General features: G+C 45.8%; 1 protein-coding gene across 2 annotated transcripts; it reads right to left on the reverse strand.

Moving 5' to 3' along the window:
* Nucleotides 1-1,923: 1,923 nt before the first annotated feature.
* On the reverse strand, nucleotides 1,924-36,869 carry MMD2 (monocyte to macrophage differentiation associated 2). 2 transcript variants are annotated; one of them, XM_079954023.1, is made up of 8 exons: nucleotides 36,685-36,774; nucleotides 34,645-34,803; nucleotides 11,152-11,233; nucleotides 10,484-10,644; nucleotides 8,519-8,593; nucleotides 7,043-7,144; nucleotides 5,061-5,130; nucleotides 1,924-2,414 (listed from the first exon to the last, which is right to left on the reverse strand). In XM_079954023.1, the coding sequence occupies exons 3-8, from the start codon at nucleotides 11,227-11,229 to the stop codon at nucleotides 2,211-2,213; spliced, it is 690 nt and encodes a 229-aa protein (XP_079810149.1). In that variant the 5' UTR covers nucleotides 11,230-11,233; nucleotides 34,645-34,803; nucleotides 36,685-36,774; the 3' UTR covers nucleotides 1,924-2,210. The 2 variants fall into 2 exon arrangements, with proteins under 2 accessions (XP_079810149.1, XP_079810148.1); XM_079954022.1 differs by lacking the exon at nucleotides 34,645-34,803 and having other exon boundaries at nucleotides 36,685-36,869.
* Nucleotides 36,870-60,709: the final 23,840 nt, after the last annotated feature.

The following is a 60,709-nucleotide window of genomic DNA, read 5'->3' on the forward strand; positions in this document are numbered from 1 at the left end:
TCAGCACCATCTGATGAAGGCCCCCTCTGCACCAAAAATGACGCTTTTTAAGCAGCCGTGGCTTCACCCCAAAATATCCTGGGAGTTGTAGTTTGTTAAGGGTGCTGAGAGTTGTTGGGCGACCTCTGGTCTCCTCCCGGAGCTCCAATTCCCAGATTTGGTTTAACAATCTATCCCTTTTCCGAGGGAACTCTGGGAATTGTAGTGCTCGGAGGGGAGCAGGGCTTGCCCAACAATTCTCAGCACCCTTAACAAACTAGAGTTCCCAGGATTTTCTGGGAGAAGCCGTGACTGCTTAAAGTGGGGTACTACTGCTTTAAAAGAATAGTGCGGATGGGGCCTAAGATTAGATACAGGTCAGTGAAAATGGGCTGAGACGACTATGAGACAGGATCTCTCTCTTCCTTTTGCAGCGAAGGAAGGAAGATCCCTTCTGAACCCCAGAAGCTTTTAACACATTGCTCTGCAGTTTACATGGCTTGATTCAAAGTACCTTAAAGTGAACAGCACAAAAGTGCTCTGAAATGCGTTAGGTCTTTTTCTTTCTTTCTTTCCTGCCAGATATTCTGCAAGATCTTCCACAAGAAACTGTGGAACGAAAGGAATGGCAAGAGCGTCTAAGATTTGATGGCTTCAAGATCCCAGTGTAACTTTGGCTGGTGGCAACTAACGGCACAGTGCTGGTCCTTTTAACAGCTGCCAAGCCAAACCCTCAATTTCTGAAGAAGTGTGCATGCACACGAAAGCTTATACCCAGAACAAACTTAGTTGGTCTCTAAGGTGCTACTGGACAACGTTTTTATTTTATTTTTTTATTTTGACTACGTCAGACCAACACGGCTACCTACCTGAACCTCAATTTCTCAGTTTCAATCTTTGCAGGATTAAAGTCCCGGGAAGTTCTGCTTCTATCCCAGACAGCCTTTTGCAGAAATCGCTCCTGCTACCCCAAAGGAAGCTTCTTTCTATCTCATCGGACTCTCAGCTCATCTGCCCCAGTATTGCCCAGTCTGGCTGTCCTTCCCATCAGCTGGTATCCTTTTTCTAACTGGAGATTGAACCAGAGAACTGAGCCAGGGACTCTCTGCACCCGAATTCAGGTGCTCTTGCCACTAGGCTAAAGACCCTGACCTCTTCGACCATGAAGGCTATATAGAATGATGACTTCTTCATTTTTGTAAAATGTTAACTCTAAGACTTAGTTTTCATAGTGGTGGGAAGCGGGTCAGGGCTCTGCTGCTTCCAGTGATGGAATGTTCTTCCATATCCCTGCACATAGAAACAAAATCTGTCAAGGAGAAAGCCAGGCACAGCACTTTTTCTCCTGACAAACTTGTTTTCTATGTACAGACGGCTTTTTCAAATGGTCCTGTCGCCAGAGTTCATGCAATCCAAAAGGGCATATCATTTAATCTCCTGCCTATTAGAAGCAAGTTTAGGCAATGTATTTATGACTGTATCCCGCAACTGACGGGCAACAGATTCTTAGCCCTTTCACACCTTTTCCCGTAGTCATTCGTCACATTCAGGAGTCGCCAAGGCAAACATTCCTGTTTCCATCGAAAGATGTGGAAACGGCTCAGCTGAAGATGTCATTTCAAAGTCTGCAACATCCAGACAAAAGTTGGCGATTCAGATTTCTGTGGTCTCCAAAAAACTAGCCTAAGCATTTGACTGTCTGGCCCTTGATTGTCCCTGCTGTGACATCACAGCAGCTAAGCCAATTGCAGCCAGAAAGGGAGGGGCAGATTTTTGTGTGTTTGTAGGAAATGAGAATGCAACTAGTCAGTTATGATGGACCCTTTGCAGACTGGTATTCATGTAAATCTCCTGTCAGCTTCCTATTCGGTTTCCTTGCTACCAGTTTGTGTCAACGAACACTTAGGACCACAAGGGCAGACACGCCTCCAGAGGCCTGTTTATCTCCCTCCCCCCTTGCCTTTTCAAGAATATCCATTAATTGTTCGCTTCATTACAAAACCCTTGCCTAAAAACACTGATTTATAAAAATAAGAATAGAAAAAAACAACCCTTGGGGCTTGGGCAAGTTTGGCCAAGGAAATAATACTCAAGACCACCATTTCCCATCAGGAGAAGGAGGAATCAGCACAGGGTCCACGTCTCCCAAGGGCGAACCGAAGGACGAGAGTCTGTTGGAAGGCTCCCCAAAATCCCTGGCGCCTCCAAATTCTCCTCCTTAAGGCACCTGTCTACCTGGAGGTTTCTGCCTCGACATCGCCTGGCTGATAGAGGTACCTCCAGATGGCGTAATAGTGGGTGCCAGCTCCCAGCGCCACGAAGAGGTGCCAGATGGCATGGGCGAAGGGGATGCGCCCGTCGCTCTTGAAGAAGACAGTGCCCAAGCAGTAGAAAAAGCCACCAGTCACCAGCTCTGAAAGGCCGTCCGTGTTGGGCTGCAACAGGCAAGTATAAAGAAAGGCCAGCGGTCAGTGATCAGGTGGCAGAATCCAGGGAGCACAGCCACGAGCCCCTCCTAAATAATTATTATTATTTAGGGGAGTTTTTAATGTCTGATGCTGTATTGTTTTTAATATGCAGTTGGAAGCCGCCCAGAGTGGCTGGGGAAACCCAGCCAGAGGGGCAGGGTATAAATAATAAATTATTATTATTATTATTATTATTATTATTATTATTAAGCATCCCTATTTTCCAGGGACTGTCCCAGATTTACATAAACCGTCCCGGTTTCTGATTTGATCCCAGAATGTCCCACTTTTCCTTAGGACGTCCCTATTTTCATCGGAAGGTATGGAGTTATGTGACCCTCCCCCCAAGCTGAGAAAATAAGTCACGGCCTTTAGAAGACATCTGAAGGCAGCTCTGTATAGGGAAGGTTTTTTAAATGCTTCATGTTTTATTATGTTTTTATATACAGTCGTACCTTGGTTTTCGAACTGCTTAGTTCTCAAAGGTTTTGGCTCCTGGACGCCGCAAACCCGGAAGTGACTGTTCCAGTTCGCGAACTGTTTTTGGAAGCTGAACATCCGTCGGGGCTTCCGCGGCTTCTGATTGGCTGCAGGAGGTTCCTGCAGCCAATCAGAAGCCGCGCTCTGCTTTCTGAATGTTTTGGAAGTCAAACGGACTTCTGGAACGGATTCCGTTCGACTTCCAAGGTACGACTGTATATTGGCAGCCTCCCAGACTCACTGGGACAACCCAGTCAGATGGGCAGGGTATAAATATTCTTATTATTATTATTATTGAATAGGACGTCCCTATTTTCATCAGATACATGTTGGAGAGTATGGAGAAATGAGAAGTGGCAGCTGCTTCCGGGTTTAGGCAAGATCCTGCGAGAACCCCATGAAATTCTGGGGAACTCTTATGAGATCTTGTCATGGGCTGGCACTTTCACATTTTGCCTCAGGTGGTGAAACAGAACAGGCCTTGCCTGGGCACGGGCACCTCTGAGCACCTTCGCTGGGTGCTAGACGTTACGAGGAAAAACGCAGGACTCTCAGCCTCACGTAACGTGAATCTTATTTGTTTAATGCATTTATATCCCACCATTCTCCCTACGTTTCCGAGCACAATTCAAAGTGTTGGTGCTGACCTTGAAAGCCCTAAACGGCCTCAGCCCAGTAGACCTGAAGGAGCGTCTCCACCCCCATCGTTCTGCCCGGACACGGAGGTCCAGCTCTGAGGGCCTTTTGGCTGTTCCCTCCCTGTGAGAAGCCAAGTTACAGGAAAACAGGCAGAGGGCCTTCTCGGTGGTGGCGCCCTCCCTGTGGAACACCCTCCCATCAGACATCAAGGAGATAAACAACTATCTGATGTTTAGAAGACACCTGAAGTCAGCCCTGCTTAGGGAAGTTTTTTTTAATCTATTCTCAACTGCAATTGCTATCTCAGGCGTCCATTTTTTTCTTTTTTCTTTTTTTTTATAATAATTTTTATTAATTTTCCAATATTAAAACAAAACAACATAGAAACATCAACAAAATGCATTAAATTTACGGCATGTAATGCCCTAAGAGAAAATATTATGAAAATGATTTACAGGTGGTACATGACTCCAGTCAAGCTTGCGAAGATTTATCATCTGCCCAATAATAAATGCTGGAAATGTAATGAGATTGAAGGTACCTTCTTTCACCTTTGGTGGACCTGCCCAAAGATTAAAGCCTTTTGGGAAATGATTTATAATGAAATTAAGAAGGTACTTAAATGTACTTTTTATAAGAAACCAGAGGCATTTCTCTTGGGCATGGTCAGCCAATTGGTGTCAAGGAAGGATAAGATTTTTTTTATGTACGCCACTACAGCAGCAAGGATCCTTTTAGCAAAGTACTGGAAGACGCAAGAACTACCCACACTGGAAGAATGGCAGACGAAAGTGATTGATTTTATGGGATTGGCAGAAATGACTGGCAGAATCCGTGACCAAGAGAAAGAGACGGTGGAGGAAGATTGGAAGAAGTTTAAAGTATATCTTAAGAACTGTTACAAAATTGAGGAGTGTTAAAATGTCAAGGGGAAGGAAGATGCAGAATTACAGCTGAAATTGTTTGATGATTTAAGGGGAAATTGAGAAAGATAATAAGTTTAAATTGGCAAAAAGGGTTGCTGAAAAATTGTAAAATAAGGATGCAAAAAGGGTGAGGTATGGGGAAGTCCGAGAAAGGAGGCTTATGAAAATGAGGTTGAGAAATTATATTTGTGTGTTTGCCTGCATTTTTTTCTGCACAATGCTGAATCATTTGCTTTATCTATTTCCTGTCTATGTAAGAGCGCTGAATTGAATTTTGGCCAGTAGTGGAGACAGTAGTGGAGAAAGAAATAAACAACTATCTGATGTTTAGAAGACACCTGAAAGCAGCCCTGTTTAGGGAAGTTTTTAATGACTGATGTTTTAATGTATTTTTAATCTTTTGTTAGAAGCCGCCCAGAGCGGCTGGGGAAACCCAGCCAGGTGGGCGTGGTATAAATATAATTTTTTTATTATTATTATATTGTTATCCCTCTGCCCCAGCTTGAAATGAAAGGACAGGACCATAAGTGCAAAATCAGTGCACTGCACTCTATCCCAGGTAACGTACCATGGAGAGAATGACCACCGCAGGAAGGAACCCCATGATGACGTAGCACACCAGCTCCACCAACTTGTATCTGGAAAAAAGGAAAGCAACTTTCCATCATTTCCCCCACAATTAAAAACAGGAGGCATACATAAGGGACAAAAATCTGGGCTTGCGAAAAGTATTTCATTCCACAAGGGGGTGCTGTAAGCCAACTTTGCGCCAGCTGTAGATCAACGCATCGATTTACCCAGAGCTAAACTCTGCTTTTCAGCTAGTGATTTGAAAAGGTATTCCAAAACACGTTTGCTGTTTCACAATTTATTATTATTATTTGCTTATATAATAACAGGCCCACCAAGTGTCCCTATTTTCCAGGGACGGTCCCAGATTTACAGAAGCCGTCCTGGTTTCTGATTTGATTCTGGAATGTCCCGCTTTTGTTTAGGACATCCCTATTTTCACCAGAGAAATGTTGGAGGGTATGCAACAGCTGCAGGGACGCAGGTGGCGCTGTGGGTTAAAGCCTCAGCGCCTAGGACTTGCCGATCGAAAGGTCGGCGGTTCGAATCCCTGCGGCGGGGTGCGCTCCTGCTGCTCGGTCCCAGCGCCTGCCAACCTAGCAGTTCGAAAGCACCTCCGGGTGCAAGTAGATAAATAGGGACCGCTTACCAGCGGGAAGGTAAACGGCGTTTCCGTGTGCGGCTCTGGCTCGCCAGAGCAGCGATGTCACGCTGGCCACGTGACCCGGAAGTGTCTCCGGACAGCGCTGGCCCCTGGCCTCTTAAGTGAGATGGGCGCACAACCCCAGAGTCTGTCAAGACTGGCCCGTACGGGCAGGGGTACCTTTACCTTTACCTATGCAACAGCTGCAGGAATTTATGTACAGGTTGGGGGGTCGGGTTGCCCCTCTAGCAGATATCATGCACATGCAGCCCACTACCAACATCAGCACTGTCACTTTTGTGACTTTTGTGATTTCTCCCCACAAAATATTGCATGATGTAACCGTGATGTATGAGTGATGTAGTTTGGGGGGGTGTAACATGGGGATTAGCAGCTAATAAAAGTTTGGGTTCTCTTTTGTTGGGAGCTTCCATCTTGTTCCACCTGGTGGCAGGTGGGAGTCCTGTCGCAACAGTCTTCAATGAAGACCAAGCCTACTGGCTGCTGTTTTGCTCTGGTACTCCTGGCTGGCGTCCTTGTTTTTTGTCCAAGGGAGCCCTCAGATTTCTCCGTTAACACTCCCGAGTAGGAGCGCCTGAGGCCGAGTTGGCCCTACTCCTTCAAGTAGCCAAGGGGCCAGGGGCATAGAGCATGGAGAACTGTAGTCTAACAACATCTGGAGGTTTTCCTTTTCCTTTTTTGTAATATTTTTTATTAGGTTTCCATTTTACATAGTTAAAGCACAACCTTATTTTAACTCATGGGTCTTTGCTCCTATGAGCTAATCGACTTCCCTCCCTCCTGCTTCATGTTTACCATAATTCCATTCTGCGTCATAGCATTTATACTTTTTTCCTATTTGTATTTCATTCATCTCCATTGTCACAACATTAAATGAATATATAAAAAGGTATCTGGTCTTATTTCGCTTTCAATCCGATTTTAAGCTGTATTTTAGTCGATCGTTGAATTTTATGTCTTAATATATTATATATTTTGATATTAGCCACCCTTGAGCCCGGTTCTGGCCAGGGAGGGTGGGATATAAATTATTATTATTATTATTATTATTATTATTATTATTATTATTATTATTCAGAAGGACTGCTGCCTTGTTGGTAGCCATCAATAGCCTAATCCATGAATCTTCTTTTAAAGCCATCTAAAACGGTGGCCATCACTGCCTCATGTGGGAAGGAGTTCTGCAGACTAACTCCATGCTGCGCAAAGAAACCTGGGACCTTCTGCGTGCAAAGGATTTCTGCCCTGTCACTGTGCCTCCCCCCTTCTTGTCGGCACTCAGCGCCCTGGGGGGGCATATCGAGGTTTCGACTCACCGTTCATGGAAAAAGAAAACGTAGATGGTCCCGACGGAGGCCATGATCCAAATGATCCAGCGCATGTGGGAAGCCCAGGGTCCCAACTCCCGCAGATTCAGCCTGGGAGAAGAACAGAGACCATTGAGTGCTTGAGAGAAACAGGAGCCTGGAAAGGGGAAGAGAAAGAGACAAACACATACGAGGAAACACACAATTCCAGAACAGCGAAGGAGGAGGGAGGTGGGACTGCAATGCTTACCTATGGACATTATTATTATTATTATTATTAATATACTGCCCTATTCCCAGAGGTCTCAGGGCAGTTCACAGAATAAAATCAATATATAAAACCAAAAAATAGATAATCAAAATAAAAACAACAACTCAAAAACACACACACACACACACACCCCATTTTAAAAGGGCATAGGATGTCATACAGGTCAGCCAAGGGCCTGGTTGAAAAGGGACATTTTTGCCTGGCGCCTTTGTTATACACCTTCCCTGGGGAGAGCATTCCACAGACAGGGAGCTACTGCAGAGAAGGCCCTGTTCTCATGTTGCCACCCTCTGGACATCTTGTGGAGGAGGCACATGAAGAAGGGCCTCAAAAGATGATCTCAGGGTTCAGGTTGGTTCATATGGGAAGAGGCAATTCTTGAGGTATTGTGGTCCTGAGTCGCTTAAGGCTTAAAGGTCTGAGTCGCTTAAGGTCAAACCCAGCACTTTGAATTGAGCCTGAAAACTGATTAGTAGCCGGTGCAGTTAGACCAGGATCGGTGCAATATGCTCAAACCGTCTTGCTCTGGTGAGCAACCTGGGTGCTGAATTCTGCACTAGCTGAAGTTTCCAAACCGTCTTCAGAGGCTTAAGATGGGGATCATGTGGGTGGCTTCATGAAATAATAACAAATATTATATCTATTATTATTACACACGTATAGGCCAGTGTTTTTCAACCTTTTTTGGGCAAAGGCACACTTGTTTCATGAAAAAAATCACGAGGCACACCACCATTAGAAAATGTTAAAAAATTTAACTCTGTGCCTATATTGACTATATATAAAGTAATTCTCTTGAATAGGAATCAAATAAACACAAAGAAAGTATTTTATAATTACTTTATTATGAAATAGTAAATAAACAGAAATATGAAAAATTATAAAATACTTTATTTTTAAATCTTTCGAATTTTTCAATTTTTCCCACGGCACACCAGGCAACATCTCGCGGCACACTAGTGTGCCGCGGAACAGTGGTTGAAAAACACGGGTATAGGCCGTTTATCCCCCAAGGACCTCAAGGTGGCGCTACATGGTTCTCCTCCCTCTCCATTTAACCCCCACAACAATCCTGCGAAGTAGGTTAGGCTGTGAAGGCAGTGACTTGCCCTAGGCTTGAACCTTGGTCTCCTAGTCCAGTACTCTAACCACTACACCACACTGCCCCTCTTCAAGTTTCTGAAAGGCTGGGTAGACAGCTTGCGAGAACTCACCAAGGGGCGTAGGAGGCAGCTATGAAGAAGTAGATGACCATTCTGTCAAACATGTGCAAGCAATGCTCCACAGTCCTGCAGAAGAGAGAGAGAGAAAGAAAGAACACTGTTTCATACAGGTGTGGTGGGGTCAGTCTGGATGATACCTAGGGGTCCCTTCCAAACTTCTGATCCTGTGCAGGTGAGGCTACATTAACAGGAAAACCAGCCAGACAAGCGCCACCATTTCCATGTCCAAATGAGTTGCCATGGAGACAAATGGGCTGGCCTTTCCCCACCTCACCTGTGTGGGATGTGATACATAAGTAACAGTCAAGTACAGCATTCCTTGTTTTCCTAGAGTGGACATGCGGGGGAATGTTTGGTCCAGCCAGTCGAAAACTTCCTGTTTCCTCCTGGCCTGTGTTGGCATGCAGAGGGTCGCAAGGCCAGCTGGCTAGCCCCAGCTGGGTCGTCTCCTTCCAGCCGTCCCGCTGCGAAGACCCATCAGCCTCTGCTCCGACGTAAATCAGTGACTCAGGCTTCAAAGCCAGGGCACACTATAGCAGCAGAGCAAACTGGGCACACAGATTAGGTGTGAGGCTTGTGGAAGCATACTACAACTACGGATTTATTAATCATAAATCAGGACAAAGAAACATGTCGTCTCTCTTTGTCTTCTCAGAGAGACAGAGAAAAACAAAAGCTATACAAACAACGGAAGTTCCCAGCAAGCTGTGCTGGTATGTAAACAGACATGTGACATGCAACAGTTCCATGTCTGCAACGAAGGGTGGAATGGAATTTTCCAACAGCCTGGAGCATCCTTCCTCTTGCATGTGACTAGAGGTGGGCGTGACCTTACCTGTCCAGGTAACAACAGGACAAGGCACACAGCACACTCTCTCTCTTTTGACTTCCTCCATCGTTGGAGCAGCTTTTTAGCCAGAGGTGCTCTGTTGGCTTCCAGAGGACACTGGGATTGTCCCCATATAGGATAGATCCACATGTATATACTCAGTGGCATAGCGTGGGGGGTGCAGGGGGGGCCGGCCGCACCGGGTGCAACATCTGGGGGTTAGGGTTAGGGGGCGCAAATCCACGGGTTAGGGGGCGCAAATCCACGGGTTAGGGCGTGCAAATTACTTGCCTTGCCCCGGGTGCTGACAACCCACGCTACACCACTGTATATACTTTGTAACTAAGTCTGCCTTCTGGGATCCAACTGTGAACTGATGATGTGAGTAAACTTCTTTTATATACTTTATACAAGATTGTGGCGTGTTCATTCTTTTAAGAGGGATATAAGGGGACTTAAAGGCAAAGGGACCCCTGACCATTAGGTCCAGTTGTGGACGACTCTGGGGTTGCGGCGCTCATCTTGCTTTACTGGCCGAGGGAGCCGGCGTACAGCTTCTGGGTCATGTGGCCAGCATGACTAAGCCGCTTCTGGCAAACCAGAGCAGCACATGGAAACGCCGTTTACCTTCCTGCCCGAGCGGTACCACTTGCACTTTGATGTGCTTTCGAACTCCTAGGTTGGCAGGAGCTGGGACTGAACAATGGGAGCTCACCCCGTTGCGGAGATTCGAACTGCCGACCTTCTGATTGGCAAGTCCTAGGCTCTGTGGTTTAACCCACGGCGCCATCCACGTCCCATAAGGGGACTTACCAGGAACCTAATATTGAGAGGCTTAAACAAGCCTGCAATCTGCTATCTGCAGAATGTAAAACTCTGCTAAGTTATAGAACTTGCTAGCACAAGTTAGGAAGGATATTAATAAACAATATATCCTCTCCTGTCTCCCTGAACATTTCCACAACCTGGCCGGCTGCTACGCCATCCTAGGATGGAGATCAAGGGGCCAAGGTGGGCTTTCTGCTTGCTGCTGGAAGCTGGAGAGGCAAGAGGCCTGCCTTGCTCAAAGGGCAAGCGAGCTCCATCGCCGCCATTGCCTGCCCTTGCACCGCAGACGTCAGAGTTACCGCAAGTGGCTTTTCTTCCAGGAGATGGTGTGGAAGATGGTGGAGACGATGAACAAGCCAGACAGCCCAAAGCCGTAGATCCAGGCGGAGATGGTCTCCCAGGGGTTGTCCGAAAGGACGTGAAGGATGGAGCTCCCCAGGATGCTGGGAATGATCCAGAACTGAGAAGGAAGGGAAGGGAAGGGAATGTCTTTATTTCCCCCTTGAACTGGCCACAACTAGCAGATTTCTCTCTCTCTTTTAAAAAAATATTTTTATTAAACAATTTCAACATAACAATTTATCAATCCAAATATTCAATTACATTTTTCTTTTCGTTGGTATTTTGTTATCTTTCCATTTTTGGGCTAGTAATATTCTAGCCACTGTTGTCGCATACATGAATAACGTTTTCTGCTCTTTTGGCAAGTCTTGTCCTGTAACGCCTAGCTAGAAAGCTTCTGGCCTTTTTAACAAATGTTATATTCAACATTTTTTTCATTTCATTGTGAATCATTTCCTAAAACCTTTTGATTATTTTACAATTCCACCACATGTGAAAAATCGTGCCTTCTTTTTCTTTACACTTATATTGAACCGCCCTGAGATCTATGGATAAAGAGCAGTAAACAAATTTAATATCATCATCAACAACAACCACAACAACAACAACAACAACAACAACTCACAGCATGTGTGGCGCAATTGGCTGCATGTTCATATTCTGTGGGCTGGTACCTTCGGTTGGGCGGCACTCTGTGGTTCATAAACCTTGAAGGAGGAGAGATGGAGAAGAGAGGCAGAAGTTCAGCAAACAGGCTGGTCTGCAAGTAACAGTCTGAATCTCACTAGAATGATGGATACAAAAACTATGCAGAAATGGCAAAACCTACAAGAAGAATAAGAAATCAAGGTAACAAACTTTTTTTATAAAAGAGTGTAAATGGTTTATTGAATATGTACAGACAAATTGTAAACAGATAAAAAACACTGGAAGGATTATTGTAATAACTTGCAGTTACATAAGAGTATATATTTAAAGGAGGTAAATAAATGAGTAAGTTAACTGAATCTGGATACGCAGAAGATATTAAAAATAAATTTAAGGAACCACAGAAAGAGGGGAAAGGAAGTCAAGTTTTGAAATGTCAAAATGAGTGTAAAGTCAGTGAAATGAATATATCTGAAAAGTATAAATGATTTTTTTTATTAAAAAAAACCCCACTAGAATGGATTCTTTGCCCACCCTCATGAGAAACAATCACTAATAATAGTAATAGTAATAAAATACCAATTATATTTAAGTTAGTTCTTATAATTAATATTTATTTATTGCTAAATTTGCTGGTTGTAATGTATGTGTTGTTTTTTGAAAGCTTCTCTAAATTTTTATTTTCTATATAAATATTACATACATGCCAAAAAAAAGAGTACAGTTATACAAATAATACAGGTTACCGAATACCAAAAAGCTACTAACAAGGAAAAAAATACAAAAAATAAGAAAATGATACATATTGAAAAGAAAAAGAAATAAAGAAAGAAGAGATTTTTTTTAAAAAAAGTCAAAAGGAAAATAGAAGTTGTTGACTTCCTTTGACCACTATACAGTTTATACGATAACATATCTTTAGTTGTCTGTAATCATTTTGCATTAATTAACTTGCAACATTTTAAGCAAAGAAACCAAACACATGCATAAAAATTTATAATGTTTATTTATGTATGTGTTTGGTTTCTTTACTTAAAATATTGTAAGTTGCTTTGGTGGGGTGAGGAGAGAGCAACTGATTTAATAAATATGGACAAAGGACATTGGGTATACTGTAATAGACAATTTTCATCTTGGGAAAAGTTATGGAGGGAAGACTTAAAGTTTACAGCGTGCTGTACGTTGAAAGAAAACTATACGAAAATTATTTGGCGATCACTCGTAGCCAAGTAAGATTGTCTTCCATAAACACAGTTTTAACAATGAGTCGATGTACCGTTGGCACCTACAAGGTTAGCAAAAATGTATCGAACTGCTACCAGTATATGTTGGAAATGTAAAGAAGGAGAAGGCACTTTCTACCACATGTGGTGGACATGCAAAATAACGAAAGCTTTCTGGGAAATGATATATAATGAGTTGAAAAAAATGTTCAAGATAACCTTTGTGGAAAAACCAGAAGCTTTTCTATTAGGAATTATAGGTGATGAAATACCAAAGGACTTTAAAAGACTATTTATGTATGTGACGACAACTGCAAGGATGCTTTTTGCCCAGAAATGGAAGGAAGACAAAGTCCCAACCAGAGAAGAATGGAAAATCAAGATGATGGACCATACTGAAATGGCAAATTAACCAAACAAGCCCCTGTGTTGCAAAGAGTACGTCAGCAATGTCTAGGCAACACGATGACCATGTACATACAGAATAGACAATCTTTATAGAATTCCTTCAAATCATAACAAGTACAAAATGAAATCTTTAGTCTCAAAGTCTCTGAAAATCTTTAAATGAAGCGGGGTACCAGAGTTAGTACGATGAAAGACAAGCTGTGTATTCCGAATATTGACTACTGTTTTGTAGAATTCTTCGTCAGCGTGGTGGCTATATTATTACATGAGCACTGTTCCACAGCATTTGATATTTTCATTTACATACATTCATTCAAAATAAGATGGGTTTATGAAGCAATTATATATCCTCCCACCACGCTGACGAAGAATTCTACGGAACAGTAGTCAATATCCAGAATCACTGTTCAGTGGTGGACATCATATTTGCTGAATACACAAAGCTTCACAGCTGGGCACCACAATTTAAGTTGACAAACTAGAAGGTGTGCAGAGGAGAGAGACCAAGATTATCAAGGTCCTGGAAGCCAAGCCTGATGAGGAGCAGTTGAAGGAGTAGCCTGGATGTTTAGCCTGGAGGAGACTGAGAGGAGATAGGATAGCCATCTTCAAATATCTCAAGGGCTCCTACATGGAAGATGGAGCCAGCTTCTTTTCTCCTGCTCTGGAGGATAGGACCCAAACCCATGGCTTCAAGTTACAAGAAAGGAGATTCCAACAAAACATACGGGGGGGGGGGACGTTTTGCCAGCAAGAGCCACTCAAGAATGGAACCGTCTCCCTTGGGAAGTGGTGGACTCTCCTTCCTTGGAGGTTGTTAGGTAGAGGTGGGATGGGCACCTGTCAGGGATGCTTTAGCTGAGATTCCCGCATTGCAGGGGTTGGACTGCATGACCCCTGGAGGTCCCTTTCAAGTCGACAATTCCATGACCTGTCCCCTGTTTACCTGGGCAAGACCTTCCCCCGTGGCTTCATTCATTGCATCGATAAGCTGTGCTTATCCCACCCTAGGACTTCTTGGAAAAAGGGGAGCTAGTTATTGTTGTTGAGTCGTTTAGTCGTGTCCGCCTCTTTGTGACCCCCAGGACCAGAGCATGCCAGGCACTCCTGTCACTCACTGCCTCCCTCATGCTGGTAGCTTCGAGAACACTGTCCAATCTTGTCCTCTGTCGTCCCCTTCTCCTTGTGCCCTCCATCTTTCTCAACATCAGGGTCTTTTCCAGGGAGTTTTCTCTTCTCGTGTGGTGGCCAAAGTATTGGAGCCTCAGCTTCAGGATCTGTCCTTCCAGTGAGCACTCAGGGCTGATTTCCTTCAGAATGGATCGGTTTGATCTTCTTGCAGTCCATGGGACTCTCAAGAGTCTCCTCCAGCACCAGAATTCAAAAGCATCCATTCTTTGGCGATCAGCCTTCTTGATGGTCCAGCTCTCACTTCCATACATCACTACTGGGAAAACCATAGCTTTAACTATACGGACCTTTGTTGGCAAGGTGATGTCTCTGCTTTTTAAGATGCTGTCTAGGTTTGTCATTGCTTTTTTCCCAAGAAGGGGAGCTTAAATGCATATAAATAAAAGAACAGTGTTTAGGGCTTTTTTTAAAAAATAAAAAAATAACCTCCTGTATGTTTCTGTGGAAACTGTGACATCACTCTGAAGCCCTGGGTGCCCAGGAGACACAGAAAGGATTTCATTTCCCCCACATCACCCAAATGGGGGGTTCCAGAGAGGCACCCAAGGTTGCCGGGCAACCGCAACAGGAGAATAATGTGCTGTTGTCTCAGAGCTATTTGCTGCACTGCGTGGAGGAGAAATGCTTTGAGGGGAGGCAGCCTGGAGGTCTCTTTGTGAACTGGGAACCTGGATCTGAGGGAGATGCGGGGCGTGGAATGGGATACATAAAGAGGCTTTGAGTTCCATCAGTGTCAATCTGTTTCCCCAAGCCTGGGGAAGCCAGCCCCCGAGTTTATTAATGGATTCCTTGACGCAGATGGGACCCTCAAGGCGGTTTACCGATCAATTGTTTCAAACCCACGCTTAGAAAAAGAAATTAATGTGGTCTTTGGGGTGACGCATAAAAACCCCATCAGCAAAATTCAACGTGGTTTGGCAGGGAGAGCGAGAAAAGCACACGAGACCAGGGGCAAGAGGGTCGACACACACACACACACAGCAACTCTCAGTTGTGGAGGTCAAAGGGGCCTGTTTTCGTTCCCTTCATTTCTTTCCGTATAAGCAATCTGGTGGAAATGTCTCTACCTGGTAACGAAAGGGACATAGTGAGAGGCCAGCTGAATGTAGTGAGGCAACTCTGGTGCCTCGGAGGGGACAAACCTGTTGCATTTCAGAAGAACACACGGAGAGGGGGATCCTGCCACCTGAATGAATTAAATTGAAATTGAAATACTTTATTGTCACTTGTACAACTTGTATAGGGATGCGGGTGGCACTGTGGATTAAACCACAGAGCCTAGGACTTGCCGATCAGAAGGTCGGTGGTTCGAATCCCCGCGACGGGGTGAGCTCCCATTGCTCGGTCCCTGCTCCTGCCCACATAGCAGTTCGGAAGCATGTCAAAGTGCAAGTAGATAAATAGGTACCGCTCTGGTGGGAAGGTAAACAGCGTTTCCATGCGCTGCTCTGGATCGCCAGCAGCGGCTTAGTCATGCTGGCCACATGACACGGAAACTGTACGCCAGCTCCCTCGGCCAATAAAGCGAGATGAGCACCGCAACCTCAGAGTCGTCCGTGACTGGACCTAATGGTCAAGGGTCCCTTTACCTTTATACGTACAAGGGTACCTTGGTTCTCAAGCGCCTTGGTACCCGAACAACCTGGAACCCGAACACTGCAAACCCGGAAGTAAGTGTTCCGGTTTGCAAACTTTTGTCAGAAGCTGAATGTGCTCTGTTTTGAGTGCCACACTTCTAATTTGAGTGTTACGCTGAGGTTTGTCTGTTTTTGCTATTTATTTTCCGTTTTTGTTTTTGTTTGATTGCATGACTGCAGCACATTGTTTATTGCTTTCATTTTATGGATCAGTGGTCTCGTTAGATAGCAAAATCCATGTTAAATTGTTGTTTTAGGGGTTGTTTTTAAAAGTCCAGAATGGATCAGTCCATTATGCATTACTTTCTATGAGAAAGCGTGCCTTAGCTCTGGAACGGATTAAGTTTGAGAACCAAGGTACCACTGTAATTCAAAACCAAATTATTACTATGTATATAATTTGGCTTTGAATTACAAACTGCATCCCTTACCCCTGTACATACGAGTGCCACTAAAACCTTCTCATTGCTTAGGGCCCCTAAGGTATTGTTTCAGCCCTGTAGACAGCACATTGGTTCACCAGCTCTTGTGCTTTCAAGCATTATATTATTATTATTATTATTATTATTATTATTATTATTATTATTATTATTACAAGAAGAAGAAAAATGAAACCCGTTCAGAGTGTGGAGAGAAACAAGGCCCTCTACTAATTGAGCTGATTTCAAAGCTGCACTAGCAGCAAGCAGCTGGACAGTTGGCAACCCTCCCCGACGTCAAAGATTGCTGAGAGATGGGCAAACATCTGAGATTAACATGGGAGGCTTGTTAAGGCGGCTGAAGGCTTCTCACAACCCTGTTCGCCCCCTTCTCTTCTCCTGCTTCCCCGAAAGAGAGGGAGAGAGAGAGATTTAAAAAGAATTACCTCGAGTTCCCAGCTTTCCGGGCTCAGAAACAAAGGGCTGCTTGTCCCTCAAAATCAAAGACAAGTCCAACACCAGCCTCCCGCATTCCCTTCCTTTGTGTGTGTGTTTGCTCGCAAGGATTCGGGAGGAAATATCTTGTGCCGAATGCCAGGCAGCCAGTGGGTGGGGGTATTTCCTCCCCTTTTCTAGCTGTTGCATTCAAGGGGTGATGAATGGTCCCCTGGCAAGACTCCATTGCTTAGGAGCGGGACACCTGCTCTGCATGCAGAAGGCCCCAGCTTCCATCCCCAATGCCATCTCCACTTAGAGAAAGGATCTGGCCTCGGGACCTGTCTCCTGAGACCCCAGAGAGCAGAGATGGGGAACCTCTGGTACCCAAAACTGCTGGACCACATGCTCCCAGCATCTTAAAAAGCAGAGACATCACCTTGCCAACAAAGGTCCGTATAGTTAAAGTCATGGTTTTCCCAGTAGTGATGTATGGAAGTGAGAACTGGACCATAAAGAAGGCTGATCACTGAAGAATTGATGCTTTTGAATTCTGGTGCTGGAGGAGACTCTTGAGAGTCCCATGGACTGCAAGAAGATCAAACCGATCCATTCTGAAGGAAATCAGCCCTGAGTGCTCACTGGAAGGCCGGATCCTGAAGCTGAGGCTCCAGTACTTTGGCCACCTCATGAGAAGAGAAGGCTCCCTGGAAAAGACCCTGATGTTGGGAAGGATGGAGGGCACAAGGAGAAGGGGATGACAGAGGACGAGATGGTGGGACAGTGTTCTCAAAGCTACGAACATGAGTTTGACCAAACTGCGGGAGGCAGTGGAAGACAGGAGGGCCTGGTGTGCTCTGGTCCAGGGGGTCACGAAGAGTCGGACACGATTAAACGACTAAACAACAACAACACATGCTCCCAGCATCCCTGTCCTGCCTGGAGCTGATGGGAACTGGTTTGCAGGACCACAGACCCTCCATCCCCATCAGTAAATGGGTCTGGGTGCCAATTGCTGGAAACCACAAGAGCGGCGAGTTGCTCTTGTGTTCGAATCCTGCTTGCACTTTTCCTGCAGGCGTCTAGCTGGCCTCTGTGAGAACAGGATGCTGGACTAGACGGGACACTGGCCTGATCCAGCAGTCTCTACTTACCGCTCCATAAGACACACTTTTTTCTTCCTAAAAAGTAAGGGGAAATGTCTGTGTGTCTTATGGAGCGAATGCGTGGTCCCTGGAGCCGAATTGCCCAAGAGAGAAAAGCAGATCATGCTTTTTCCTTTTTTTTTTTTTTTTTTTTGAAAGAGGGAAGTGGGTGTCGAAAGGAAGCAGCTGATTGGCAAGCAATCGGGGAGGGAGATAAGGGACGCTAGAGATAAAGGAGGCTACCTGTGAGGGGGGAGGTAAAAGCCCATGGATCCTCAGGATTTTTACATTGGGTCACCCCAAATTCACCATCAGATCACATAGCATGTCCATGGCTACAGTCTGCACCACAAAAATCACACATCTACTGTTTCGTTCAAAATTCTGCCCCCCTTGTTTTCCTCCTCTAAAAACTAGGTGCATCTTATAGTTAGGTGCGTCTTATGACACGAAAAATATGGTATGTTATTATGTTTCCTGTCTCAGTTTTATTCACGCAGGTGGCAGAATTCCACTGTTCCTTTCTGCAGAAAGAAGTTGGGCTACAGCAGCCAGTTTTACCTGCAGATTTTACCCTGTTTCGCCAGCAGAGCTCTACGACTGCTGTTATTTATTAAATTCATATACCGCCCTCGATCCATAGATCTCAGGGCGGTTCATACCATAAAAGCTACACTGGCTGCTCGACTTCCAGGATCAATTCAGAGTTCTCTAAATGGCCTGCGACCCAAAAATCTGGGATCCAGATGTGCCAGCCCAGCCAAGGGCGTGTGGATTTGCTGGATACCCACCTTTGAGGCAAGCGGGGGCCTCCTGGGGGTGAGGTTTTCTGTCCCAGCCTCCAGATTTTGGAATATTCTCCCCAGCCACTATTCATCAGGCTCCTCTGTTAAATAGGGCTTGCGTCCAACTAAACCATACTCAAGAGTAGACCCATTTAAATCATTACAAGGACAGTCCAGGTTGGAGGCATTAAATGGGTCTGGGTGCCAATAGCTGGAAACCGCAGGAGGAGAGAGTTGTCTTTGTGCTTGGATCCTGCTCTCTGGTTTCCTATGATGGGCATCTGGTTGGCCACTGTGAGAACAGGATGCTGGCCTGATCCTGCAGGCTCGTCTTTCAACGATGGTAAGAATGAATGCCAAAATGTATAAAATAAGTAATAAATGTTGGAAATGTAAAGAAAAAGAAGGATCTTTTTATCACGTGTGGTGGGAATGTAAGAAAGTGAAAAGCTTCTGGGAAATGATATATAACGAGATGAAAAAGATCTTGAAATATATATTTATTAAAAAAAACAGAAGCATTTTTACTTGGCATTGTAGGGGAGGATATTAATGGACAGGATAGTAAATTGTTTTCATATGCAACAATGGCAGCAAGAATATTATTGGCACAGAAATGGAAATGAGAAGAACTACCGACGAAAGAAGCAAGGCAGACGAAATTAATGGACTATGCAGAATTAGATAAGATGACAGGAAGGATTCGAAACCTGCGGGACCAGAGATTCTTAGAGGACTGGAGTAAATATATGAACTATTTGAAAAGCAATTGTAACAAACAGATTACACTAGTAGGACTGCAATAAGTTTTGTAAGGAGGATTATGCAAAATATTGCAAGGAAGACTACGAAGAGAATTATTAGTTAAGGACAATTAAAAGTAAAAGAGAAATTAAGAAATGTAAATTAAGTGATAAAGATTGAAAAATCTTCAGATGTGGTTGATGGAAGTGCAAAACAGTATATAAGATAAGAAAGTATGGTATATGATTTTTGGAAATTGTGTGTGTGTGTGTGTGTGTGTGTATGAGAATGCATGGCAGGAAGGCATTAATTTTACTGCATGCAGTGCACTTAAAGAAAATATTATGAAAATGATATGGAGATGGTATTTAACACCAGCAAAACTGGCTAAAATGTTCAAGACAAGAACCAATGCGTGTTGGGAATGTAAGGAAAGGGAGGGTATCTTCTACTACCACATGTGGTGGACTGCTAAAGAGGTAAAGGCTTTCTGGGAAATGATATATAATAAACTAAAGAAAATGTTTAAACATACTTCTGTTAAAAAACCAGAAGCCTTTCTATTGGGGATAGTGGGTGAAGAGACACCAAGGGAAAATAAAAGACTGTTTACGTATGCAACAACTGCGGCAAGAATTCTTTTAGCCCCAAAATGGAAACAAGAAGAAGTACCAACGAAAGATGAGGGGCAGATGAAGATGATGGACTTTGCAGAACTGGCAAAGCTGACGGTAAAAATCCGAAACCAGCACGATCAAGGGTTCCAAAAGGACTGGAATAAATTTATACAATATTTGAAATATTATTGCATCACTAGCAGGGTTGTCTGAAGACTTGTAATGAGAAATTTCCTACCTTTCTATATTTATTTAAATTTTGAGCCATTTTGTAATGAGTGTAATTAGAATTGGGAAACGTACAAAATGCAATGAGATAAAGGTGAATTTCGATAGCCCTGAGGCGGGAGGGAAAGAAGTCGATTGGCTCTAAAGAGCCAGGGCGGTAAAGTGGATGAGAATGATGATGAGAATGTATATAATTAAATGGAAAATAAATAAAAAGAATGAATGTATGGCAGGATTTGGGGCAAGGGCAGCAGCGGCAGTGACTCAGAACAGTGCAGAATCCTGATTTTAAGATTTTAAGAAGCAGTATGCCAATTTGGGGTGTGATTTTCATGCCTTTGGGATGAAAGGAATGCCAGCAAGAAGAAAAAAACAGCTAGGAAAATCAGGGTGGGGGTAATGCCAGAAGGAAGGGAAACAACAGCATGGATAGGCTCTGAGCATCTGTCGGTGGAAGGAGTTGTCAGGGAAACCAAGGACTGAGGAAGCTAAAACGAGGAAGGCTGTGCCACAGAAGGAAACTGGGAGGCACAACAAATTGATAGATGTTCAGTACCAGGCCTGCACTACCACTAAGAGAGCAACCTTTGGAGCAAGGGTCCCCAAACTAAGGTCTGCGGGCTGGATAAGGCCCGAGGGACTCGTTTATCCGGCCCACGGCACACCCTGCCACCTGCTGCCTGCTCTTACCGGCATTGCGCTGCGCGGCACTGTGCAGCACGGCTGTCCACTTCCGGATCAGAGGAGCACCGGAAAGAGAAGAGTTTGGATTTGATATCCCGCTTTATCACTACCCGGAGGAGTCTCAAAGTGGCTCACGGTCTCCTTTCCCTTCCTCCCCCACAACAAACACTCTGTGAGGTGAGTGGGGCTGAGAGACTTCAGAGAAGTGTGACTGGCCCAAGGTCACCCAGCAGCTGCATGTGGAGGAGCGGAGAGGCGAACCCGGTTCACCAGATTACGAGTCTACCGCTCTTAACCACTACACCACACTGACTCTATTTCACACTGGAAATAGCTTGTGTGCATGCACAAGTGTTGTGCACATGTGCAAGCGTTATTTCCGGTGCACATCCGGGTTGGAGGAGGCCCATGCACACGCGCACAAGCTATTTCCAGTGCCCCTCCGACCCGGAAGAGCGCCGGAAATAGCATGTGCGCACGCATATGGGCACGCACTCTCTGGCCCGCTGCGTGTTCGGTGCTGAAGACACTGGCCTGAGGCGCGGTAAGTTTGCTGACCCCTGCTTTGGAGCCTACTTTCCAGCGTTGATGCTCAGTGGTAGATATCCATGCGGAAGGTCCCTCCTTCCATCTCTGACTGGCAATGTCCTCTCTCTAAGACCCTGTCAGTGCAGACAACTGACAGCTAGACGGACCGGGGGACTCAGTATAAATCCATTCCCTGAGCTCCTTTCCAAATGCTGAGGCTCATCCCTGCTGCGACGTGTGTTCGTCGTGGTGAGCAAAGGCAAGGGTGCCTCTGAGGGTGTGCAGAGAACCTTCCCTTCACTGCTGAGTCACTGGGGACCAGAGACCAGGGATAGCTTTCACGCTGTCCTGTTCTCTTTGTAATCTCCATTGGCTTCCGTCTGTCTCGGGAGACGATGGAGTCAAACGGTTGGAGAGCCACAGCGCCAGCTGTGGCTGTAGAAACCAATAAGGGAAACAAAATTTTATATATAAATTTTCTCTAATGTGTTTTTTAAAATATGAAAAGAGCCTGCTGGATAAGACCAAGTCTCGTCTGCCGTCTTGACCAGATGCCCCCATGGGAAACCTACAAGCAGGGGTTTGATTAAACACTTGTGTCAGGGAACTGCCATCAGAGCCAGAGGGAGAGGGAGGGCTCCAGAGGGATTCTGGAGAGCGTACCAGGAGGGAGAGAAGCAGCCCATCTTCTGGGGAAGGAAATCAGCGTAACACTAGTGGAGAAGGGGGGCAGATGGGGGAATCGGCAAGGTGGCTCCATGACTCCTCGCCGGAGACCAGCGGGGAGAGTAAGGGTCCTCCGCTGCCCACACCCTCCCTGCGCAGAAGGCTTCCGCGCAGGGAGAGTAGGAGGCGACTAGGCGTCAAAGAGCTTCTTTGCTGGAAGAAGTTCAAGAAACGCCCACTGACGGATTCTGCCAGCGATTGAGACAGCCACGGGCGAGTGGTTGTCCGGACAGAAAGGGTTCACCCAGGGAACTCAGCCAAGCGTGGCGCCGATTTACGCACAAGCAACCCCTAGAACCATTACAACTTGCAAGTTAGAAAATAAGTTGACAGGTCGAGAAATAATAATATGGAATGTAATTGAGTGCAAGATGTAATTATGAAAGAAAATTTGGTATAAAAATAGCAAGAATTTAAGTGTATTGAGGTATAAGATCATAAAACAAGACAAAAATTAAGCAGAAGTAATAAATGTTTGAAGAACCAGAAGGGGAAGTTGAGGGAAGTCATGGGGAGGGTTTTTTTTTTCTTTTCTTTTTTGTTTATATGGCAAATTGTGTTATTTGGTTGAATATTAAATTGTAAAAATCCAATAAAATTTGTTTTTTAAAAAAAAGGAAAGGAAAGGAATGCTCTGTCCCATGAGAGCAGGGCCCTGCAGGATTTAACCTCCTTCCCTTGGGCCTGTAAGACAGAGGTATTCCGCTTGGCCTTTAATTAGAATTCAGCCTGATCTTTTATTTCCCTTCTCTTCCCTCCCCCTCCCCCTCCCCTTTTATGAAGATCACCTGCTCTGAGACCCCACAGCTAATTCTCCCCTGGCCTCCTCGCTGGCCCAAGTAGGACCAGTTCAGCCAGCTAGCCCTGGGGATTATCTAATGCTTATTTCCCCTAAATTGATTTCTGAATTTTGAATTTTATTGTAGTTCATGTTTTTATACTGTATTTTATGCTGCTTTTACAATTAAGTATTTTAAATTTGTTGTTAGCCTCCCTGAGCCTGATTTTTGAACCGGGAAGTGCGGGGTATAAATTAAAACTTACTATCATTATTATTATTAACCAACATAAATCAATGCAGTAGAGAAATAATAGAATCACAGAATTGTAGAGTCGGAAGGGACACCCCAGGGTCATCTAGTCCAACCCCCTACAATGCAGGAATCACAGCTAAAGCATCCACAACAAGTGCCCACCCAACCTCCGCTTAAAAACCTGCAAGGAAGGAGAGTTCACCGCCTTTCGAGGAGGTCTGTTGCAATGTCAGGCAGCTCTTCCATCGAAACGTTCTTCCTAACATTTATAAGGAATCTCCTTTCTTGCCATGTGAAGCCCTGGGTTCGAGTCCTACCCTCCAGAGCAGGAGAAAACAAATCTGCTCCATGCAGCTAAAAAAGCCAATGCAATTCTGGGCTGCATCAATAGGAGTATAGCATCTAGATCAAGGGAAGTAATAGTGCCACTGTATTCTGCTCTGGTCAGACCTCACCTGGAGTACTGTGTCCAGTTCTGGGCACCACAGTTCAAGAAGGACACTGACAAACTGGAACGTGTCCAGAGGAGGGCAACCAAAATGGTCAAAGGCCTGGAAACGACGCCTTATGAGGAACGGCTAAGGGAGCTGGGCATGTTTAGCCTGGAGAAGAGGAGGTTAAGGGGTGATATGATAGCCATGTTCAAATATATAAAAGGAGGGAGGAGGGAGAAAGGCTGTTTTCTGCTGCTCCAGAGAAGCGGACACGGAGCAATGGTTCCAAACTACAAGAAAGAAGATTCCACCTAAACATTAGGAAGAACTTCCTGACAGTAAGAGCTGTTTGACAGTGGAATTTGCTGCCAAGGAGTGTGGTGGAGTCTCCTTCTTTGGAGGTCTTTAAGCAGAGGCTTGACAACCATATGTCAGGAGTGCTCTGATGGTGTTTCCTGCTTGGCAGGGGGTTGGACTCGATGGCCCTTGTGGTCTCTTCCAACTCTATGATTCTATGATTCCCTGTAGGAGCCCTTCAGATATCCGAAGAGGGCTCTCATATCACCTCTCTGCCTCCTCTTTTCCAGGTTGAACGCACCCCAACAATCGACAAAACGGAAAGGATTTCCAGCACCGAGGAGGAAGAGGGATGGGTGGAAATAATCCCGTCTCTGCCAAAACACCTACGCATGTGCTCAAGCGCGCATGTCATGTCCCCTGTTTTTGAACAACCAAATGCATCTCCTACGCACCCATATGGAGCACCAGGTGTTGAAAGGGCAGCTCCGCACAGATTCTGGCTTGCATGGGACTCCCTCGCCCCTCCGGAAGAAACACAATCTTTAAAATAAAGAACAACAAGACAGTCGCCTCTGCTAAAGGGAGGTTCACTCGCAGGACAGACAACTGCAGGAAGGTTCGTTCCATCTTCCCCGGACTGTGGTTGCCAGTTCATATGGCCCACAAGGCCTTTACGATTCCTGAAAAGGGGAGCTCAGGTAGAAGAGGCACGTGGTATGGCTAGGTTTTACCCCTACTCCCCAGGAGGGGCTGGGCTTGTGGGATGTGATACATATGTCACAGACAAATACAACATTCCTTGTTTTCCTAGAGTGGACATGCAAGGGGATGTTTGGTCCACGCAGTCGAAAACTTCCTGTTTCCTCCTGGACTGGAGCAGCCTTCCTCTTGCATGTGACCAGAGGTGGGCGTGACCTTACCTGTCCAGGTAACAAAAGTGCAAGGCACGCAGCCCTCCTCCCTTCTTCTCCATCTTCCTTTCATCGTGTGAACTGCAGTGACTGCCAGTCTGCAGTCACTCCAATTAACCCCTATATGGGGTAGACCCACATGTATATATCTTTGTAACTAAGTCTGCCATCAGGGATCCAACTGTGAACTGATGATGTGAGTAAACTACTTTTATATACTTTACACAAGACTGTGGCGCGTTTATTCTTTTAAGAGGGAAAGAAAGGATCTTACCAGGAATCTATATTGAGAAGCTTACACAAGCCTGCAACCAGCTACCCGCTGTGCATTCAAAGGGGAATGTTAAAACTGCTAAGTTATAGAGCTTGCTAGCACAAGTTAGGAAGGATATTAATAAACAGTATATCCTCTCCTGCCTCCCTGAACATTCCCACACATATAATTGAATCTCCTTCTTTCAGTCAAAGAGAACAGGGCCTTTTTAGTGGTGGCTTCCCGTTTGTGGAATGCTATCCCCGGAGAGGCTCACCTGGCACCATCGCTGCATGTCCTCTTTAACCAGGAAGGATAAGAATGCAAGAGGAGCCTCCTGGATCAGGGCATTCGCCCATCTTGTCCAGCATCCTGTTCTCACTGTGGCCAACCAAATGCCCCAGCGCGAAACCAGCAAGCAAGATTTGAGCACGAGAGCAACTCTCCCGTCCTGAGGTTTCCAGCAACTGGGATTCCGAAAAATCGCTGCCTCTCACTGTGGAAGCCGAGCAGAGCCATTCTGGCTAGCAGCCCTCAATAGCTCTCTCCTCCTCCATGAATTTGTCCAATCCTCTTTTCAAACCATCCAAGTTGGTGGCCATCTCTGGTCTCCTGCAACAGGGAGTTCCAAAGTTCAGCTATGTGGAAGATGGGCTTTCTTTTCCATATCCTGAATCTTACAACATTCAACTTCATTGGATATCCACGATAACCTTTCTCCATGCCATGTCTAATTTTATAGTAGTACGACATGCAACACGTTGGCGACTAATATACACACAATAATTACCAAAATAATTATCCATTCTTTATCAGTCTTCTGAGAAAAATACAAAACCTTGTGCAAAGCCACATAAACTTGTGAACTACCCAGTCTAAGATGAACTTATAATGTCTGATTTCAATAGATGTTTCAAATGTTTAATTCAGTCTTTTGTTTTCTTTATCGTCATGAAGATACCAACAAAAGGTAAGTTTGGTGTTGTTCACAATACCGAGAGATGCAAGTGAAGTTGCCTAATTTTATAAGCTCCTGTCATGGCACAGTTTGCGCACCCCTCAAAGAACACACCTTTGCTCTCCAGTGAAACACCCGTTTAGAAGCTGCCTCGATGCCAAAGTAACAGACTACAACACAAACCCCGAATGTCTCCTTGAGGGCAGAGAAGTTATCCAAATGACCAAACACCCACACTTTGAGTGACCTTGCAGAAAGCACAGCCACTGGCTGGAATTTTGTTTTGTGCAGGTCCCTTTCTTTTCAAAAAGAAGAGGTAGAGGAAGCAATCCTGCTTAACTGGTTAATAGGAGTCAGCTTAAAGTTCAAAGTCGGTTTCTAGTTCCAAAATCCTGAAAGCAATGAGAAAGTTGATCAAATAATAATAACAATACAGTGGTACCTCGGGTTACATACGCTTCAGGTTACAGACTCTGCTAACCCAGATATAGTGCTTCAGGTTGAGAACTTTGCTTCAGGATGAGAACAGAAATTGTGTGCCGGCAGCACAGCAGCAGCAGGAGGCCCCATTAGCTAAAGTGGTGCTTCAGGTTAAGAACAGTTTCAGGTTAAGAACAGGCCTCCAGAATGAATTAAGTACTTAACCCGAGGTACCACTGTAAACCCCAATTCTGCTGCAAGGGAGATCTGAGCAGAGCTGTGCCGACGAGTCCACCCTCCCGTGACCCACTTACACTCAACAAGTGTTAAAGTGGCAAAGAAGTGTAATTCATACTCGGCTGGGCATCCTTGGGTCATGCAAAACAAATGTAACCCAAGGTGGCAAAGACCAGGAGGAGGAAACAAGCGGAAAAACGGCTGGTGAGAGGCAGTAAGATAATCCCCGGACGGGAACCTGATCACTTCATGCCGGTCGCATAACTGACACTGCCTGCCATTTACGTCACAGCTGAATTTGGGACCACGGTCCAGGAGGTAAATCCATAATCCCCCGTCAGAGAGGAATGTGGCAAACTTCACGGTTACAAACGTGGGAGCTTCAAGGCAGCTGAGCTGAGGCTGTTGGCCTCTTAAGTGCATGTTGGGGGGGGGGGGCTGCATTCTTGCTGGCTTTGTCACCAACCCCCCCCCCCTTACCACTTCCACTCCCTAGTCAACCCCCTGCTATTGGGGCCAGTCCACCCATGAGCAGGGCCTGGTTTACGTATAAGCTAAACAAGCTCTAGCTTAGGGCCCCACTCTCTTGGGGGCCCCAAAAAAATTAAAAGGGGGGGAAAAGCTGGATGTACATTTCCAAAATATAAGATAAAAATACAAATAAAATAAAACCTACGTACAGCAACAGTGTTTTGTGTTGTGCAGGCTCCTATGATGTAAGTCATGCCTCCTCCCCCCCCCCCCCCCGCTAGCCTGCTCCCTCAAACGGGACCACCTCTCCTGGTATGTCCCACGGAGGACCTTACGGTCTTCAAACAAAAACATCTTGGAGCTCCTGGGCCACAGGGAGGTCAGGCTGTCCTCATCCAGAGCCAGGGCCTTTTCAGCCGTGGCCCCGATCTGGTGGAACGCTCTGTCACAAGAGACCAGGGCCCTGCGGGACTTGACATCTTTCCGCAGGGCCTGCAAGACAGAGCTGTTCCGCCAGGCCTTTGGCCACAGCACAGCCTGACCCCCTCTCTCCTTCTGTAATACTCATAGAACTCTAGCCCAATGGTTGCCATTAATTTGACTCTGAATTGATTTTAGAATGAATTGATTTTATAATGCATTTCAATTAATTGATTGTGATTTTATGTAAACTGTGTTACTTTTACTGTTGTTAGCCGCTCTGAGCCCAGCTTCGGCTGGAGAGGGCGGGATATAAATAAAATTTTATTATTATTATTAACATCACTGGTTTGCTCCTTTCTATATAGAGGACACCTACACTCTGCATGGACTTATTGCATGGCCACATGTGCAAATGGATTTAGATACCTATTAGGTCCATAAATTACCATATAGCATGTATTCAACACAAAAAACAGCGACAGTTTGTTGTTGGCAAAGGACAGCTGGACATATAAAGGGCCCCATTACCTTCAGTAGCTTAAGGCCTCATCAAACCTAAATCTGGCCCTGCCCATGAGACATAGTGAGGCAGTTGCCTCAGGTGGCAGTCTGGGGACAGCTGAAAGGGGTGGCCTCCTTTGCTTGTCCTCCTCGTCTTCCTCCTCCTCCTCCTCCTCCTCCTCCCTGGCCTCTTTCCCCCTCACTGCTTTCAGTGCTCCTCTGGGCTGTCTCCAGTCGCCTCCATCGGTGGTGAGGGAAGTGTAGCAGAAATGGCGGGGGGGGGGGGGACACCATTAACTGTTTTCCCTCAAGCAGCAAAATTTCCTGGCCCATCCCTGCCTCCCATCGGACCTCACCTTACAGCTCACCCAAATCACACCCCCTGCTCCCCTCTGCATATCACCTGTGTCTCATCAATGCAACTGTTTCGGCCTCAGCTGCAGAGGGTGAGGAGAAGGGATGGAGCAGCAGAAGGGCAGGATAGATGCTGGTGAGCTGGCTTGTCCTGTCCTGGCTGTTTCTCCGCAGCTCACCTGGGCTGCCCTCCCCCTAGACTGCTCACCTAGGCTGCCCACTTGCTTGTTCACTTTCCTGGCTGCCTGCCTGGGTCACCCACCTACTCACCTGCTCTTCTGGGGCCCCTGCCCTGCCTGCCTTCTGCCCCATCTCCATCTCCCTCCTCATCGCCCTGCACTGCTGCTGCTCTTGCTGTGGTTTGCAGCAGCCCCTGTTGGCAGCAATGTGAATTGCAGTGTGATGACATCCTTACATTATTATTATATAGTAAGATCTCTACCGTATTTTGTTCTCCAGTTTGTTTGAAAGTCGCACACAGCCAAACTGAATGTCAAAATAGAGGCAGTTACATTTGACACTCGTTCTTTATTATCACCTATGAGAATATTGCAAATTTTGGCAGGCCTTCATGCCTTTTGCTGCAAAAGCGCGAGGTGTGTACAGAAGATCGGTGAGGAAGACCTACACCACCCTAAGTTTGACTGCTGCTACCCAGAGGTGTGGTGCTCCAATCACACACCGTGGCACCATCATTTTAGTCCTGGGAGGCCCGTACACAGCCTGGCACCACTTCAGCTTTCTCACTCTAGCGGCATTCGCCTGGTGACCTCGTTATAATCCACTTGGCTGCACCTTCACAGTAGGCATAGAACGAGTCTAGAGAATTGAGTCCAGAGGCTCACAGGAAACCTGGTCGGGTCAAGCTTTCAGGTCACTCATAGCAATGCCAGCCAAGAATAACCTGACCCCGTTTAACCCCAAAGCTCCCTCTGCCTTAATCAGGAGATAAGCTTCGTCAGAGGCCACCAAGTTACATGATCTGGACAAAGAGACGCTTTTACTTGTTCCCCAACTGCCCCCATTTCCCAGGGACAGACAGACGCATTTCCTGCTCCCTCTCCCTGGAAAGCAGAGCTGCACTTTCCAAGTTGCAAGTAATCGCAATTCCATTTTATGCTGCCCTAGTCAGCTCTTGTGGGTCCAGTTCCGGACAGTGGATTTTGAGAAGGAGGTAGATGAAGGGGAACAGACTCAAGAAGTGAAAACAAATCATAAAAAGAGCCTGCTGGATCAAGTCAACAGTCCATCTAATCCAGCATCCTCTTATGGCCAAACAGATGCCCTAGTGGGAAATGAGCAAGCAGGGCTCGAGTTCAAGAGCACTGTCTCACCTCCCTCAGTCTCCAGCAACTGGTTGCTGAGGTATATCCTGAACTGCTGCTAATATATTGTATCTATATATAGATTAATATTGAATAGAATGTTAACCAGCCCAAGGCCCGGTTGAAGAACCTCCCTGGAGAGAGTGTTCCACAAATGGGGAGCCACTGCAGAAAAGGCCCTGTTCTCGTGTTGCCACTCTCCGGACCTCCTGCGGAGGACACACACGAAGAAGGGCCTCAGATGGTATCACAGAGTCAGCATATGGGGAGAGACAGCCCTTGAGGTGTGTGGCCTTGAGCCATTTAAGGCTTTGAACTGGGCCCAGAAACTGATTGGCAGCCAGTGCAGTTGGACCAGGATGGATGTAAACCATCTTGCCTCAGTTAGCAACCTGGCTGCCAAATTCTGCACCAGCTGAACCGTCTTCAGAAGCAGACCCACATGTGTTGCAGTAATCTAACCTAGAGGTTAGCAGGACATAGACAACAGAAGTAAAACTATTTATCTCTGTCCAGAGAGGGGTGCAGCTGGGCCATCAGCCCAAGCTGATGGAATGCACTGTGCACCTCCGAGGCCACCTGTGCCTCAGGCGGCAGCATAAAGGTACCCCCAAGCTATGTACCCACTCCTTCAGAGGTAACCAGGGAACCAGAGGTTACAGGGAACCAGGCAGAGGGCCTTCTCGGTGGTGGTGCCCGCCCTGTGGAACGCCCTCCCATCAGGTGTTAAAGAGATAAACAAAACAGGACACACACACCCCCCCCCCCAGTTAAAAAGGTCATAAAGTAAGGTAAAGGGACCCCTGACCGTTAGGTCCAGTCACGGACGACTCTAGGGTTGCGCACTCGTCTCACATTTGTCCGCAGTTTGTCCACAGACAGCTTCTGGGTCATGTGGTCAGCATGACTAAGCCGCTTCTGGTGAACCAGAGCAGCGCATGGAAACGCCGTTTACCTTCCCACCGGAGTGGTACCTATTTATCTATTTGTAAGATGAAGTGCTTTCGAACTGCTAGGTTGACAGGAGCAGGGACCAAACAATGGGAGCAAACCCCATTGTGGGGATTCGAACCGCCGACCTTCTGATCAGCAAGCCCAAGAAGCTCGGTGGTTTAGACCACAGCACCACCCGCTTTATCACTACCCTAAGGAGTCTCAAAGCGGCTAACAATCTCCTTTCCCTTCCTCCCCGACAACAAACACTTTGTGAGTAAGGCTGAGACACTTCAGAGAAGTGTGACTAGCCCAAGGTCACCCAGCAGCTGCATGTGGAGGAGTGGAGACGCGAACCCAGTTCACCAGATTACGAGTCCACCGCTCTTAACCACTACACCACACTGGCTCTGTGTTTGTGTGTGTGTGTGTGTGTGCGTGTGTGTGTGTGTGTGTGAGAGAGAGAGAGAGAGAGAGAGAGAGAGAGAGAGAGAGAGGCAAATCTCTGATTGCAAACTACTTCACTGGCTCCCCCATAATACGCACATGCATTTCCTCCCCCAGCAATCACTTGAATACAGAGTCTTTTCCAGGCCAGGAAGTGCAGTGTAAAATGGGAATGTGACTACTTGCAACTCGGAAACTGCACTTCAAGGCTGGGAGGAACCAGCTAAATATTTCTTCCACTCCTGAAAGGGGATTACCCAGATACCAGGGCAGCTGCCAAGGTTCATATTTCAGCACCTGTTCAGCTGCCCTCTTCAAGCAACAGAGGAGCGGCAAGGATGGTTGCCAGACCTTTGGGCCTGACCCAAAGTCTCCAAGTTTGCCTGACCCCTTACAGGGAGGGCTCGAATCTCTGGGTGGGCAAGAGTGCCTTCCATCATCATCAGATAATTAAGAAGACTGTGCATGCAGCTTGCAAACTCCAGTCCAGCAGGATCTGGCTGCAAATTATAGCATAGGAGCTCGGGGTGGGGGTACCAGCCCTGCCCTGCTCCCAATTAACTTCCGTCTCCAGGACACATCCCTGTGAGATCAGGGTCTGCCCCTAGGTCTCAGGTTTGGGCCCTGAAGTCTCAGAGTCTGGGATGATCGTGACCTGGCAGCCCTGGCTGCAAGAGGCTGGAAAAGGAGCAGTGACGTTTTCCCACTCCTGCTGGGAGCAAACATGTCAGTGACTCCACCTGCAGCTCACCAGCCTTCAATGACAGAGAGGAAATGGGAACCAACTGGCTTCAGTCTTCTGAAACAGAGCTCTCGGCATCAGTCAGATGCTGGAAACAACGTCTGTGGTTCCCGGTCCCACCTTGTCGTTTCCTGTTCTCCATTTGGACCTTTGGCTTCATGATCATTGGATTCCCTGACCGCCTGACTACGTAGATTGCTGTTTGCCTGATCCTCAGAGCAGACTTGACTTCGGATACGGACTCTGCCAAGCCTGTCTCAGAGACTGTCATCTTCTGCTTGTTTGGCCTCACACTCCACCGAGCTCTGAACACTGTTGCTCAACAATGGGACTCCGACAAAACTGGGCAACTGGCCAGGAAAGAGCAGGCAAATGGGCACTGCTGACCATGGCAAAGATGGAGGGTGGGGGCCACCTTGCCTCAGCTCTGGAGCAGCCACTAGGATGACCAGTGCCTGAGGACTAGGGCAGGGTGGTTAGCTTGCAGTTGCCTCATAATGATATATTTTTTTAAAAAAACATTATTCCATTGCAGAGGGTTGGACTAGATGGCCCTTGGGGTCCCTTCCAACACACACACACACACACACACACACACACACACACACACACACACACACATTCTCTCTCTCTCTCACACACAATTTTTATTTCTTTTTCATTTAATATTATGCATTCACATCATCATTATTCACTTTACCGCCCTGACTTCCTTCCCTCCCGCCTCATAGCTTTTGAAATTAACCTTTATATCATTGCAAGTTATACATTTTCCAACTATAATCACACTCATTTCAGAATGGCTCGAAATTTAAAGAAATATAGAAAGATAGAAAATTTCTCATTACAAGTCTTCAGACAACCCTGCTAGCGATGTTAATTGCTTACAATAATCTTTCAAATATCGCATGAACTCTTAATGATTCTGTAAGTTCATGCAAAGTTACTTGCCGCAAGTCGTATGATGAAACAACTTCCAAGGGGTGTGTGGAAGACACCCCACCCCACAGGGAACCACCAGGGGGCTGCCTGGATAATCAGTCACATTTCTGGCTATTGAATCACAGTTCGCCAGCTGCAAAGCACCGTAGAGAAAATGCAATTTAGCACCATGAGGTTCTCCCTGGAACAGTGGCGTAGCGTGGGTTGTCAGCACCCGGGGCAAGGCAAGTAAATTGCACCCCCTAACCCGTGGATTTGCGCCCCCTAACCCTAACCCCCAGATGTTGTGCCCGGTGCGGCCGGCCCCCCCTGCACCCCCCACGCTACGCCACTGCCCTGGAAGCAGCCTGTGCTCAGAAAAGGGAGATTTGGGGATTGAGCTAAACAAGTGGAAATGAAGAATCCTGGATCTTTTGTGGGGTGGGTGCAAGATTTCTGAGATCTGGGCTTCTGGGATCTAGTTTGTTTTTCACCAGAAGTCTTGACATCCAGCAACCGGAGTGCCAAACTTTAAATTATGTAATTCTGAGCCCAGGAATTTGTTGCAATGAATACCAGGACCAAACAGAGCTCAGAGTCCTTTCACATGTAAGATCACACCTGGTGAAGCCCTGCCCTGCAGGTTTCTTCATTTCAGCCATATACTTGCAAGGGAGGGTGGGTATGTCATTGTTTGAAAACTGAGTCAGAAATCTGCGTGGGTCTATCTTGGCTGCCTCAAATCACTTTCTGTTCAACTGCGGTGCAGGAGTCCAGGAAGTGCAACAACTTCCTGCTCCATGAAAGCTACACTTACTTAACCGAAATTCTCTTTTCTCCTACGTGAGACCAAAACCTGCTGGATCAGCCCAAAGGACCCTTCTGTTTCCCAAGGCAGGGTGGTATCAGCAGAGCATCTCTTCTTTTCAGGGGTGGAGAGCAGTGGCGTAGCGTGGGGGGTGCAGGGGGGGCCGGCCGCATGGGGTGCAACATCTGGGGGTTAGGATTAGGGGGCGCAAATCCACGGGTTAGGGGGCGCAAATTACTTGCCTTGCCCCGGGTGCTGACAACCCACACTACGCCACTGGTGGAGAGGGCAGTTTGCCGAGTGGGGCTTGTGGCCACCCTCCCAGCTTCTGTCCACAGTTTCTAAGCCACGCGAGACATCTCTGCTAGCCACAGAGATTGTGTCACATCTGCACACCCAAATCCCCAGCAGAGCAATCTGGCAGACATGCCCCACTGTGCCCCTGAAGGACCAGGTGCGCAGCCTGGGAGTCATTTTGGACTCACAGCTGTCCATGGAGGCGCAGGTCAATTCTGTGTCCAGGGCAGCTGTCTACCAGCTCCATCTGGTATGCAGGATGAGACCCTCCCTGCGGGCTGTCTTCCCAGAGTGATGCATGCTCTAGTTATCTCCCGCTTGGACTACTGCAATGCGCTCTACGTGGGGCTACCTTTGAAGGTGACCCAGAAACTTCAATTAATCCAGAATGCGGCAGCTAGACTGGTGACTGGGAGTGGCCGCCGGAACCACATTACACTGGTCCTGAGAGATCTGCATTGGCTCCCAATACGTTTCCGAGCACAATTCAAAGTGTTGCTGCTGACCTTTAAAGCCCTAAATGGCCTCAGTCCAGTATACCTGAAGGAGTGTCTCCACCCGCATCGTTCTGCCTGGACACTGAGGTCCAGCACCGAGGGCCTTCTCGGTAGTGGCGCCCGCCCTGTGGAATGCCCTCCCAGCAGATGTCAAGGCAATAAACAACTATTTTACTTTTAAAAGACCACTGAAGGCGACCCTGTTTAGGGAAGTTTTTAATGTCTGATGCTGTATTGTTTTTAATGTTCAGTTGGAAGCCACCCAGAGTGGCTGGGGAAACGCAGCCAGATGGGCGGGGTAAAAATAATATATTATTATTATTATTATTATTATTATTATTATTATTATTATTATAGCATTCAGCCTCACCAGTCACACAAATGATGGCTACTATGAGCCCAAGTGTTTCCCCCAACGAACATGCAAACAGCACCTACAGGATCCGGCCAACGGCCCATCTACTGCAGCATCACTGGAGGTTTCTATGGAGGTTTCTATGGATGGTCTTGGATGCTTTAGTTGAGATTCCTGCACGGCGGGGGGTGGGCTAGATGACTCGCGGGATCCCTTCCAACTCTACGATTTTATGAACCTGTAGCCAATCAGATGGCCCAGTGAGAAACCCACAAGCAGGAGCTGAGATCAACAGCCCTCTCCCCACCTGTGGTTTTCCCCAGCTGGTATTTGAAAACATTGCTGCTTCCAGGGTGTAGCCATAGCTAGCAGACATTGATAGCTTTACCCTCCTTCATGTCTAACCCTCTTTTAAATCTATCCTAGTTCATCACTGCTTCCTGCAGCAAGGAGTTCCAAAGTTTAACACTGTGCTGCATGAAAAGGGGCTTTCTTTGAATGCCTACGAGTTCCAGTGTTATATGGGGGGGGGCTTTTCTCTATCCATTTTCTCCATGTTAGGCAAAAATTTTTTTAATAAACTTTCATTATGCCACTTCTGACTCACCTCTACAGATGTACATGGAGGATGAAGCAGGCTTTTTCTCTGTCGCTCCAGAGGACAGGCCTAGAGCCGAGAGGCAGAAATCGATGGGAAACAGATTTTAGCTAAACACCGGGGGGGTGGGGGGCACTTGCGAATGGCAAGTACTGTTTAGGGAAGCCCTGTTTAGGGAAGTTTTTAATGTTTCATGTTTTATCACTTTATTATTATTATTATTATTACAGTGGTACCTTGGGTTACAGATGCTTCAGGTTACAGACTCCGCTAACCCAGAAATAGTACCTCGGGTTAAGAACTTTGCTTCAGCATGAGAACAAAAATCCGGCAGCGGGAGGCCCCATTAGCTAAAGTGGTACCTCAGGTTAAGAACAGTTTCAGGTTAACAACGGACCTCCAGAATGAATTAAGTTTTTAACCTGAGGTACCACTGTATTAATATTCTGTTCGGAGCCGCCCAGAATGGCTGGGGAAACCCAGCCAGATGGGCGGGGTATAAATATTATATTATTATTATTATTATTATTATTATTATTATTATTATTACTACTACTACTACTGTTTGATGGTGGAAGGGCCTTGCCTTGGGAGGTGATCAGCTCTCCTTTGCTGGCAGCTTTTAAGGAGATGTTGGATGCCGTGCCTAGCAACACTCCCCGTTACAGATAGGTAGCCGTGTTGGTCTGCCATAGTCAAAGCAAAATAAAAAAAATCCTTCCAGTAGCACCTTAAAGACCAACTAAGTTAGTTCTTGGTATGAGCTTTCGTGTGCATGCACACTTCTTCAGATACCTTCTTCTTCAGATAGCAACACTCCCCGTTACAGAACTATTAAAAGTTGCAGAAGCGCTGCAACCCCCAAACACACACACTTAGCCAGAGCCAGAGCTGCGGGGGCGGGGGAGGCTAGCTGGGTTTTTTGCCCCCGTGAAGCCTCTAGAGGGGCACTGCTGAGGCTCCCAGCCTGTGTGTGTATGTATGCGAATACAGGTGGAGGGTATGTCAAACTGGGTCTTTGACCAGGTTGAAATAAAGCCTAGTTTCACCCCTGACTTAGCATCATCTAGTCCCCCTACCAGGCAGCTCTATCCAAGCCCTTCTCTCAGCTCACCTGTGTCATCAAGGACATATGCTAGCCTACCTTGCAAGGCTGTTCTGAAGAAAACAACTCCATCAATATAACCCGACGTTCCTCTAATGCTCTCTAAGGCAGCCATCCTAAGAACATCTACCAGGAGGTCTTGCTGGGTTTATGTATTGTTTCATGCACTATCATTGTAAACCGCTGTGGTTGTTTTGGGGTTTAAAAATAAATAAAAAGCGGCATATATATATTTTTTATTATTAATAATAAAACATAAGAAATTGAGAAGAGGGTGACTTACTTCTGAGCAAAGATTCTTGGGATTGCAAGAAAGAGAGACCTCACCGAGAAGTCAAAGCTAAGACCGCATTTCTCCCTTACAGGGGAGCCAGCGCCTTGCACCTAGCAGGGCTTACTCCCGAGGAGACGTTTACCTGGCGTATCTGGTCTTCTGGAAATCCAGGAGGCTGGACACAAACATCTTTTTAATTCCATCAGAATCCAGCTTGGGCGATGTTGGAAGAAGAGGAGGAGGAGGAGGAGGAGGAGGACGGCCCAGGGCAGGAGTGGTGGAGGAGGCGATAGGGAGAGACCCCCGTCCTCGGATCCTCGGTGTCCCGCGAGGGGGTCCCGGGTGGTCCCAGCCACGAAGAGGCAGCCTCCCTCCGGAGCAGGCAGCCCAAGGAACTTCATCCGCTCCTCTGCCTGAGCTGGTCGGGAGCAAAAAATGAATGCCCCCCACAAATGAAATCTCACTTCTTCGCGTCTCCCAAAGCCAGGCAGGCGATAATGATTTTCAGAGGGGGTTTAATTTTTTATAATTAAAAAAAGAGGAGGAATGGGGGCAGAAATCCTGGCCATTCTGGGTCCCTCTCTCCTGCAGCCCTGTTGCGCAGGGGGGAGAAGCAGCCGGCAGGCACCCCGTCTGGAGAGGCTCAGGAGCTAAAGAGCGCATCCAACAGGCAGAGTTGGAGCGAGGAGGAGGCGAGCGAAGGAGCCGCGCGCTGAGTCGTGATCGCGAAATAACAAGATGATTAGCGCTCTGGAGGAGGGAAGAGAGGGAGGAGGAGGAGGAGGAGGAGGAGGAGGAGGAGAGAGGGAGGAAGGATAGATGGATAGATGGATGGATGGAGGGGAGATGGAGGGGAGGGAGGGAAGGAGGGAAGGAGGGAAGGAAGGAAGGAGGGACCCCCGGGGCTCCAAGTGGCCGGAGGAACCGGTCCCCAAGCCGCCTGTTGGATCCCAATCGGCATGAGCAAGGGAGCTATAAATAAAGGCAGCCCCGGTGGTATAGTGCGCGCCCGCGGATCAAATAGCAGCGGATTTGGATTAATAAGGGCAGAGCCGAACTGCGCGCGCTGGCAGCTCGTCCGACTGTACAGCTGAAAGCGCAGGGCTTTGCCCCGCCTCGCCAAGAATCCTGGAAACCATGGTTTGTTAAGGGTGTTGGAAGTTCTAGTTTGGGGGGAGCGGGTCCTTACTCCCAATATCCTTAACAAGCCACAGTTCCCAGGATTCTCTGGGGATCCTCCCCCCCAGAACTACAACTCCCAGCATCTCCAACAAACTGCACTACCCAGGATTCTCCAGAGAGAAGCTGTGTTGTTGTTGTTGTTGTTGAGTCGTTTAGTCGTGTCCGCCTCTTCGTGACCCCATGGACCAGAGCACGCCAGGCACTCCTGTCTTCCACTGCCTCCCGCAGTTTGGTCAAACTCATGCTGGTCACTTCGAGAACACTGTCCCACCATCTCGTCCTCTGTCGTCCTCTTCTCCTTGTGCCCTCCATCTTTCCCAACATCAGGGTCTTCTCCAGGGAGTCTTCTCTTCTCATGAGGTGGCCAAAGTCTTGGAGCCTCAGCTTCACGATCTGTCCTTCCAGGGAGCACTCAGGGCTGATTTCCTTCAGAATGGAGAGGTTTGATCTTCTTGCAGTCCATGGGATTCTCAAGAGTATCCTCCAGCACCAGAATTCAAAAGCATCAATTCTTTGGCGATCAGCTTTCTTTGCGGTCCAGCTCTCACTTCCATACATCACTACTGGGAAAACCATAGCTTGAACTATACGGGCCTTTGGCAAGGTGATGTCTCTGCTTTGGTGTGCCTTAAATGTAGAGTGAGTGTCTGCTTTTAAAGCACACGGTCCCCCCCCAAAAAAAAATAATAATCTTGGAAACTGTGGCTTGTTGGGCATGTTGGGAGTTGTAGTTCTGTGGAAGCAGCCTACAGTCCCTAACTCACTGGGGGGTTGAGACGCATCAGCTACCCTCACCTGTCAAAACCAACCCAAATTGTTTATCTGGGTGTGGCAGCTGTCACATGCTGACAGCTTCTAGGAGCCACAGGTGAGAGCTGAGCGCAGGTTGGGGACCAAAGGCGGACAGACTACCCCAGGAGGAGCATGATGTGCCCCCCACCAGAGGTGGCACCCCTCTTTCTGAACGCCAGTGGCTGGAAGCCATAGCAGGTGAGAGTTGCTCTCGTGCTCAAATTTTGCATGCTGGTTTCCCACAAGCAACTGTTCGTATATATATATTAAAATATATATATATTAACTTTATCAGGGTTAGCCCTGATAAAGTTCGGGAATGGATCTTTGAAAAAGACGCCTCTTTGGACTCCACCAAGATAAAAAACTCTGGGTTTTCCTACTGCTTCCCATGAGTAAAAGCAGTTAAAATCTGTGCCAACTACTTGGTGGAGATCACTGATCCCACCCTTCGGAGAGCTTTCACCATGGCACGGTTTCAAACATTGCCAACTGCTTATCTGACCGGTAGATACACAAAAACCCCAGTTGAACATTGTTTATGTCCTTGCCTTATGAAAATTAAAGAGGATCTTACACATTATTTCCTCTATTGCCCCATTTACTCGGGCTTTAGAGACGCATTGCTGCAAATTATACCCATCTCTATAACCAGTCCTGAAGATAGAGTAAAATTTTTGTTAGTTGATGCAAACCCACGCATTACCCATGTGGTAGCGGTCTTTGTTATGAAGGCCATGAAAGCCAGGGAAAGATTTATGAACGACAATGTAAAGACCCCTTCATCGTCTGTTTAACTCGCTGTTCATTTTCCCTCCTTCTCTACTTTGCGGGAAGAAGGTTTTGTTGGCATAGTATGTAATGAATTTTAATATTTTTAACTACTGATTTTAGTGTTGATTTTTGTGCACAGGCATGGTCCTCACAATAAACGGATTTGATTTGATTTATATATATTAACAATTTAAATGTAACAAATTATCAAAGCAAATCATCTTCATTATTTCCCCCCATTATTCCCCCCTTCCACCTCCTCCACAAACCCTCCCTCCCTCCCCCCTCTAAGACTTCCTTCAGCTCCTCTCTTTGATTTCTCAACCTATATTAATTTCTGCATATTGTAAAATTGTACACATCCTTATATTATCTGCCTACTATGTTAACCCTCAACAAATTTGTGTATGTTTATTCAAAACCTGCCAAGGAGTCCAGTTCATTTTGTTGTCTTTTAAAAATAATTTGTAAAAGGCTCCCGGTCTTCTTTCAAGTCACAGTTGTCCTTGTCTTGCAATTTGCATGTCAGTTTAGCCAGTTCTGCATAGTTCATCAATTTCTCTTGCCACTGTTCTTTCGTCGGGGTTTCCTCATTCTTCCATCCTTGTGCAATCAAGACTCTCGCCGCTGCCCACAAGCAACTGTGAGAACAGGATGCTGGACTAGATGGGCCATGGGCCTGATCCGGCGGGACCTTCTTGTGTTCTTACGGAGTGGATCATTTTGGCCTAATGATCTGGGCTGTCCAACAGGGGACCACAGACTGCTTTGGGAGATGGCAACGGTCAGACCTCACCTGGAGTACTGTGTCCAGTTCTGGGCACCACAGTTCAAGAAGGACACGGACAAACTGGAATGTGTCCAGAGGAGGGCAACCAAAATGGTCAAAGGCCTGGAACCGATGCCTTATGAGGAACGGCTAAGGGAGCTGGGCATGTTTAGCCTGGAGAAGAGGAGGTTAAGGGGTGATATGATAGCCATGTTCAAATATATAAAAGGATGTCACATAGAGGAGGGAGAAAGGTTGTTTTCTGCTGCTCCAGAGAAGCGGACACGGAGCAATGGATCCAAACTACAAGAAAGAAGATTCCACCTAAACATTAGGAAGAACTTCCTGACAGTAAGAGCTGTTTGACAGTGGAATTTGCTGCCAAGGAGTGTGGTGGAGTCTCCTCCTTTGGAGGTCTTTAAGCAGAGGCTTGACAACCATATGTCAGGAGTGCTCTGATGGTGTTTCCTGCTTGGCAGGGGGTTGGACTCGATGGCCCTGGTGGTCTCTTCCAACTCTATGATTCTATGATTCTATATGGAAGTAGAAGCTGGATAGCTGTCTCTCAGGGGTGGAGGAGTTGAAGGCCTCTTCGCAACTCTCTGAAATTCTGGCTGTTCTGGATTTGGCATGGCTTTCACTGATGTGGACAATGCATCAGAAAGCCTTAAAAGGCTTGTGCAGCATGCATTGATTGTTTATTTACCATCGTCAAACGTGCATCTTTTAAATGTTATTAGTATTAGAGCGGCTGGGGCAACCCAGCCAGGTTGGTGGGGTATAAATAATAAAATTATTACTGCTATTACTAGTAGTAGTAGTAGTAGTAGTAGTTGTACATTTACCGTATTTTTTGCTGCATAAGACGCACCAGACCACAAGACGCACCTAGTTTTTGGAGGAGGAAAACAAGGAAAAAAATATTCTGAATCCCAGAAGCCAGAACAGCAAGAGGGATCGCTGCGCAGCGATCCCTCTTGCTGTCCTGGCTTTTGGGGTAGCTGCACAGCCTGCATTCGCTCCATAAGATGCACACACATTCCCCTTACTTTTTAGGAGGGGAAAAAGTGCGTCTTATAGAGCAAAAAATACGGTATATACTGTCTTTCCTCCAAGGGAACATGGGGCCTAGTGTATGGTTACCAGGCATCCCCGTTTCCCGGGGATCGTCCCCAGATTCACAAATCTGTCCCCGGACAAAATCCGTCCCCAGAATGTCCCCAGATTTCATTTAATGTCCCCGGATTTATATTTTAAGTGTTGTAGATTTATCAGTAGGGAATGGGGGGACTTCCGGGTTGGCGCCATCGCCGAATGGCGGACTCCCTCCGAGCTCCGGAGGGAGCCTGCTCGGCAGGGGCTGCGTCCTACCGCGTTGGCGTCGCGGGGACCCTCAAAAACCATGGGCGCTGAAACCCATGGGCATGGTGACTCGGCGGGCACCGTTTGCGCCCCCCCCAGCCTGCGAAGGAGCCTTTTTAAAGGCTGCGGAGCGGGTGCCGGGGGGGTGGTGCTATGAGTCCTCCGCTTCCCCTGCCGAGCGAAGCCGCATGCCATTTGGCGGAGAGCGCTGACTTCTTCAATTGAAAATTCGGATTAAAAGAACAACCCGTGAGTAATTGGAAACTGGACTTAAAAAAGGAAAAAACTTTAAATTTTAAATTAGGAGCGAGCGGGGGAGGTGCAAAAAGGAAGTCAGCCTCCCCCCTGTTGTAGAGGATTTAAAGCAAAGGATTTAACAACTAAGATCAAGTGCTACCTAAGTTTGATAAAGCTATTAATTTCACAATGGAAAGCTATAAGATTGGGCTGGAGGAGAAAAGTAGATGTGAGCTAAAATGCAACCCCCCCCCCCAGGACCGGGAGCGATCCGCGAGAGCACCGGGAGAGGAGAAACAGAGGCTTTGACAGCTGTCAAAGGAGCTGTCAAAGCTGAAGAGTAAAAAGAGAACTTTGTTAGGAGGACTTTGCCGGTTACATTTGTTACAAATTAGATACAAATTGTTTAAAATAAGGAATAACAAGTTACTTTGACTGTTGGGTGGATCTGGAAGGAAACTGAGTAACTATAACCCCCCTAGAGGGGCTATGGGACACTACAAGTATTGTTGCCATGGAATTTGAACTGGATTTTTTATCTCCTGGGAAACTGCAGAAATGGAATACTATTTTGTCTACAGAGGTCTCTACACTAAAGGAGACAATAGACTTATCTACTGAAGAATGGAAGGGACTTGACGTAAAGTTTTGTTCCTGAATAACAAAGCCTCTGTAGGAGATTTTAGAAGCTTTTGGAATTGGAACATTTTTGCAGGAGAGCAGGAAATGAAACTAGAGAAAAATGAGGAGAGAGAACAACAAGAACAACATGAACAATAAGAATCGGACAAAAAAAAATATCACTTTTTTGAGATAGAATTTCTTCCAAGACTGGACGCTTGAAACCAAAGATGATTAAAAAGATGGCAAAGACCATTTAAAAAGATGGCAAAGTGGATTTCTGAAGGATTTCGGCCTAGATGTGGGATCTCCAGGATGACAACAGGCATTGATGGACATTGGGGAACGCAACCGGGAAAGGGGGGAGGGAAATTTGGAATCCAAAGGGTGTTAAACTATACTTTATTCTTTTTTCTATCTTTTTAAAATTTTAATCTGTTCTGCATACTAAAGTGGGGAACTCGTGGAAGGGAGCGAGGTCGATTTTAGGGGAGGGAAAAACATTCTTAATATTGGGTTAATTGTAATAAGTCTAAAACTTGGGGTAAGAACTTGTTGAATTTATTTGAAAGAATTGGAATACAAAAGGGGGTGGGGTGGGGAAGTCCTGGAAAAATGTTAATGAAAATAAGATTATAGAATGGAAAAAAAAATCAGTAGGGAATGAAAGTTGCGTGATTGCTTCAACGGCACACGACACATCATATGGGGACTTCTGGTGAGAGAGAATGGGGGGTGCCACTGCCGAGGGGGGGGGGGAACTGGGGACGCCCGGCACATCAACTGGGGGAACCGCTGACACACACACACACCACAACCCAAATCGAGCCGGGAGCGAGAGAACCCAGCCACCTGGCCGACTGCCCAGTGGTGCTCCAGAGCCATGAAAACCCCGGAGCCAATGCAGGGAGGAGGAGGAGAGGAGAAGGAAGAGAGAGAAAGAGGAAGGGGGAAAAAGAGGGGAGCCCCGACCTTGCTGCTCCGCTGCCACTGAGGAGAGGTAGGAGAGCACCCGGAGGGCAAGGACACATGGCTGAGCCCAGGCCCGACCCGAAACTACTCCACAGTGACTAGCGCTCCAAGAGAGCAGGCCAGGGCTCAGAGGAAGGCCGTGTGACAGAGGAGATCACAGAAGAGAAGATATTACTTCTTTTTAAAAATTTAAATAACTTAAATATATATATGTCTTTTTTTTTTTTTTTAAGTGTCCCTGTATTCTTTGAAAAAAATCTGGTAACCTTGGCCTAGTGAGGGCATTTGGACCCAGTTTTCCTGCCTACTTCCAAAAAAACACCCCTCTGGCCTGAGCACCAGAGTGCAAAATGCTCATAGTTCTGCACTGAAGCCACATTTCCTCTATCCTGTCTTTCCCCGCCAGCTTATATTCTACCCTTACACAGCGGTGGATGCACTCCAACTGAATCCACTGGAGGTTTTCCACTCCAGCTTGCTCCCTCCTTTTGCTCCAGTACCCTTCCAAGGGGGGGCTGTGAAGCAAAGCATTCAGGGTACGAAGCTCAGAAAGCTTCCTCCCTCCCCTCTCCCCCCCTCTTTTTTTTGGATCCATCACTTCTGGGAGCAACACGGCCTGGCTCTCCCAGCCTCCTTCCAGGCTGCTCAGCAGTGCGTGAGCCATCCCGGAAAAAAACAGCACAATACAGAATGGCTGAGAACATAGTGGTGAGAGGAGAGGAGGAGAAAGCCGCTTCCATTCATTCAGCAAAACAAAAAAACAACAAAAACAGGTCAGCTTTCTCTTGGCACATTCGGTAGCAACCACTTTCCCAGGCAAGGGCTTCTGCTCTCACAGGAAAACAGGGTTGCGGATCACAGAGGCTCCAATAGTTGCTCTTGAGCGCAGACAGTCCCTCGTTTTTGATCCCTTGCAAATCATCCCGTGGACTGTGTCCCTACATTTTTCTCTCTCCCCCCCCCCCAATTTTGTATTCATTTTATAACACAAATAAAAAACACAAACAGAAAAGACAACCAATACGAACAAATTTTTGTCATATCCTTATTTTTCTAAACATTGTTAAGTGGGCTTCCCCAAGTCCCCCCTATCTGATTTTCATTATCCTTCATCTTTAGCAGTTTACATATATCATAATTGATAACCATTTTTTTAATCACACTTACTTTTACCATAAAAAATCTTCACATTTTATCACTTACAAATAATACTATTTTAAAATGCACTTTCTGCTTCTAACCCTACTTCCAAAGCTATTCTAAGATCTAAATATTAACATATTTTTTTCAAATATTCCTTAAACTTCTTCCAATCTTCTTCCACCGTCTCTTCTCTCTGGTCTCGGAGTCTCCCAGTCTCTGAAAATCTTTAAGTGAAGCAAGGTACCAAACTTTGTACGATGGAAGACAAGCTGTGAAGCTTTGTGTATTCAGCAAATACGATGTCCAGCACTGAACAGTAATTCCGGATATTGACTACTGTTTCGTAGAATTCGTCATCAGCGTGGTGGGAGGATATAGAATTGCTTTATAAACCCATCTTATATTGAATGAATGTATGTAAATGAAAATATTAAATGCTGTGGAACAGTGCTCATGTAAGTCTGGTACCTCGCTTCATTTAAAGATTTTCAGAGACTTTGAGACTAAAGATTTCATTTTGTACTTGTTATAGTTTGAAGGGATTTTATACAAATTGTCTATTGCGTGTGTACATGGTCAACCTTGAAGAGGTGCTTCTTGTCAGTACAGTGGTACCTCAGGTTACATATGCTTCAGGTTACAGACTCTGCTAACCCAGAAATAGTGCTTCAGGTTAAGAACTTTGCTTCAGGATGAGAACAGAAATAGTGCTCCAGTGGCCCGGCAGCAGCAGGAGGCCCCATTAGCTAAAGTGGTGCTTCAGGTTAAGAACAGTTTCAGGTTAAGTACGGACCTCCGGAACGAATTAAGTACTTAACCCGAGGTATCAATATAGAGTTCAAAGGAGCAACAGCCCAAGTCTCAGTGCACGGCAGCCAGCAGTTTTCTGATAAGATGCCCTGAGCAGAAACAGCAGCTTTCTTAGCATTGTGCTGGTTATTATTAAAAAAAATACACAAAACCCTGCTCCTTTGGCTACTCTTCTACCAACATGCCCTCCTTCTTCCCTGCCGAGTTCCTTAATGACACTAAATCTTATGTTGGTTTTTGCGGTGCAGTTCTGCGCTGAGTGTTAAGCATACTGTTAAGACTTCCAAATTAATTTCACTCTTGGCGTCGGCAGGATTTAAGCCCCGGATTCCCCTGGCCTGCTAGCATGACTTGACTTGCTCCTTCGAGCAGGAATTTCCAGTGCGAAATGCCTCTCCGTTTTGATCAACACCACAGCAGAAATCTTGGCTGCAGCTCAGTGTAGCTGTGGCAGGTGGGGTGAGAACTGAGATACCTTAAATACAGTCTCCTTGGTTTCCGGATGTGTCTTTAGGAATCAGTATTATTCAGCTGCTGCAGCAACCTGGGGTGGCAGGGCAGGTGGGGAACTCCTTTATGAGCTTCAGAGCAAGCAGAAAATAATCTCTCCCAGGTACTCCTGCTATGGCAACCCCAGCCCTTAGAATTAAACCATGGAACTCGCTGCCACAGGAGGCGGTGATGGCCACTGACTTGGATGGCTTGAAAAGGGGACTGGACAAATTCACAGAGTGTAATAATAATAATAATAATAATAATAATAATAATAATAATAATAAATTTATTTATACCCCGCCCATCTGGCTATCGATGGCTCCTAGCCACAGTGGCTATGCTCTGTCTCCATGGTCAGAGTCAGCAATGCTTCTGAATGCCAGTGTGGTGTAGTGGTTAAGAGCAATAGACTCGTAATCTGGGGAACTGCATTCGATTCCCCGCTCCTCCACATGCAGCTGCTGGGTGACCTTGGGCCAGTCACACTTCTCTGAAGTCTCTCAGCCCCACTCGCCTCACAGAGTGTTTGTTGTGGGCGAGGAAGGGAAAGGAGAATGTTAGCCGCTTTGAGACTCCTCTGGGTAGTGATAAAGCGGGATATCAAATCCAAACTCTTCTTCTTCTGCCAGTTGCTGGGAATTGCAGGAGAGGAGAGGGCTCTCATGCTTTTCCCACTGGGGCACATTAGTGCCCACTGTGAGAACAGAATGGGCCACTGGCTTGATCCAGCAGGTTCTTCTTATGTATTTAAAAAGGTAAAGGGACCCCTGACCATCAGGTCCAGTCGTGACCGACTCTAGGATTGGGGTGCTCATCTCGCTTTATTGGCCAAGGGAGCCGGCATACAGCTTCCGGGTCATGTGGCCAGCATGACTAAGCCGCTTCTGGCGAACCAGAGCAGCACACGGAAATGCCGGTTACGTTCCCGCCAGAGGATCTACAAAGTGATCTACTTGCACTTTGACATGCTTTTGAACTGCTAGGTTGGCAGGAGCAGGGACCGAGCAACGGGAGCTCACCCCATCGCGGGGATTTGAACCACCGACCTTCTGATCGGCAAGTCCTAGGCTCTGTGGTTTAACCCACAGCGCCACCCGCGTCCCTTCTTATGTATTTACGATGGAATAAATAAAAGTGCTTTTGGCCTGGACAAACATGTGCAGTGGGACACTGTGGCCAGTTCTGTGGGCACTTGAGGTTCACAGGGAAAGCAGGGAAAGTCTAGTGAAAACTGTGATTAGTTGTAATTCCTCCATTGCAGGGGGTTGAACTAAATGACCAATTGACCCTTTGGGTCCCTTGCAACTCTACAGTTCTTTGACACTGTAAGTCAGGGAGAAGAACAGCACCTTGGACAGTGACAAGTGTCTGCAGAAAGCTGAGGGATTCTCCTTCTAAGAAGGCTGTAGAGAGATGTTGTCTCAGCAGAGTGTCAGGTGTGCATGCAGGAGCCAGGCCCTGTGATCAATAGACTCTGCAGGACTGGGGTCTTCCTAAGTTTGTTCTGAAGAGGCAAGGTGTGGCCACACAGGTGAGGCCCATTGGTAACTCACAGCACCTGGTGGCAAGAGCTGGGAAAGGATATAAGGTCAGCATTTTCCCTTTGGCTCTTTGCCACAGCAACATGTTCCCTGCCTTGCTGCGTTTGGCTCCTTAACTCCTTGCTTCTTGATCCTCGGACTCCTGACTTCGTGACTGCTTGCTTCTTGATCCTCGGACTCCTGACTCCTTGCTTCTTGATCCTCGGACCCTTGGCTTCTTGACTCCTTGCTTCCTGACCCTCAGACTCTTGGCTTTCTGACTCCTGGCTTCTGGACTCCCGTTCCTGCTCCCACCCCACCATCTTGCCCCCGGTCCCGACGTCCCCAGCCGGGACTTTGATCGCCCGTGAACTGGACTGTGACGTAGAAGCAGCCAAAGCATAATATAGGCAGACAAGACCTGGAGCCTGGTAGTTACCACCTCCCTGGAGAAGCTGGTTGGCTGGTTAAAGGACCCTCACCTTATTTTGCAGACATTCACAGTACTGAGGGGACAGAGGTGCTGCCACCTTAGTCAGTGGATGCTGGCAGGGCTGTGTCCTCCAGCTGAGAGGATCCTTAGAAAGATGCTGATTATTCTCCACCCAAGGAAGCAGCCTGGACCTTCTACTCTTTCAGAGTCCCTCACCATGCAGATCATGAGCCATGACAATCCGTTTCTCAGCTAAGGAAATCATAGCGGACTATGAGTTGAAATCAGTTTCCTGCTAACCCTGAACTGTGCCGGCTGAGTCTCCCCTTCTCGATCAAATCTTCCAGCTGATAAGTCAGATCACCAAACAATCTGTCTCACCAGATCCTGGAATGGCTTTACTTTCCTACATTTTGCCAGGAGCTCCAGTACTGTCTAACAAAACTTTTTATAGCCCAGTATTGGAGAATTCTCAATATGGATCTTTTTGAAGCATGGACGTCACAGATATGAAACATTATTTTTTTTTTTTATGGACAAGCTAACAGCACCCCAAAGAGACCACCATACTAGAAGAAGCCCTCTCTTCCACACCTGCCCCCTTCCCAATTTTCCTAATGACAAGTGTTTTGCTAATTAATAAGAAAGGAGAACAACAGCTCTGCAACCACCCCATTTAGAGGCGGTGCTGATTAGGCTGTTCTGATTATTGTATTCTTAATCACTTTTGCTGAGGTATGTGGCACTAATCTGCCTAGGAACCAGAAATAAGGCTGTGAGCCTGTAGTGCTAAACCCAGAAATACCTCTTGCATCCTGCTAAAACCGCTCCTGGGTAGCTGAGCAACACCCCATTTGGGTAGCTGAACAACACCTTTGGTCCTTGCATAGCTTGCAGATTAAAAAAAAAAAAGATTATCCAAATGATTGTTTGTATATGATAGCGTATGTATGTCTGTACATATAATAGTTCTGTCTCTCTCTCTCTATATATATATCTATAGACCTCCACAGTTGGGCTGCAGGACAGAACAGTTGCTTGTGCATGGTTGTGTGTGTGTATGTGCATACATTTATAGGGCTAAGGTTGGGCTATGGGAAAAGCCATAGCAAGGAGAATAGGAACAGGATCTGGCTGGCCAAGGGAGCTGGAATGGGAGCAAGTAGGGGGAAAGCCAGTAAGGCAAAAGTGGACCTGCCTCAGAAGCTGCAAAGTCAGGGACTGAGTCAGATCAGAAGCTGAGTAGTCCAAGGTAGAACTGGATCAACTAGATCAGGAGCATCACAGAATTGTGGATCTTCTAGTCCAGCCATCTGCTGTGCAGGAATCACAACTGGCCACCCCTGGCAGGTGGCCAACCAACCTCTGCTTTATTTATTTATTTATTAAATAAAATTTTAATTAAGAATTTCAACATAACATATCAAAACATCTCATATTCATTATTCCCCCCATTCCCCCCACCTCCCCATCAAACCCTCCCCCCCAGACGTCCCTCGGCTCCTCTCTCTGATTTCTCAACTCATATTGTTCTTTGCATACTGTAAAATTGTATAAATCCTTATATTATCTATCTACTATATTAACAATAAATTTGTGTATGTTTATTCAAAACCTGCCAAGGAGTCCAGTTCATTTTGTTGTCTTTTTAAGTAATATGTAAAAAATTCCTGTTCTTCTTTAAAGTCACAGTTGTCCTTATCTCTCAGTTTGTATGTCAGTTTCGCCAGTTCTGCATAGTTCATCAATTTCTCTTTTGTTCTTTTGTCGGGATTTCCTCATTCTTCCATCCTTGTGCTATCAAGACTCTTGCCGCTGTTGTTGCATACATAAATAAATTCTTCGTTTTCCTTGGCAGGTCTTGTCCTACAATCCCTAACAAAAATGCTTCTGGTTTTTTTTACAAATGTCATTTTAAACATTTTCTTCAATTCATTATATATCATTTCCCTTTTTTTTAATTTCTCTACATTCGCACCACATATGATAAAAGTTCCCTCCTTTTCTTTACATTTCCAACCTCTGCTTTAAAACCCCCAAAGAAGGAGAGTCCACAATCTTCCAAGGGACTCTGTTCCACTGCCAAAAAGCTCTTGCCACCAGAAAGTTCTTCCTAATGTTTCGTTGGAATCTCCTTTCTTGTAACTTGAATTCATTGGTTCTGGTCCTCCCCTCTGGAGCAGTAGAGAATAATCTTGCTCCGTATTCCATGTGACCACTTCTTAGATATCTGAAATGACCAGCGTATCTTCTCTCAGTCTCCTCTTTTCTGGGCTAAACACACCCAACTCCCTCAGCCATTCCTCCTATGGCTTGGTTTCCAGAACCTTGATCATCTTGGTCAGATCAGAAGCGGGGAAGTCAGGAACAGAATCTGGTCAGAAACCAGCAAGGTGCAGGTGGAGCTGGGTCAGGAACTAGGAGTCATATCACGGGCTGTGAAGTCAAGAGACAAGATTGTATTGAATAGTTGCAGTTTCAGGATGGAGCTAGGGTAAAAGCTTGCAAATCATAGAAGGAGGAGGACAGAACCTATGAAGGAAGGAAAGGAGGCAAACAGGAAGCCAGCAAGCAGGTGTGGAGTCAGAGCAGGATCTGTCCACTCAGGAAGGAGTGAAACCTGGAGCCATCTGGAGTTTAGTGGTTTTTCAGATCTAAGTACTGGTTATCAAGCAGCAGATAATCTGAAAACTGGTCAGCAATAAGTAACCAAACAATTAACCCCTGTGTTGCAAACAAATATCAGTAATATCAAAAGGCAACACGATGACCAAGTCCAACAATGCGATGTCAATATAATCTTTATATAATCTATACAGAACATTGAACAATATGAAATATGCACTCTATGCAAAACCAAATAAACAGAAATCTTCTAAATCTCTGAAAGTCACAGAATATGCACTCTTGAAAACATAGAACCAAATAAACATAAGTCTTATAGGTCTCTGAAAGTCTTTGTGGGCTATGCAAGTCTCTGAAAGAAGCAATGGGTCAGATTCTTTTCTGGAGAAAACAAGCCGTAAAGCTTTGTTTTATGACGTCCAACGCTGCCGAAGTGGTCTGCAAACAGACTTAGTGAACAATGATTCTGGATATGCCCACTGTTTCATGGAATTCTTCTTCAGCACAGCAGAAGGATACAGAAATGCTTCAAAATCTGCAATTGAATTATTGAAACGATGACCTACATATACATGGTAACTTACAATAACTCAAAGTCTGACAACTGGTCAGAGCAGTAAAACACTGGGGTTCCAGCTATTCCCATTGTGGGAACCCCCACACAAACCTTGGAAGAAACAGGCAGAAAAGGCATTGGAGGGAAAACTGGGAAGAAGAGTATGTATGCCATCTTCATGTTGAAAGATTCTGCTGAATAATAGGATTGGAATAGCCCCCCAAAATAAAGATATTTTTGTATGCCACTACAGCGGCAAGACTGCTATTAGCTAAAAATTGGAAATCTCAAGAAGAAGAATGGCAGATGAAGATGTTGGAGATTTTGGAGCTGGCCGACCTGACTGGAAGAATCCGCGATCAGAAAGAAGAGGAGCAACAAGAAGATTGGAAGAAATTTAAAGATTATCTAGCTAAATATTGCAATATAAGATAATTAGAAGGTACTTGAAAGTATCAAATAGGCCGAGGATTAGAATAAGAATGTTGTATAGTAATATGGATTTAAGTCAATAAGAAAAGAGATGAGGATAGTAAATTGAAGGAGTAAATTGTAGTAGAAAGATGATTTTATTACAAGGTGATACAATGAAATTCAGTTAGGAGGGATTTGAGGAAGTCAGTTAATAATGGAATTTAAAATGAACTTCAGAAGGAATATGTGTTTTTATTTTTGTTTTTTCTTTTCTTTTAGTATTGCAATGTTCTTTCTTTTGTATGTTTTATCTGTTAAAATCAATATTTGTTGGAGAAAAAAAGATTCTGCTGAGCAACTCTGAGCATGTGCAGAGTTCAGAGCAACACAAAGGGTCATGAAGGGCTACATCATAAGCATATTTATTCTGAGTCCCGTTGGATCCCATAGGACTTTCTTTGGTGCTAATATACACTGAGATGTGCAATCATTCTGGCTGGGTGGAAACCCTAGACGAAGGAAATACACACACTCTGTCCCTTTGTGAACCCAGCATGAGGTGGGGGCCCACAGAGTTCACTTGGGATGAGAGAGAAGAGAGAGGGACACCTGAAATAAACCACCAGGACAAAAATAGACTTGGTCCTAAGGGCAGGAGACGAGCTGAATGAAAAATAAGTTACTATTTTTAAAGCCTGGATGTGGTTGTTATGGAAACGAGTGTCTGTTGAAGCAGGCAGCAGAACAACCACAGAACGGTGAGGATCTCACAGGCTTCCAACAGAGCAATCCTACTGAGTCACGGACTGTCTCTTGGGAGAAATATTCTCAGGCAATTGATGGAGAATCTTAAGTCGCCGACCCACACAGACTTTCGCTATATTTTGAGCCCAGCTTCTTCCAGCCATTCACAAAGGCAATTTTATGGGTGAAATGTGGAATTCCTGTGCTTTTAATATTCTGCAATAGGGGTTTTTTTTGGGGGGGGGGTAAGGTCAGTCTGGATGATAATCCCGGGCCCCTTCCAAACCTGCAATCCTATATCTGTCAAGGTAGAACGTGTAAAAGGGAACCTAGTCAACTAGTCAAACGAGTTCCTTGGGCCTTAGCTGGGCAGCTGAGTACTGCTATTTACAAGCACAAATAAGGCTGCCATAGAGGCAAGTTGATGGGACCTTTCCCAATTCAACTGACTGGAAACGATAGGCTACGTGCAGAATGCGGGTGCAGAATGCCGCAGCGAGACTCCTTACGGGGTCCTCGCAGAGGGATCATATTCACCCAGTGCTATACCAGCTGCACTGGCTCCTGGTGGAGTACAGGATCAGGTTTAAGGTGCTGGTTTTAAAGTCCTATGCAGTCTAGGACCCACGTACCTGCGGGACCGCCTCTCCTGGTATGTCCCATGGAGGACCTTACAGTCTGCAAACAAAAACATCTTGGAGGTCCTGGGCCACAGAGAGGTTAGGCTGGCCTCAACCAGAGCCAGGGCTTTTTCGGCTGTGGCTCCAATCTGGTAGAATGCTCTGTCACAAGAGACTAGGGCCCTGCGGGACTTGACATCTTTCCGCAGGGCCTGCAAGACAGAGTTGTTCCACCAGGCCTTTGGCCAAGGCACAGCCTGACTCCCTCCTTTGGTAATTTCTTCACAGAACTCTAGCCCCATGGTTGCCATCAATTTGATTTGAACTGATTTTATAATGAATTGACTTTAGAATGCTGTATTATTTTACTGTTGTTAGCCGCTCTGAGCCCGGCTTCGACTGGGGAGGGCAGGATATAAATAAATAAATAATAATTATTATTATTATTATTATTATTATTATTATTATTATTATCTGGGGCTGAGCATGTGAGAGTTGCATGTGCAAGTTGGACTGTTGCTGGAACCTGAGACACATCTCTGCTCTGTGCTGGGCCCAAAGCTGTGTTTTGGGGCTTTCATGGAAACCTAAAGGGGACAGAAGCTCTATGGGAGTATTAATGCTGTAAGCCCCTCCACCCTATGCTCAGATTGAATATATATGTAAATAAAACCATATATCCTAAAGGCTACAGGGGAGTTGCGGTTAAGGAGATGTTGGTAATGTTCTTTCCAGCTCAGTGCAATAGCTTCTTTATCTTTTAGAAGTGTGGTACCGTCTGCTGAGCATAGGAGGCATATACCATGGTTTATTGGCCCATAGATGGTCTTTGTGGCTTCAAAGGAACTCTGTGCATCATGAGTGATGCTGTAACGTTGGAAAATGTCAATCACTTCTCCTACCTGAGCAGTTATCTTTCCACAAGGGCCGACACTTATGCTGAAATCCAGCATTGCCCGAGCTCTGCATGTGAGGCTTTCTCCTGATTGAAGTGCAGAGTGTTTGAGGACCGGGACATTCACATGGAAACCAAAATGCTTGTTTAAAAAGCTACTGTACTACCAACCTTACTATATGCTTGTGAAACATGGACCACTTGTAAATGCCATCTCCAACTCCTTGAAAGATTCCACCAACGGTGTCTCCAAAAAATTTTTACACATCACTTGGGAAGACAGGCGCACTACTAGTAATACCAGTGTACTGGAAGAAGCAAAGATCACCTGTGTTGAAGCAGTGATTCTTCAACATCAACTTCACTGGACTGGTCATGTTGTACGGATGCCTGATTATCGTCTTCCAAAGCAACTACTCTGTTCCAAACTTAAAAATGGAAAGTGTAATGCTGGTGGTCAACAAAAGAGGTTTAAAGACTAACTCAAGGCAAATATTTAAAAATGTAGTATAAACACCAACAATTGGGAAACAGTTGGAGAACAGCCTTTACCAAAGGTGTCATGGGCTTTGAAGACACTCGAACTCAGGACGCAAGTGGAGAAACATGCTAAGAGGAAGGCACGCTTGGCACATCCACACCATTATCAACTCCCACCCAGAAACCTATGTCCCCACTGTGGAAGGACGTGTGGATCCAGAATTGGCCTCTACAGTCACTTACGGACTCTTTGCTAAAACCGTGTTTATGGAAGACAATCTTACTCAGCTATGAGTGATCATCAAAGAAGAAAGAAGAAGAAGATATCCTAAAGGTATCACAGTCTCTGTTGGCCTTCATTCGAAGGAAACCTGGTCCCTGGAAAGCACAGGAATCCCTGGAGTCTCTTGCTGCTCAGAGATTGGGGAACATGCAACAATTCTTATTCTTGCACCAGGGACTGTTTCCTAACCTCCCACTAACTTACTTCCATATTTTAGGGTACCCTTGTACAGTAGTCTATTTGAAGCATTCTCCAGTTTGCTGGCATCCTTCTGTCTCAAGAGACAATGGAATGCATCTCCGGGGGTGACGCCAAACTCCTGGAGAATCATAGCACCTGCTGCGGCTGCAGAGATTGGCAATTTGTAACTCCGTTTTGTTTTTGCTGTGTTAGCAGCACACTGACGTGGCCTTTCCGGGGTGCAAGCCTAGGCAGTGCTTCTGGAGGTTCCTGGCTGCCCAGATGACAAGACCCCACTCTTGGTTTTGCTGATGTGGTCCAAATGAAAGCAGAGTAATATGTTTCGCATCTTCATGGCTGCAGGAGTTGCCAGACGGAGGTGTACCAGAACCCATCCGAACGACTTAGGGACTCCACTCCAGATTTGTGAGCCTTTTCTTCTCCCAAAGGTGTCCTACAAAGCATGTTTTTACATGAGTAGAATGTGTCCTTTTATTTAAAATGCATCTCTGGGTTATTTGTGGGGTCTGCCTGGTGTGTGTGTGTGTGTGTGTGTGTGTGTGTGTGTGTATATATATATATATTTATTAAGGTTTTCAAAAAACAATACAATATGAAATAAAAAAGAAAAAACAACAAAAATACAAAAATACAAAAAAATTAAAAACAAATAGTATTTTCATTACTTATTTTCTTTAACTTATTTTCCAGACCTCCTCATACCTCCCTTTCTTGTATTCCAATTCATATTGTTAGTTCAGCAAATCCTCACCATTAGTTTTTACTTATTTCTAAGCCTTTTTTTTTTCATATCTCTTAAGCATTACTGCCTGGTGTTTTTACATGAGTCGAATGTGTGCTTTTATTAAAAATGCATTTCTGGGTTATTTGTGGGGTATAGGAATTCGTTCATTATTTTTTTCTTCAAAATATAGTCCAGCCCACGACAGTCTGAGGGAAGGTGGACCGGCCCACGGCTGAAAAAGGTTGCTGACCCCTGGACTAAGGTCTGAGAATATCTGCCCTAAGGCAGGTAAAGAGTCCGTCCATAAAGGATGGGCTTTGGGGCTGCTGGTTGCAACTTTTTATTTGTTAATTTTTTTGTTACATTTTAGTGCCCTCCAGTGGTGCCAATTGGAGTAGTACAAAATCCTAACATAGGGCAAGTATGAACAAATATGGGGAGGGTGCCTGCCTAAGAGCAAAGATGTCTGGAATTGTACCCAAGAATTGTGTGTGTTATATATGATGCATGACACCCATGGGCATATACCTGATAGGGAGAGAGGCAGTTTCTTAGGTTTGTGGGGTCTAGGGTTGCCATATTTCAAAAAGTAAAAACCAGGACACCCCAAAAGTTGTTGAGCTTTTTAATTGTTGAGCTTTTTTTTAAGACAAACTCCAAAGATCCAGGACAAAACGCTGCCTTTCGGGGAAATTCCCCCTGGGCGTTTATTCCGCCTTTGAAATCCCGTTAATGTCCAGGAAAATCCGGACGTATGGCAGCCCTAGTGGGGTGTCATGTCTTTAGATGTCAAAACAAGACCTAGAATTAGGCTTGGAAGCATAGAGGCAGCCAGTGCAAAAGGGATAGCTGCGCATCCTGTATACATGTGCCGAAAATGTGGGCAGCTGCGTTTTGCTCTGAGTTATGTTCAAGGTTAGTACTACATGAAGCACATTATGGTAGGCAAGCCTAGAAGTTAGAATATATCTTTTTAATTATAAAGCCGTGGAGAATGTTTCTTAATAAATAAGAGCACCTGCCCGAGAAGGGAATGGCTCATGTACTATTAGCCCAAAGACTAAATACTATTAGTCCCGACTAAAGAAGACTGGCAAACCAAGTTAATGGACTATGCTGAAATGGTGAAACTAACTGGAAAGCTCAGAAATCAAGATGACATGAAACTTTAAAAAGAATGGGAAATGTTTATTATGTATTTACAAAAATACTGCAAACAGGTTAATACACTGGCAGAATTTTAAGAACACTTGTAATCTTAAGAGATAGTACAGGAAATTTGAGGTTAAAAATATTTTGGAGTAGAAATAATATGCAGTTGAAAAGAAAACTTAAGGAATGGGGTGGGGAGGGAAGTCACGGGATTCAAAGAATCCCATTTTATGGATTTGATATTGTTTTTGTGTATTTTTTTCTATGTTGTATTTGTTATTGTGTATTTATTTATTTATTTTTCTGGTTTTTTTGCTACTTTTGTTGGAAATTTTAATAATAAAAAAAAAAAGACAGAGAAAGGAATGGAGTCTGTACAACATGAAGCTGGTTAAAAGGTTTTTCTTTTTTTACCAATGTCCTCCAATGGCTTCTCAAAAAGTAGTCCTGGCTCTTGTACTCATCTGATCAGAAAAGGACATAGTTACCTCATCAACTGTTGCAGGTCTGTCACTCCCCTCCAAACATGCCATTAGTGTGGTTACTCCCCAAATATCTCACCCCTAAATGGTTTCTGTTTCAGTACCTGAGGACCTTTGAAGTAAGAAATTGCCTTATAACCAGTTCAGCCTATTTGACCAAGTACTCCAGTGTTGTTGTTTATTCTTTTAGTCATGTCCGACTCTTTGTGACCCCCTGGAACAGAGCACGCCAGGCCCTCCTGTCTTCCACTGCCTCCTGCAGTCTGGTCAAACTCATGCTGGTAGCTTCGAGAACACTGTCCCACCATCTGTCGTCCCCTTCTCCTTGTGCCCTCCATCTTTCCCAACATCAGGGTCTTTTCCAGGGAGTCTTCTCTTCTCATGAGGTGGCCAAAGTCTTGGAGCCTCAGCTTCAGGATCTGTCCTTCCAGTGAGCACTCAGGGCTGATTTCCTTCAGAATGGAGAGGTTTGATCTTCTTGCAGTCCATGGGACTCTCAAGAGTCTCCTCCAGCACCAGAATTCAAAAGCATCAATTATTCGGTGATCAGCCTTCTTTATGGTCCAGCTCTCATTCTATACATCACTACTGGGAAAACCATAGCTTTTACTATACGGACCTTTGTTGGCAAGGTGATGTCCAGTACCGTCTGCTTTAATTGGCAGTAGCTCTCCATGGTCTCACACAGCTGACTTTTCCGATGCTACTTGATCCTATTTAACTGGAGATGCCAAAATTAGAACCCAGGACCTTCCCCATGTGTTCTACCACTGAGCTGCCGTGTGTCTCCCTTACTCTGTAATCAAGGTGGTCTTGTAGCAGGAGTTGAGCATCAGTGCTGTTTGACTTGTGATATTCAGATTTACCTTTTTTTTTTTTTTTTAGCACAGAAGTGTAGCTCATACTTAATGTGCACATTTACTGGGAAGCAAGTCCCATGGTGCTCAATGAGGCTTACTCAGGAGGAGTGTGTTTAGAGCCAGAGCTTTCAGACACAACTTTGGTGAACAGCGAAATCAAGCCCAGCCGCTGAAGTCCAACCAGGAGCTTGGGAAATTAAAAAGCCCTGAGCGACGCTCTTCCTCCAGCGAGGCTCTCAATTAAATTTTGCGGCTCTTTAATAGCCACTCTTCCCCACCACTGCCGTCTGTTGTTCTTCATGCAAACCAATCCTGGCATCTTCGGAAGAGGCTTTCAGGCCAGCAGACCGCTCTCCTTAGCAGCTAATGAAGAAGTCCATGGAGGCCACCCTTCCCAAGGCCGAGATGAGAGGCCTCGGTCCAGTATACCTGAAGGAGCGTCTCCACCCCCATCATTCTGCCCGGACACTGAGGTCCAGCACCGAGGGCCTTCTGGCGGTTCCCTCACTGCGAGAAGCCAAGTTACAGGGAACCAGGCAGAGGGCCTTCTCGGTAGTGGCGCCCTCCCTGTGGAATGCCCTCCCACCAGATGTCAAAGAGAACAACAACTACCAGACTTTTAGAAGACATCTGAAGGCAGCCCTGTTTAGGGATGCTTTTAATGTTTGATGTATCATAGTATTTTAATATTCTTTTGGAAGCCGCCCAGAGTGGCTGGGGAGGCCCAGCCAGATGGGCGGGGTATAAATAATAAATTATTATTATTATTATTATTATTATTATTATTATTATTATTATTATTTTACATCACTCCGCCTTCCCCATGCCTCATCCTCTCCTCCTCTGTCTCCTGGATAATCCAATTTGCCTCAACAATTGATGAAGTCAGAAACGGCACCAAGGAACAAAACAGCTTCCTCCTACCCTTTGTGGGGTTTTTTGGGGAGAGTTACATGAACATTTAATTTTGTCCAAAGGGCCGTCTTTACCCACGAGTGCAAGGGGTGCGGGGCACCCAGGCGCCAAATTCTGGGGTTCGCCAGGCGCCTGCCGCTGAAGCTGCCTAAGCTCTTAACTATCTATCTGTTGTGAAATTATAAATAATTTTGATCAAGCCAGAAAAACAAAATACAGTCATACCTCGGGTTGAATGTGCTTCAGGTTGAGCGCTTTCGGGTTGCGCTCCACGGCTACCCGGAAGTAACGGAGCACATTACTTCCGGGTTTCGCCGCTCGCGCATGCGCAGATGCTCAAAATGACATCACACGCATGCGCGGAAGTGGCAAAACGTGACCCGCGCATGTGCAGTCGCGTCTTACGTTCTATTCAGTACGCGAACGGGGCTCTGGAACGGATTCTGTTCGCATCCCGAGGTACCACTGTACACATATACCTAGGTATTACCAAAATGTATGCCTACTGTTTCACTAAAGGACTTTTGACTTTGTGTGTTCATTTACCAAATACACACCAGACCAGCAGTGGCGCTTGTCATTCACAATGGTGGCAAACTCAGCGACGGTGCTTGTCATTCACAATGGCGCCATGCACGCGAAATTACGGTAACTCTTACATCAAAATTTTATGTTACGTATTGTATTGAGCTGCTATGAGGCAGCGGGGTCAGCGGCACCTTTGACACGACTGATGTTTCTCCTAAGTAGGTGCCTAAACAATACTTATAAGTTTAAGTGTGATGGTGCTGTATACTTAAGTATAAGTGTATTGTAAATAAATGAGCAAATAAAAAAGTTTGTTTCTTTTTCCTCCAGCCTTTCGTAAACAAGAGATAAGGCATAAGTGTGGTGTCTGACATAAGCATAAAAAAAGTTAATTGGGGGGCTAAACTAAATTTGGGGGCGCTGGACGGATCTTTGCACCCGGCAGTTCATATGCTAAAGACAGCACTTCTTGTCCAGGAACCCCTTTGCCATGGAGGAATTACATCTTTAAAAAAGAGGGTTGTAAACACTGCTGTAGTCTTCTGCATTGCCCTAATAAAGATTTGGGGAGTTTTCTTGTGAACCAACCCAATGTGTCTGCCTTTCCTTTTCTTGAATAAGCCACTCTGAACATTTTTCAGACCCTCCAAGTGTCCCCATTTCCCAGGGACACTCCCGAATTTACGGAAGCCGTCCCAGTTTCTGATTTGATCCCGGAATGTCCCGCTTTTCCTTAGGACGCTCCTATTTTCAACGGAGAATTGTTGGAAGGTATATTTTCTGCATCAGAGTAAGCTGAGGGGAAAGGGTGAGAAAGAAAATAATAATAATAATAATAATAATAATAATAATAATAAATTATTTATACCCCGCCCACTCTGGGTGGCTTCCAACCGAATATTAAAAACAGTACAGCATCAGACAAGAAATGGATTAGTCAATATCCTATCCAAATCTTAAGGAGCCCTTGCACTATTGCACAGCCCCTACGTGAACAGAGAGTCGACTGTGTTTGTTTGCAAATTGCATATACCGTATTTTTCCGTGTGTAAGATGCCCCCATGTATAAGACACTCCCTACTTTTTTAGGGACCCCAAATTTAGAAAATGGGCATATGCACTATCCGTGTATAGGACTTTATTTTAAAGTAAAAAAAAAAAAACCCTAGTCTTATACACGGAAAAGTATGGTAATTTTGGACCAACTGTGCAGGGTCTGCATGAGCCGCCTAGAGTGGCTGGGGAAACCCAGTCAGATGGGTGGGGTAATAATAATAATAATAATAATAATAATAATAATAATTCACTCCAAGGAAACCAAACCCTTGGAAAGCACATGGAGTGCTAAGGTTGACAATTCCCCCCAAAACAGAGATGTTCCTTTTGGGTATAATAGAGGGTGAGATACCTAAGAATGCATTAAATCTTTTTCTTTATGCAACTGCTGCAGCCAGAATAGCCTATGAACAAATTCAGAAGGAGAAAAACAGTTCCAAAAAAAGAGGATTGGCAGAATAAGTTAATAGAATATGTGGAGTTAGCGGTGCTGACTGCAGAGGTAAGAAACCAGGACAAACA

Source organism: Podarcis cretensis, assembly GCF_951804945.1.
Source record: "Podarcis cretensis genome assembly, chromosome: 14".
In the NCBI taxonomy this organism is placed as follows: domain Eukaryota; kingdom Metazoa; phylum Chordata; class Lepidosauria; order Squamata; family Lacertidae; genus Podarcis; species Podarcis cretensis.

Bases quoted from the DNA above. Each gene is read 5' to 3' on its own strand.
- MMD2 (XM_079954022.1), bottom strand. From the start codon at position 36,731: ATGTTTGTGTCCAGCCTCCTGGATTTCCAGAAGACCAGATACGCCAG. The intron at 10,645-11,151 runs GTGAGTTGTTGT...CTTCCTTCTCAG, and splicing joins CCAATTGCGCCACACATGCT to TTCTGGATCATTCCCAGCAT. The intron at 8,594-10,483 runs GTAACTCTGACG...TCTCTTCTGCAG, and splicing joins TGGAAGAAAAGCCACTTGCG to GACTGTGGAGCATTGCTTGC.